The following is a 72,089-nucleotide window of genomic DNA, read 5'->3' as shown; positions in this document are numbered from 1 at the left end:
ATATTTGACGGTTCTAAAGTTAAAACCGTCAAGTATATGTTATCGTCTTTTACCGTTACTGGCTGAGAATACTTGATGGTTACTGTCAAGTATTCTCATAATACTTGACGGTTACTGCTAGAACCGTCAAGTATTATTATTATTATTATTATTATTATTATTATTATTATTATTATTATTATTATTTAAATACAGGTACTGCTTTTCCAGCAGCCCCCCTGCAATATAAAATTTCATACAAAGTAGCATTTTTCAAAAGGCAGAATCAGGCCAGCATTCAGACCAATATACAGCAAGCAATAATTTAGTCATATGAATGTAATTAACCATGCATCAGATATACAAAAATTTACATTGATCTTAATAACATAACAAACCAAATGTCATACAATTGTGTCAAGTCAAAGAAAAATTTTAATTTGGACAAGCAGAAAAGGCTAAAGCAAAAAACCAATTCCAAAACCAAAATTGGCCAATTATCAAAAACCACAACAAAATTAAATTTGACTAAAGGAGTCTTCTACTTCCCTATCTATTTTGTGCCCACTGACAGTACAAAGCCATTACCAGCTCTTCAATGATTTCTTCCATCTGAGCGGATGAATACACTGTGCAATATGTGTCGGCAAAGTACTGTATGTAAAAGCAAATTGAAGTTAGATATAAATGTAAAGCTACACTAAGTATAATTCTAAAGTATATAAATTCAACTTTAACAAATACATATTACCTTCGTAGGGATTGTGTCAGAATTGTGCATAATCATGTCCTTCATGAATTTCATTACGCAATACCCACAATCGGAGCTTTTGTTTGGCTGACACGGGCATTTTAAAGAGTTGGGAAAGGAGATCATATTAGTGAATAATATAAATAAACCATATTTAGTAGAACAGTAAATAATTATAATGAATACCTTCACTTTCTTTCATGGAAAGGCTTCATCGAATTGAGCGTTTTTTAGCAGGGCAGGGTAAGGCTTGATCTGTGCGGTATAGCCACAAAACCCTGAGTAGACAATAAAATTTTATATTAATGACTATTGAAGCAAGGAATTAAACTAAATATGAAGAATATATATAAATTTTACTTATTAAACAATGAAACCATAAACGGTCGATTGGTTGGAGCCCCATGAAGAGAATCAAGATACCAAATCCTTAGCTTTGTGGGATTGACCACAATCAGTATCCAGTGTTCCCTAAGTATAAGAAAGACAATTAGAACAATTACAAAATATTTAAAAACAAAAGAATTTGAGGAAGTTCAGTATACTACCCATGACAGTAAGGTGCCAAAAACAAAGTCTCCCTAGTCTTTGCTGCCCTAGAAATGAAGATATCTGCCAAATCTCTGGATAAGTCTTTCCTCTTCATATCAAGGGGTGGCCAGCAAAAGTGTGGGGGCTGATAATCTTGAACTTGTCACTGAGGCCACAAGGGATTATAAAATTCTTATAAAGATACCTAAATCAAGAAATAAATAGATCAATAGAATAAATGTTCAAGTAGGTAAACATTTAATTAAAGTTTTAAGAAATACCTGATATAAAAGTTACAGGCATTCGTGCTAGCCATTCCATGTGTTAGAATTTCCTTAATATGTCATTTGTGACATAGTCTGATGAGGGTTGATTATAGATCTCTAGCTCAAACTCTAGGGAAACCATTAAGGAATCACCATATTCTAATCTGGTCCCAACTGCATATTCCTCAAGACAGATTAGGAATCTTGATGATATTGCTTGAACGGGCTTAGAGGATTGCTTATGTGGTGATGATAATGAGTGATCGCCCAATAGGCTCTTCTTTTCCTTAGACTGACAAAAAAACTGTTAGTAATTAAAACAGAGTTTATTTTAGATCAACTAAAGGTTTTAACCTATACATATATACCTTTGAAGGATGTCCTAGCGTAAGAAGATGGTCAGGCCAAGCAACAAAGCTACCTACTATTTGAGCCACTGTCTCTGCATCTGGGGTGGGCATCGGAAGGGCATAATTAGGATCAATAGCAATGTTCAACTGCACCCTCACACGATCAGCAGGAAGAGGCACATTATGAATCACACTCTCTCCCAGTAAATTGAACATGCAGCCCGTTGCAACAGTATGATGTTTAGGGTTATTTGCCGCATACTAAACATTCACTTCACCTTGAACAAACATAGGATAGAAGTTAGTGTGATATGAAAATAATTGAATGTAATCGTATAAACACAAGAAGTATTATACCTCAAGTAGCAAGGGGAATGTGCAACTATCTTTGCCACTTGGGTTGAGATTCAGAGTTGGCTGTAGTGCTTGATTCTTGATCAACTGATCAATTAAGAGCGCTTGTGCTTTAACTTGCTCCTTCAACTGGCTTGTTTCTTCCTTTAGCTCCATAAACTTTGCAGAAGAAGGCGTGCGTGATGAAGAGGGCTTTTGTCGGTACCCGAAGTAATTCTGCTTAGTGACTTCATAACCAATGCCTCTAAGAAGACCAAGATGGTTAGGAGTCCCCAGTGCCCTCCTCAATATTTCTGGTCATCTGCAGAATATGCCCCTTGCAAAACTTCCTAGGATAAACTCTCCTGTGCAACAAACATTGTTAGTATTCATACTTTAAGATATTTGATAAGAATGTGAGGATTATTTAATTTAAAATAACACTCACCATCTTGTCCATGACCTCCTTGATGTAAGGATTATCAATTTGGCCATCTTTATTTTTCCTGGCCAATACCCACAACATCTAACAGGATATAGTGACATCTGATCCCTCCTTTTGAGTCACCTCTTCCTTGAGGCTCGCATAACCCAAGCGCCCCTTTTGGTAGGGATATTCATTCTTTTTTACTCTTTTCTTATTTTGGATGCTTAATTCCTGCAAAAACAAAGTAGATTCTGGTTAAATAATATATAGATTAAACAAAATGGACTATTTAATTTAGAATTACGTGAGCATTATTACTTGAAATTGACTATCACGACGTGACGTCACAAAAGCAACCCAATCCTCTGGTTTGACCAAGTCCTGTAGCAAGCTGGGAACCTCAGACTCGTCGGCTATGGAAGGATCCTTCAAGTACTTGTGTGTCACAAAATGTTGAAAAGAGTGCAGTGCCCTCCCAACCTTCCCCAAAACAAACTTCTTCCTGCTCTCATGTATATTAAATCCAGACTGCAAAACACATAAAATAACATATTAGTGTGAGGCAGCTTGTAAGAAAATGAAATTTGAGTTGTTACAATATCTTACCGATATATCTATCCAAATAGTGTCCCGCACTGAATGATCAACCCTCCTCTAATATTACACTGTAATGGGCACGGTGCTTCGTGCTACTACCTCAATATAGTTGATAAATTTATTTGACTGTACAGCTTGTCCTTTCTTATTCCACTGTACGAAAAATTTCTTTCCTTCCGTTCAAGCTTTCATACCTCTTGCATGACATAAAGCCCCCTCTGTATGCGTGCTGCCTCTTCCTACAGCTGTCTCTCTTGGTTTGAGGCATCCCTGGGCTGAGATGGATTATCGATGCTAGATCCACTATCTTCTGCCATCTGTAATGAAATTCAATCAAAGAAAATGAATCAGAACCCATTAAATGAAAATAAAGTCATTAATGACGAAATTGACTTAAACAAAATTAAAACAAATAAAAGTTAATTAAAAAAATAATAAGAGAATTTACATGCATGTCTAAGTAGATTTTTTCCTTTTTCTACTTTTAGGTTTTTGTATGTTCTTCTTGGTTTGAATTATTTTGATCTTCTTGTGAAACACTTTCCCCTTCTTTGAAATCCATATTCCGTCGTCGTGATCGTGCTTGACGTACATGGATTCATCTTCATTTAAAAGAGATTCAAGTGATGTCTCTTGAAATGGATAATCTTCAACTGTATTGTCTTAATTCCCCGTCTCCTCATTCATTTTATTGGTGAATAAAACTATAGACCATCCTTTAGTAGCCGAATCTGGGACATGAGAACTTGTGTAGCTTGAGAAGCTAAAATGAAAGGCTCTTCTTTGTATCCTTCCTTATTCAAATTCAATTGTATGAACCCTAAGTCATCAATCCTTAATATATTATTATTGTCCACGCACTTGCAACCAAATACTGGAACTCTTAATTCAACATAATCCAACTCCCAAATATCCTCAATCACTCGAAAGTATGACATACGTGCATAGATAGGATGTTTATTTTTAGCACTCGATATATACATGGTATTAGCTACAAGAGTTACGCAACTATTTTGCTATTTAGTCTGATCATCTTGCTCTTTAGTATAGAAAGTGAACCCATTGATGAGATAGCTTGTGAAAGAAATCACATGTTTGCTCGATCCATCTGCCAACAACTTTAATTTCTTCGAAATTGAATTAGGACTAACATTATACTTGCCATGTACATGCTCTCTCAACCACGCTGTAAATTGTTTATTATGTGTTTTGGTGTACCAACTTTCAAGTTTATTGGGATTATCCCTCCTAAGCTCATCAATATGCTTGTCCACATAGTCCTCAATCTCTTCAAAATTGTGCAATACATATAGATGTGCTTGCTCCCACTGTTGGTTTGAAATAGTTACAACTTTCTTTCCCATAATCCCTTCTCCATCCGTCCTTCCCTCATGACGAGATACTGGAACCCTAATATCACTTGCATTTTTTAAGTAATAGGTACAAAATTCAATGGCCTCTTTACAAATATATCGTTTTACGATACAACCCTCTGGACGACTCCAGTTTTTCACATACCCTTTTAATATTTTCATGTAATGCTCAACTGGGTACATCCATCTTAAATACAATGGGCTACACAGTTGGACCTCTAACTAAGTGGACAGTTAGGTAGACCATGATGTTAAAAAAGGCTAGAGGAAAATACATTTCAAGTTCGCATAACATAACTATGATTTGGGTTTGCAACCTTAGCAATTTATTGGGATTAATCACTTTGCTACAAAGAGACTTAAAGAAGAAACATAACTTTGTGATCATAACTTGCACCTTATCAGGTAACATAGCCTCGTATTGCTATTAGAATAAAGTTTTCCATCAAGACACGGCAGTCATGAGATTTTAAACTTTTTAACTTCAAATCCTTCATTGAAACAAGGTTACAAATGTTAGAAGAGTAACCTTTTGGCATTTTTACTACAGCAAGAAACTCATAAAATCTACTTTTCTCTTTTTTAGAAAGCGTGTGAGCTGCCAGATGAAGAAATGTACAAGTTCTCTTATCCTCTGGGACCAATTCCTCCCTTATCCCCATCTCAACCATGTCTAGCCTTGCATTTATGTCACTTTTAGCCTTCCTGGGAATATGAAGTAATGTGCTAAACAGAGTTTCACATACATTTTTCTCAATATGAATAACATCAAGAAAATGTCTCACATTCAGGGTTATCCAATACGGCAACATAAAGAAAATAGACCTCTTCTTCTACCCACTTGTCCCAACATGCCTCGCAAAAGGTTTTCTAAATTCACAATCTATATCTTTCACCTTTTGAAACACGTCCTCTCCAGTTAACAGTGTAGGTGCCTTACCTTCTTCTAAATTCCCATTGAAATATTCTTTAAATCGCTGGTAAGAATGATCACGATGCAACCATCTATGATATCCCATATATGAATTTTTCATTCCATGCTTCAACCTTATAGAATCTGTGTTCTCTTCACAAATGGGACAACCAAGTTGCCCTTTAATGTTATACCTTGAGAGATTACCATACACAGGGAAGTCGTTAATTATGCCAAACAATATAGCTCTCAACTTGAATGTTTCTTCCTTCTATGCATCATATACATCAACTCCATTCTCCCATAATACTTTCAAGTCCTCAATTAATGGAGCTAGATATATATCTATGTTATTTCCTGGTTGCTTTGGCCCAGAGATTATCATAGACATCATCGAATACTTGCGTTTCATGCATAGCTATCGAGAAAGGTTATATATAAACAAAATCACTGGCCATGTGATATGGGTGCTGCTTTGCATCCCATACGGGTTTATCCTGTCGGTGGCTAATGCAAAGCATAGATTTCTATCTTCTTACCCAAATTCAGAATACTCAATATGAAACTTCTTCCATTCTGGAGAATCAGCAGGATACCGAAACATACCATCTTTAATCCTTTCATCCGCATGCCACCTTAAATTTCTCGCACCTTCTACATTACTATACAAGCATCGGAATCTTGACACAATGGAAAAATACCATAATGCCTTCTTTGGGCTCTTCCCATTCTCTTGGTAGTGCGACGCATTACACTTAGGACACTTGGCTAGTGACTTATACTCCTTCCTAAACAAAATGCAATCGTTAGGGCAAGCATGTATCTTCTCATAGCTGAGGCCGACAGAACGCAACACTTGCTTTGTGTCATACGTTTTGCTTCGAAGCTTGTTTTCTTTTAGTAGCATTTGTTTAACAAGCAAAAGCAATTCTGTGAAGCTTGTGTCACTCTACTCATTTCTTACCTTCAAATTATACAGTTTCAACACTATAGATATAAACAACTAAATAAGCACTAAGTTCAGTAATTTATGTATTTGAAGCTTGTTTATTAATTTAAACATCTTGATTGAGTTTTATGATATTGAGTTATTAAGTTTGTCCAAGTGATGGATAATTCTGTTGGTAAATTTGATTTAAGATGCAAGTTGATAGAATGAAATGGCACCTATATGTTTGCTTTTTCCATGCTCTTTTGCCATAAATTCTGTTTTTGCAATTGAAATTTAATTGAGGGCCTATGTTTTATGTTTTTCTAAACTATTGAATGTTAATTAAGTTGGATGTTGTTATTGAAATTGCCTAATGGTTTGCTTCTTAAGACTTTATTTGAAGTAAAATAGAGAGCATAAAGCCCAGAAAATACAGGGCGAGGCCGGCCCGTTTTCCTAGTATTAGCTCTCACAATCGGATGGCGAAACCCACTTCAGAAGGCAACACTTAAGATAGGGGATGTGGATACAACAAAAATATTTGCTAACTTTTTTTTTTTTGAGTCTTCCGTACCTGTGGATAAGAAGCCTTCTCTTTTGTTTTTTTCTTTCAAATTTTTTGGGTTGATTTGCAGAATATCAAAGTAATCAACCAAAGAGAAGCCAAAATGAAGCATTAGAGTAAAAGAGAATGAGGACGCGCAAACTGCAAAGCAAAAGAGAAATATCCAGTAATGATTATAATACAGAACAAACATGAGAAAATGAACATCTAAAAGATGATTTATTATTTTTCATTCTATAATTGAACGGTAGCATAAGTTAAGAAGAATTAGAATATAAGAGCAAAGGCAAAGTAGCTCCTACTAGAGGGAAAGAACACAACACCCGGTAACCTCACTAGAGGGAAAGAACAGAATGAGCTAGAGTGCTTTAATAGATTCTAAATAGCGGCAAACGCAATATGAGAATGAAAGAACCGAGCGAGAGCAAGAGAGTGAGAGAGAGAGATTGAAGACCGAAAAGAAGTCCAGAAAGTTGTATGTTATTTAGTTGGGTCCTTCGTCAGTTCGCATTAGCCTCCAGCAACATGCGGGTTCTTTGTCCTTGCGAGATGGCCCACAATAGTTTTGAGAATTTAGAGAGCAACAATAGTGGAGGACGAACCACAAAAACTAAAGGGAAAGGCCAAAAATAAGGTGGGGATAGTGGATTATAGGTCTGTGAAGTCTGGGCAGAGCTTGGGAAGAAGAAGGGTACCTGAAATTTCAAACTGAGGTTGAGGGAAATGAACAGATTTAGGGGTTTTTAGTGACAATACTTGATGGTTTTTCATTAAAACCGACAAGTATTCTTAATCAATACTTGACAGTTTTATTGAAAAACTGTTAAGTATTATTAAACTTGACGGTTATAGAGGAACCGTCAAATATTTTTTAGGAATACTTGACCGTTCTTAAAGGAACCGTCAAGTATTCTTAGAAAATATTTGACGGTTCTAAAAGGAACCGTCAAGTATTCTATAAATATTTCACGGTTCTTGTAAAACCGTCAATTTTTACTCTTATTTGATTTTTTTTTTTTAACCGTTCAAGTATGATGCGTCAAGTATTTCTCATTCTGTAGTAGTGATATCGTTGTATTAATTACAAACTCAATGTTGCTTGAGAACTTGCAGGGTAGCCCTTTGATGATGTACCACATGAGCTTATATATATATATATATGTATATATAAATTTTTAATTAAGGATCCCCATTTGAATTACATTTCTGGCCTGCATGAGTGTTTTTGGTTGCTATAAAGAGGAATCCCTCAAATATATCTTTATATTTTGTTCTTATGTTCAATATTTATGGTTAGGATATTTCTCAATTAAGTTATCTGATTATTACAATTTTTCCTGTTTTGTGCTATGGCTTAAGCGTATCTTAAGTCAATTTCATGAGGACAAACTTGATTGGTTAAATCATCCTCCACAACTTCGGGACTGCTTCAAAACACATAGTTTGGCAAGACATTTATTTAATACTACATCTTCTTTTTGATATAAGAGCTCATTTAATTTTTATTTTGGTTATAAATATAAAACCTCAATCTATTTTGTCTCTCATATTTATTCATTTTTTCCCCAAAATAGTCCTTGTAATAATTGTAATCCTAGCCAATATTCTTGGTTAGTAAGGATATTTTAGGAAAAACAACACCTATTTATTACAAATAACTAATTTAACTAGCACGACAAGAAAATGGTGGGTTAGCAGCGGAACATTTCTAGCGGTTTCAAGAACAACCGCTAGAAATTAAGATCGCTTTGACCACTTTCTAGCGGTTATAATCTAATCGTTAGAACGTCACAGCTAGAACCCTTCTCGGGTTTTGGCGGGAACTTGACGCCAAAGTTGTAGCGTTTATTTTCTAGCGGTCAAGGTCAACAAACCGCTAGAGTCTTGAAATTCTCTAGCGGTTCCAGAAACGCTAGTAATAGTCTGAGAATTTCTAACGGTTTTGACTAAAACCGCTAGAAAATATTTCATGACCGTTGCACTTTCTAACGATTTGTTGGAAACCGCTAGAAATTTCTAGCGGTTATTATCGAAACTGCTAGAAAATTTGGAAATTCCCGAGGTGCCCTAAATGTGGGCGGCTGACCGTTGCACTTTCTAGCGGTTTTGTTTGATAACCGCTAGAAATTTCTAGCGGTTTGGTGAAAACCGCTAGAAATTCGCTGCCTATATATACCCCCACGATCATTTTCACTGTTTCAGTCGTTCATGAAGCGAAGCTCTGCTGAATTTTCTCTACAAAACATATCCGAGTTCTGATTCAGTTACAGATCCTTATTTTCAGGTACAAGTAGTAATTTATTTATAAATAATTTTTATTCTTATTTTTTATTTAATTTATTATATTTTTGCTTATAAATAGTTTCTCCTTTTATTTTATTTATAAATAATTACTATTTGTTGTTATTAGGATGAGTCGTCGGCCAGGGAAGGAGCCAGTTGATCCTGAGAGGGTTGGACCCAGTGAGGATCGTCGTGATGGTAGTCATGATACTGGTGAGCCATTTCTCAATATTCATGACTACGATCTCAGCGAGGAGGATATACTCAATTTTATGGAGCAGGACGATGTTGAACGGACTGAGGAGGCTCATTTTACTGGGGATGAACAACTCCATGCTGATGATGATGATGCTGCTGAGGAGGAAGAGGAGCAGGTTCAGAGGAATGAGAATCCCCAGGCTGCGCAGCATCCTACTCCCAGACGTCAGGTCGGTTTTGAGGTGGAATTTGTGGGTAAGTATTTATTTAACTTTTTTAAATTTGACAACTATTTAATTTATATAGAAATTGTTTTAATTCATTGATATATAATTTATTTCTTAATTAAATTTTACAGACTCTGAGGGGAACAAGTCCTATAGGAGGTTGACAGCCAGAGAGCTGTCTATGACGACGAGCGGACGGGTGGTTGTGCCGCTCAATGAGTTGGGCCAACCGACGAAGAAAGGTGGCCAGTTGTACAACAAGTATGTGCGCCTCCTTGGTCAACAGTGTATGTTGTTCCCCATCTACGTGCAGGACTCGAAAAGATCACCTCAAGAAGAAGTAGCAAGGCTGGTAAATGATGAAGATAATATAAAATTGTTATTTATAATTTTTTAATTTAAATAAATGATTATATATTTTGTTTTCAAATAATTTAATTGTTTGATTATAATTTTTTATTTATTTAATTTGTTTGTTATTTATAATATTTTTAAAATAGTTAAATGATATATATATTTTTTATTTAAATTATTTTATTGTTTGAAAATAATTTTTTATTGATTTCATTAATTTATTACTTATAATAATTTTAAATTAGTTGAGTAAAAATATATTTTCATTTAAATTACTTAATTGTTTAATTATGATTTGTTATTGATATAATTTATATTTCATTTATAATATTTTTAAGTTAGTTAAAAAAATATATATTTTTATTGAAATTGCTTTATTGTTTGTTTATAATTTGTTATTTAGTTAATTTATTATTTTAATCACAGAGTAACTTTATTCTGGGGGAGAAGTTGAGGGCTGACACGATCAAGAGGCTTGGAGTGGCATAGAAGAATAGGAGGGCCGACCTGTGAAGGGAAAAGAAAGGTGACGGGACGAGGCCCCTGCAGGAGATACTGGTAGATATACCTGGTGGAGTCTCGGAGCAAGACTGGTCCAGTTATGTCTATTTTAGGATGACGGCTGACCAGATGGTATGATAATGTTGTATTAATTATAATTTCTTTATTTTTTGTCCAACTTGACTAATTTAATTTAATTTTTTTACATTTTGCTTCAGGCTCTTTCTCGGAGAAATGCTGGGAGTGTCAGGCATCAGAAAATACGTCATAGGGCTGGATCCAGGAGCTTTGCGATCACCTATGACGAGATTGTGAGTACTTGAAATAAATTTGTTAAATATGTATATGTATTTAATTTGTAACTAATTATTTCTTTCATTTCATTTACAGAGGGAAAAGATACGGCAGGAGCGGGGATACACGGCCACTTATGGCGAGATGTGGCCGATGGTGTATAGACCTCGAGACGGGCGTGCGTCGTATGAGGTTGAGGAGATAGCGGTAAGTAATAAGTTAAATATTAATATAATATCACAGTGTAAATATCATTTTATTCTAATTAACTTCTTTACATTAATTTTGGTAGGCACGGATGACTCAGGTTGATACCGAGTTGCGTGAGTCTCAGGGGTCTGCCTTGGATCCCACCGCCTCACTTTTAGCGGGTCGTGGCCGGCCGCAGCACCCTGGTCGAGTTAGCGGGCTTGGACTTGGACCTACACTGACTAGGTTGCCCCACTCAAGTGGCGCTGGCCCTTCATATACTGCCGGGAGCTCTCAGGCGAGTGCGAGAGCGAAGCAGCCGGGTTCCTCATCCTTAGAGGAGTTGCGAGAGGAGCTCAGACAAGAGTTAAAGGCCAACATCAAGGCCAGGGTGGAGGCCAGGATCGAGGAGCGTGATCGTCAGTTGCAGGAGCATGATGCTCAGTTCCAGGCACAGCTTGACCAGCTCTTGGCAGCTGCTACGGCTATGCGTCATGTGGTGATTTGTATGGCTCCAAACATACCGATTCCTGAGATCCCCGACCTACGCCTACCACCAGTGGCGCTCCTACCCCCCCATCAGCCAGTCTAGTCCCAGCACGTTGAGCGGCCTGCCCACCCCCAGTAGGAGGATCCAGCGGAGGACGATCATGATGATGCTGCTTCTGCCCTTCACTTATGAATTCTCCTGTTTTTATTGTATAGGATTTTATTTGAATTTTGATTTTATGATTTTATATTCTATTTAGATATTTATTTAAATTTTATATTTATTTGTTTACTTTATTTATTTATTTCTATAATTTTATTTATGTCAAGTATTAATTAACATTGAAATATTTATTAATTTATTACAATATAAACATTAAAATTTATTAAACATGTTAAACATGTTAATTAATTAAAATATTTCTACAATTTATTTCTATAAATTAAATATTTCTATAATTATTTATTAATTTAATAAATATTTATAAATATTAATTTGTTAATAATTTTGTTTATATCACGTGTTAATTAATACGTTATACTAAAAATGTTATTAATTTATTGCGCAGTATTTAAAATACTTTTGGAATCTTTAATATTTAAAAATATTACCATTTCTAGCGGTTACTAAACCGCTACAAAACCCAAAGGGCGAAGAATTTTCTAGCGGTTATTTAACTGCTACAAACTTCAAATAACCGCTAGAAAATTCAAGCTCAAGCCAAATTCAAATTTCCCTCCTCGAGTTCCTAGCGGATTATACGCACTAGAAAATTAAGAACATTGTAGCGGTTCCTAACCGCTAGAAATTTTATAACCATTGTCAGATTAAATTTGTAGCGGTTTTAAACTGCTAGAAAGTCAAAATTTTCGTTAAAACCGCTAGAAATTTCTAGCAGTTGGTAACCGCTGCAAAAAATTGATTGTTATACATCCATTGGCAGCCTCCTTTATAAGCTAAAACACTCCAACTGAAATTCATTTTAACTTCTCTTTGAGCTTCCTGTGTCATATGTTCACGAAATTTAAGCAACATTAGTGATGGATAGGTCATGGATCAATTTGCATCGGTCGACTCCGCAATACTTGGCTGGTCTAAACTATTTCTTGGATTTTGCTTTCGCCAATGCTGCCGTAAATGGTAAGATTCAGTGTCCATGTCCTAAATGTAATTTCAAGAAGTGGCATCCCAAAGATATTGTTAGAGAACATTTGATCTTTAAGCCCTTCCCGCAAGAGTACGTTTTTTGGCAACTACATGGGGAACGGCCAGATATGGTTGCTGAGTCAGTTCCAGTAGTTTCACGGATAGGAGTTCAAGTGGATGAAGCCGATGCCGTGAATGATGCTGTGCGTGATGCTTTTGGTGTTCACGAAAGCCCGAATCCCAACAAAGATGAAGTAGAGGGGCCTCAACTGGAGTTTCTAAGAAACAAAACTGCTCGGGAATTTTTTGACCTCATGAGCAAAGCTGACAAGCCTCTTTATTCTGGGTGCACAAAGTATTCGAAGTTGTCATTCCTGGTGAGGCTGTGTCATATCAAATGCTTGTGTGGTATGACTAACAAGGCGATGTCCATGTTGTTGGAATTACTGGGAGATGCTTTCCTCCAAGCTGAATTCCCTCCATCTTTTTATGGAGTAAAAAAGATTATTAACAAGCTTGGCTTGAACTACAAGAAGATAGATGCATGCCCAAACGACTGTATGCTATACTTGGGAGATGATGCAAACAAGGAGATTTGTACGAGATGCAAGACGTCATGCTATAAGTCGGTACAGAAGGGCAAAAAGCAAAAGAAGAAACCGGCCAAAATTCTCAGGTACAATTTATTACAATTTATCACGCTATAAGTCTGTCTCTAAATATTCGATATTTAAAATTCTCAATATAATTGATTATGATGTGCTACTTGTTCAGTCTTTAAATATTCGGTATTTGAAATTTTTAATATATTATTTTCTTAGATACTTTCCTTTGAAACCACGGTTGCAAAGAATGTATATGTCATCAAAAATGGCTCAGCACATGAGGTGGCATGTGACTGAGGAAAATCCAGATGGTAGGTTAAGGCACCCACGAGACTCGGAGGCGTGGAAAGCATTTGATGCGAAATTTCCAGACTTTGCCAATGATCCTAGAAATGTACGTCTTGCATTGGCAACTGATGGTTTCAATCCCTTCGGAAACATGAGCACAAGTTACAGTATCTGGCCGGTGGTGTTAATTCCATACAATCTACCACCTTGGATGTGCATGAAGCAGAGCTCCTTTTTGCTTTCCATGATCATTCCTGGCAAGAAAGCACGGGGAAATGATATAGACGTATACCTGCAACCGTTGATATACGAATTGATCGACCTGTGGACGAATGGTGTTGAGGCATATGACTCATATGACAAGCGACTATTCAATCTCCGTGCAGCCTTGATGTGGACAATAAGTGATTTTCCCGGTTTGGGAACTTTGTCTGGCTAGGACGTGCATACTGGGTTGGCCTGTCCTGAGTGCAATTTTGATTCTGTGCCATGTCGCCTTCCACACAGTCGCAAGTGGTGCTTCATAGGACATCGACGGTTCCTTGATTCGAAGCACAGACTTAGATTGCAACGGATTCGCTTTGATGGGAAATAGGAGAAGAGAGATCCTCCTGTTATTTTGTCTGGTGTGGATATTTTGCGGCAGTTAGAAGATGTTAATGTCGAGTTTGGTAAGAGTGTGGATCCTGAACGATTGGGACGACGATCTTGTGGGACATCTGATACGCAACCTATGCAATGCCGGAAGAGAAGCATATTTTTCACTCTTCCTTATTGGGAATCTAATTTGCTACGACACAGTTTGGATGTTATGCACATTGAAAAAAATATGTGCGATAATGTGCTATATACGTTGCTCAATGAAGCTGGAAAGTCCAAAGACCATCTCGCAACTAGAAAAGATTTACGGGCCTGGGGAATTCGTGAAGAGGCTTGGCCTGATGAAAACGACAAGTTTCAACCAGCTAAATTCACCTTGACGAAGCAGAACAAGGATATCTTCCTCTCGACGTTGAAGAACATAAGAGTACCAAATGGATATTCTAGTAACATCTCAAGGTGTATCGATTTGCAGGCTTGAAAGGTTACTGGGTTAAAAAGTCATGACTCTCATGTTCTTATACAACAGTTACTTCCATTGGCCTTGAAAAACACACTTCCTTCTGATGTATCAGTGGTTTTGGTAGAATTATGTTCACTTTTCAAGAAGTTGTGTGTGAAGGTCTTGATAGCGGAAGAGCTTGATCAGCTGCAAAATAAAATTATTCTTACACTTTGTCACTTGGAGATGATATTTCCTCCATCATTCTTTACTGTTATGGTTCACTTGACTGTCCACCTTGTTCGAGAAGCAAAGGTTGCTGGCCCAGTTCACTATGGATGGATGTACGCTATAGAGAGGTACTAGATTATCTTTTATTCCCGCCTCTTTAAATTTCACATTGTTCTTTCATTTGCTCATAATTATTAATGCAATTTTAACTTACAGGTACTTGGGAAAATTAAAATCATATGTTAGGAATAAGGCATAGCCTAAGGGGTCAATAGCAAAAGGTTATTCCGGAGATGAGGTCCTAACTTTCTGTTCAAGGTACTTTGATGACATGGAGACATCTTTTAACCGCCCGTGTCACGTAGATGATTCTCCTCCTGGTCCTTCCATGTCAACTTTATTTCCTCCTGTCGGGAAACCAGTTGGAGGATATGAATTCTTCAGACTCACTCTTACAGAGAAACTCCAGGCACACAGACACATTTTGATAAATTGCAGCCAAGTTGAACCCTTCATGCAGTAAGTATATCATATAAGCTCACTAGCTTTTACACTTTATATTTGTTTCTCACTGACTCTTCTAACAAATTACACTTTACTGTAGTGAGTTTAGGAGTTACCTCAGGTGTCAACTACGGGGGCGTGCGTGTTCTGCTGACATTGATAAAAGAGTTCACAAAGAGTTTTCTAGTTGGTTTACATGTCGAATACGTAATGACAACAGCCCATACACAGATGAATTCAAAGCTCTTTCTCTCGGTCCGTTAGACCATGCACGAAGGTTTACTACGTATAATGTCAACGGCTTCAAGTTCTGTACAGTTGGACATGATCAGGGATTGCTCACACAAAACTCTGGAGTTTGCGGGACATTCGGAACGAGATGTTATGCTAGCAGCAGTGATGGCAATATGCGCTTTGGAGGCGTCACTTACTATGGAAAGCTAATTGACATTATTGAGTTGAGTTACCAGCTTTTCACCGTAACACTGCTCAAGTGCTCTTGGGCAAATACGACAACTTCACGAGGACTCGCTACTGACCATTTGGGCATCACCTCAGTTAATTTCTCTAGACTTATTCATACGGGAGCATCTAAAGATGATGAGCCATATATCCTTGCTTCCGAGGCACACCAGGTTTACTATGTCGAGGACGAGAAACATAAAGATTGGAATATGGTCGTTCACCTCAAGCCACGGGATCTTTATGATATGGGTGATGGTGACATTATTTATGACAGTGAACCCTTTCAACCCTCGAATTTTGAAGACTTCTTTCCTCAAGGAGATGATAATTTGCCAATTATCAGGTATACGTCTTTTCTTAAATTATTTAAATAATTAACTACTAATTACTAATTTCTTCTAAATACATTATAATTATAACAAATTTTTTTTAAATATGTCCTTTCAGGCCAGATGATGATGAAGAATAGCAGCATCCAAAATTTTTATTATTAAAAAAAAATTTTCCTTCCATAAATACATATATAAATTAAAATTTGTATAGCTTTTTAAAAAAAAAAATAATAAATTTGTAGCGGTTATGTAACTGCTACAAATTTATTACCGGAAATATTCCCTGACAAGTACATATATGTATAAATTAAAATTGGTTTAGATTTTTAAAAAATAAAAAATTATAATTTGTAGCGGTTATATAACCGCTACAAAATATAACCGCTACAAATACTGGCGGTTAGATGTACGCTAGAAAATGACAAACAACTACAAAATAAAATAAAACGCTACAAAGAAATCGCTACAAATGCGTCGCTGATCTTTATAAATATCATATCATCTCTACATTCATTTACTCCATCTCTTTTCTTTCCTCTCCTATTCTTCCTCATAATTCTCTCTTTTTTTCTTACTCTCTCATATGGTGGTTTCTTTCTCTTCACTGTATGGTAAGTGAATTTTATTTTATAAGTCATTGTATCTTTTATTTGTTTTTACTTATAATTTACTAACATATTTATTTCTCTTTTTCTTTTGGATTTTTCTTCTTCACACTTGTCATGCCCTCCTCAACTGATTTAAATACTTCTCAACATAACACTTTAGGTTCAATATTACAAACTATCTCATCTTCAATTCAACTATCTTATTAAATATTCAATTCAATTATCTTATTAAATTAAATTCACTTCTTTTGACACACTCATAATTTAATTACATATTGTTTTTTACAAAATTCAAATATATAAAATGTAATACATAACTAATTATACAAATTAAAAAAAATTATCCAACACAATCTATTTAATGGTTTTTAAATTTATAATATTATATTTTCTAATAATGAAAAACCATAAAAAATTTTCTGCCTCGGAAAACATTTCTAGCAGTTGAAAACTGCTAGAAATAAAAAAAAATAGCAGGAATAGTTCGTGAAATTAAATTTTTACGCCAAATTTTTTAGCGGTTCAAACCGCTAGAAATGTTTTGGCGCCAATTGAAAAATTTAATTTGCCGGCAAAATTTGATTTTCCACGAAATTTCTAGCGGTTCTAGAACGGCTAGAAATTTTGGCGCCATAATGCAAATTTTTAATTCCCGGCAAAATGAGATTTGGTTCAGAATTTTCTCGCGCGGTTATATACCCGCTACAAATTTTTCTAGCGGTTTCTGCCTGCTAGAAATTTCGTCTCCTATTGCTAACGTGTTCTAGCGGTTATTAAACCGCTAGAAAGTTTTTGGCGTTTTGACCATACCGTGTAGTAATTGCTATAACCGCTAAAACTTTTTTCTTGCACTTGATTTTCTAGCGGTTTTTGTAACCGCTACAAATGATATTTGTAGGGGTTAAAACCGCTAGAAATGTCTCAATTTAACCGCTACAATTTACATATTTTTTTGTGGTGTAGTTTTCTTAATTTATTCAAATTAGTTAAGTAGTTCTTATATTAAGAACCATAGGTAGTAATATATATCTGACTTCTCAAATGTTATAGTCTGAGTGGCTCCATCTTCGCGACTATAGGGCCAAGGGCTAGCTAGTTTAAGTATGTGTATGTTTTTTTTAATTATTTGATATATTTTTCAATCATTTTGATAATTATATTATTTGGCTAGTATTTGCTTGAAATTATCTTAGTTCTTTATAAATGACATGATCTAACCTGATGTGAAAATATCAATAATTTATATAATAATGCATATTTTTCTATTAGAATTCGAAATAACAATTTGATTTGCTTTATTTTTAGTTATTTAGACCTTAATTTCAAACTTTAGTTTGTTAATATTTATGATTTAAATTAAAAAATGACCTACTTTAAATTTTAAATGATGATTTGATTTATATTTTATGTGTTATTATCTCTAGCAATGAAGATCACATCAATGATGTTGCTATTGTTAAGTATTGAAAAAAAATGAAATTTTGTAAACTGGCCTAAAATTTCGCGCGGCCTGAGCCTCCGACATAAAGGCTGAGTTTTGTAAAATGGCTCCAGCGGCCCGTGAAAGGCCGGCCCATTTCCCAGTCCTCCGGTTAATGCGCCTTTAGCAGGTCTTTCGTTTCAGATGGAGGAAGTGACGGAGGGAGTAGCAAAATCCTCTCGGTCACGACCACCCAAATACGCCTCCTTTTTGGCTTTCCCAGTTCCCAAAAAGGAATTTCCGAGAGAAAGGTCAAAGCAGATGAAACGGGTAATATCTCCCCCTGCCCCTTTTGTTAATCCATTTCATGTCGTGCTATAGGCGAGTTTTATTCTAGAACTATGATATCTTTTAAAATCAAAGTTCTATGATGAATTTTAGTCCATCCCATGTTGTTCTGATTTTTCATTAAAGTAAATTCATTTCGAGAATGGGATGGTTTAGTATGAATTCTCTTTGTGAATTCTACAGATTCACCTTCGATAGCAATAATATTCTGTTTCCGTAATCCCTATTGTCGATTGATCTTCATGTCAAAACTTCATCGTCATTTGATGTTTTCGTTTAGGGCAGTGGGTTGGTTAAATCTTATTCGTCTGTGAAATTCTCATGGGGGAGTGCGTTGTTTTATTGGAGTTGTCGTGATGGAATTCTTCTGCTAAGTCTTAACAGTATGGATTTATTCTGAGGAGTTTGTGTTTGATTCCTTATTCGTGGCCAATATTTTCTCACATGTAAGTAGTGAAATATAAGGGTCCCTTATGTGCAAAGTTGCGTTCATTTCTTTTGCATATGTTTGCTGCTGTTTGGACTATTAATGATGAATATATGAGGAAGCGTTTTGGTGTATATTGTATTTGGCCCGTGTTAGCCGACTGATAAGTGAGCAAAGTAAGTGTACATAAGACTTAGCGTACTAAGCATTTCAGATGAGAAAGGGATCATAATTTATATAAATTTTACCCTGAGGTCTTGTTCTCTTACATTTTCAAATTTTCTGTTTAGTTCCAAAAAAATCTTGAGGATGGGGGGTTTCGTTGGTTACATTCGTTTGGTGATTATTCAAGATAACGGTGATGGATTTTGTTCTGGGTAGTTCATGTTTAATTTTCCTTTTTTCACCATTATTTTTCATGTGTAAGTGGTGTATTCACTTTCTTATCTTTCTTTCTTTGTTTTTCCCCCCTACTCTCTTTTGGCCAAAGGGAATACATTCCTTAAGAAAGATTAAAACCAGTACATCATAGGCAAAGTAAACATTATCCAAAACCACAAAAAGAGATAGCAGGCAACATCTGATCTATAGGCTCCTCAAACGAGCACAATGCTAGAACTAAAGGGATTGTAGGTTTTACAAGTCAATCATAAAGGCGCAAGCCCAACAACAGTTCCTTAGCACTTTCAAAAGAAGCTAGGTTGCTAAGCTGAGAAACATCTTTGGAAGGAAAATTGCCCTCAAATAAGAAGTTCCACCAAACATAGCACTGCTAAGAATATTTATAAGATGTTTGCTATAAGAGAGAACCAACAGCTTCGTGTCATCTAGATCTTCAATTGATCAGTTTCTCATTTAGCGGGTCATTCTGTGAAAAGCTGTGTTCGTTTCTTTCGCATGTGTTTGCAGCTGTTTGAACTGTTAAGAATATATGCAGATGTGGTTGGGTCACTCAAATCCAATTGTGCTTTTTCTATGTTAGTCAACTGATAAAGAATCTCCTAAAAAAAGTCGGTGCATGGATTAGTACCCATGATTGTGTAGTATTATGCAAGATATGGTTGAGCATTTTAGTTTTTCTGATTAAGAAATAGACATATCCTATGAGGAAGAGATCCCAAATTGATTGGCAGTGTTGTGCGTTGAAATAGGTCTATGTGGTTTTTCTTTATTTTTATTTTTAATCGTTTTTTGTGTGATCTTTTCTAGGGGCCATTTTGTTTGTGATGTGAGGGTATTACCACTGTACTGCTTTTAGGGTAAGTCCAAATGTCCCATCTCCGGTAGCCATTGGAGTAATGACCGGCGATGCTATGATTGGACTTAGAGCAAGATTATTCCATTTCACATCCTGGTAGGAACTGTGGTTCCTATTTTCTTTGGATCCATGGTGTTAATTTCTGGGATTACATATTTCTCTCTGTTTTATTTTTTTAAACGTGTTTTCTATTTAATGGTATACATTACTTGAAGTTTATGAGTACTTAGGTTGCGTTTGATAAGAAGCATTGAAAATGAGGGATTGAGATTGGGATGGCAATTGCGAAAAATCATTAAAATAGTATTTAGTATGAGTAATTGCTTATTATGTGGGATTAGAGAAACCCATAGAAGTGGGATTGGGGAATACCACTTCCCCCTATAGTATTCTCCAATCCAACATATATGGGTTTGGCTAATCTCATATAATAAGCAATTACTCATATTAAATATTATTTTAATAGATTTTCTCAATTGTAATTCTAATCTCAATTCCTCATTTTTAATGTTTCGTACCAAACAGGACTTTAAGTTAAAAGTTGGAATTGTTGGTTGAATACTTTGATGTGAATCTCTGGCTTACGGAGGCTACATACTTAGTATGCTTTTAAGATGGTTTAGAATTTTTGCAAATGTAGATGGAAAGGATGGGTCTGACGAATATACTGTCCACCTACGATAGAGACTAATCTCTCATGTTGTAGTGAGAGCACAAGGCAAATCTCTCCCAGTTAGGTGATTGTATTGATATCGAGGGTTGAAATCGAACCCTGACCGCATGATTAAGGGGGTGTTTGGATACAAACCAAACCATGGTTTCAAAAGTGTTTTTACGAATTACGAAGTAAATATGTAGAGGAGGTTATCTCGTTAAGCGGAAAGGTGCTTCTGAAACCGCGGTTTTGAGAATGTCAAACACCCCCCAAGTGACGAGAGTTCCTACTACTAATGTTAACGTGGCGGTAAATACTACCTCGTTTGCTTAATATAAGATCTAGTAAATTAATTTAAAAATATTAAAAAAATTACTAAATTATCTAATTATAGCATATATTACATGATCTTTCTAAAATATTTTCGTTTATTATTATATTATATATTGATTTATAAATGAGACAAATTAGTTAGAAAAAAATGATAAGTACAAATACTTTAAAGTAATTTAAAGTAATTGAATAATTTTTAAAATTTTTTCAAATTAGTCAGTGGGGGTATGTTATTAAGTAGTATTTTTATTCTTTAGTCTGGTGCAGCTGGCCATCCTAAACTTGTAACGTAAATCATCCCACCTACATGGTTAATTTAATCTTCAGAGAGTAAAATTTCTTCCCGAGTTGCAGACTACTCGTTTATCAATTTCTTTTCCGAAAAATGTGTGATTAAAAAATTCCAGTAAATGTTTTAAGTGAGCATGTGTTACACTTCCTTCTGAGTGAAGGTTGTGATTTCAATCCTATTTATAACTTTAGGCTGCTGAGATCTGTCAAAAATATATTTATACGAAAAGAAAAACAAAGCATCATGGGAAAGCATTGAGACACAAATTTTCTTTGTCCCCCTCATTTCGCATAGCCTATCTCACTTTTCCAAGTTTTCACCACATGGCTTCACTTTGCTTAGTTATGGACTCACCATGACATTATATCTTGTTTGCATTATACACACATACATACATGTAAACATTATCATTCTGAGTTGGCATAATCGTGTACGTGAATATTTTCCAATAGTCAAACAACGTGGCGATGAGTCAGCAAGTTTAACTTTTTCTTTATTTTTGTGAAGCTACAAAAAATTTAATCAATTATTATGCAGCTGGGAACGTTTGTTTCCTGTAAAAAGTAGCATGCCCATGTGATTGTTGAGATTTAATTTAAAATAAGCGGGGTATCTTTTGTGCGTTTATAACTTGTTAGGTTTTTTTTGGGTCAAGCATAACTTAATAGTCTAACCACAATCTTAAATTGAGAATGTTTTGATTTTATATAAATTTATACTTATATTTGAAATTGACTGATATATATATGTATATATATATTTTTATTATATAAGTAGTTTTCTAAAATCAAACATAACGCAGAAAGAGTCTTTTTAAACTTGAGAGAGACCAAAAGAACATTATATTTTAGACGAAGTTTAACTTATATTTTTTGCCTATGAATAAGGTATCTTGCTTGTCTCATATAAATAATACTAATAAAGTAGTATGTTTTATTATAGGTTTTATATTTTACAATAATCAATGGGAACGAGACAATTCATTAATATAACATCATCTTTTTTGTCTGCCAACTAACATAACATGACCAGGCATTATCCTACTTTATTAGTTTATGGGATAATTAATCTCCAGGTCCTTATAGTTTCATCTGATTTTTAATTAGGTCCTTATAAAATTTTTTCTTTTTATCAGATCCTTTTACTTTCATGTGTTTTTAATTAGGTCCTTCTATTTTATTTTCTTTTTATCAGGTCCTTATAGTTTCACTTATTTTTTAATTAGGTGCTTTGTAGTTTTTGAAAAATTATTTATTAACTTTATTCTTTAAAATTAATTTCATTTTTAAATTAATAATTATATAATTGGAAAAAATAATTAATATAATCATTTAGTAATTAATAAATAATCAGAATAATAATTATAAGGACCTGATAAAAAGAAAAAAATTATAAGGACTTGATTAAAATATATGAAAGTATAAGGATCTGATAAAAAGAAAAAAAATTATAGGGACCTAATTAAAAACCAGTTGAAACTATAAGGACTTATATATTAATTATCCCTTAGTTTATTTCATCTTAACAAAGTAGTGAAGCCTTTAATTATTATTGGGTATAGAATTTGAGAAAATAAAAGGAAACCTAGGTATACAACAGGCTAAAGGTGATTTGAGAAAATAGAAGGAAACCTGTTTGTGTGTGTGTAACAGGCTAAAGTTGATCTCTCCCTTGGTGCACTTTATTCTTACCTTCCTCTTCAAAGAAAGAGCCATGCTAGCTCGTCAAGACTTTTTTTTTCCGGTGTATCAAAAAAAAAAAAGCTGGCTAAGATTTCAATTAATTAACAAGTAACAACCAACGTTTGTTATTAAAAGAAAAATAGTTAAAAAAAAATTATTTCTCAAAGATATCTAAAAACTCAGGTTTTTGAGTGGATACAATTTATCTTTAGCAGGCATAATTTTTTTTCCTACTTGTGTACCATATTTTTAGCTATATGCAAACGTATTCTATTTCATATATTGTTAAAGATAAGTTACACATAGTTAAAAAAGACTTACATCCGCTGAACATAAATTGTACTAAGGTTCTTAAACATATTTCAAATTCTTTTAGATAATAAATGTTGGAATGGAGGATTTTTTTTTTAAATCAATTTTCTCGCCATTAAATCAAATGGATGCATAAAAGAAAACTAATGAAAAAAAGTATAGTGATGATTCAACTTTTTAGAGGTGAGCATCACAGAAGTGGGGCCTCCATCATGTGTATATCATTTTTGTTACTTTAAAGGAAATCACTTCGAGAATCCTAACTTATTTTAACATTCATTGTAATTTTATTTATTTATATGTTGGCAAAAAAAATTTTTATACATTTATATGGTATGAAGAAGTATGATAATAAATTTGGGGAAAAGAAATTTATTGGTTGATCAAGAGAGACTAATAGACCAAAAAGAAATTGAAAAGAAACAAAAGGGTGCAAGAATACCCATAAGTTTTTGACTGAAGTAACCCCACTGTCACAAGTTTTTCGAAAATATAAAACTACCCATAAAGTTGCAAAATCAGAGGAAAAATGACAGCGTTGAGTTTGTTTAATGATTGTCACTTTTTGTGATATGGGCTACACTAATAGCCTATCCCTTAGTGGTTTAGGATCCAAATCTGGGGATTAGTTTTTTTACGAAGCCAATGTGAGATAGTTAAAAAACTCTTACAAAATATCAAAATTATCCGTAATAAATGTCATTAGTTCGAGCCATTTGTTTAATCAGTTAAAAAGTTTTATAATTTGCTCGGGATATAGGATAAAAATATTGTTACTTTAAATAAAACCTGTTTTATATTAAGGACATGTTAGAAGTACTTGTAATAACGATCATAGAAAATATAAAGTTTGACAAGCCATTTGATTTGAACCCAAAAAAAAAAAAAAAGTAGTCTGGATTTAATTAAGGAAAATGGATGGAAAGAGATCATATTCATAATTAGAACCAAATAGGACACAAAAGGGGCTACGTGGTTTATACCGAGAGCAACTTAAATCCTTCAGAAGATGCTTTGCGCTACCAATAATTATGTGTATTAATATTTCCTTCATATTTTCTCTCTTCACTTTTTTGCATAATCACCACGAGAAAATCAGAACTCCAATTCAAAAATGAGGTTGGGGTCGTCGTCTTGGAAGAAATGGCCCAGCTGGAGGAGGAGATGATGAACTAGAGCTGTCTGGTTGATAGGATTGAAGAATGGTATACACGGTCTGAACAATAGTCAACACAAACAGAAATATTGCAGCAGCAAGAGACAGAATCGCCCATGGATTCCTGAAGTAAGTTTCAATGAGATTAGCTCTCCACTTATTCCATGGCTTCTTGCAATATCTACACACACTCACTTGCACTATATCCAGACCTCCTCCTCCGCGATCAACAGAAACATCCCTAGACAGTGAGTTAAAAAGCTTGGCCACAGCTTTATCACTTCCTAAAGCATTCTGTACAATCCCTTTTTGCTCCAAAATCACCACGTCAATCTCCTTGTCGATGATGTTATCCATGAAGAAGACAAATGAAGAAACCTCGTTGCCTGCTCCTACATGCATGCGTTCGAATGCTATGAGGTTCAACAACGTTGTCTCTGTGCAGTCATCGAGTATTATTGAAGGGATTCTGAGGATTCCGCCATTGAACGAGACATCTTTGAGGCTGTGGGTTCTGCTTGGCTTGAAGGTGATGCCAGCTTCTTGAAGCTCTCTTGCAGAGGGAATGATGATTTCGTCGTCTTCTTCGTGTGTGTTTGATTTGATTGGTTTGGGAATGATTGTGGGGTGAGTGGGTTCATGTTGAAGGAGCGATTTTCTGTAGAGATCTAAGATGTGCAAGGATTTGCCAAAGCTTTTGAAGATTGGAGTTGTGCTGGGCCAAAAGAATTTGAGGATTAGCCTGTTCAACAACTCTGGATCCTATAATATAGTAATGGAACAAAATGAAAATGAAAGAGATTTGTGAATATATAAATCAATTTCTTTATTTTAACAGAAAGTGTTAAAATAATTATTTAAAAAGCTATTCGAGTCAGGTGAATAACTTCTCAATTGAGGATCGTTTTAAATAACTGATTACTTGACAATGAAGATGAGAATCTTTTGGCATAAATAAGAAAGAGCTTGTATTGCTCAAGCTCATCCTTTCTTTCTTTGTTGTTGTTGTTTTTTTTTTTTTTTGGGTCACAGTTCCTCAAACCAATCTATTTGAAATCATTTATAGCCTTTAAAACAAAATTTGGATCTCTCAATCTCAATTACTCAAGTAATAAGAAAAGGGATGGAGACAGAGTGGGACGCAGGTGACAATAATAGTGACAGATAGATCTTATTTCTGCTTGCATCTTTCCCACGCTTGATTAATTGTTAAGTAATTAAGAAAATCCAAAATCCACATGGCACTTCTCTTTATCAAAATGACATAATACAAACATCATAGTTAAAAATGATTTTGCAGTGACAAAAACATCAATCCATATCATTGTTTCTCACAAATTGTCACTAAAAAGTCTCTTGGTGAGGTTAAAATGTTGTAGCAGAAGAGTTGTAGAGAGACGAAACTGGTTGAGTCAACCAGCGCTAGTAAAAGCAAATGAATTAAATATAAGATACAATTTAACTTAATTAAAAATGCCCTAAACATATATAAGATAAAATCCACAATTAAATAAATACCTGGGCTTGGTTTCCCTCAAATTCGATCAGTTTCTCAAGAACCATCATGGGAATCTGATTCTCAAGCATAAGCATATCACGTTTGATATAGGGTATAGTATAGAGTCTTCCATGGCAACTGAAAATAGGATCATTCTGTGCATAATCACCATTATTATCGCAAAATGCAAATCTGAGAACTTCAAGCATGAAACACCCATCAACAATTATCATCTTCAAGAAGCTATGACCATTATTATTCTCGTTCTTGTTCTTCCATTCCAGTGGCTTGTAACAATCCCTCAAGTCGTCTTCCACTTTGGCCATAGTTTTGATCAGCGACTCTAATGGCTTAGCACACCTTCTCAGAAAGTGAATCAGAGCTCTTTGCTTGTGCTCTTCCATGGCTACCAGATGCTTCTTCATGTGGTGATATGGACCAAACGACACCGTTTGAGGGTTGTAAACCTTCTTGTTCAGGTCTGCAACACAGGAAGGAATTGCATAAATGCAATGCTTCTTCCATTTTTGAATCTCCATTGAAGAAGCTTCGTGGTTCTTCAGCTTCTCGTTGATTTGAACCACCCACTGATCAGTTTCAAAATCCATTTGTTTGATGGCACAGTTGCTCTTTCTTCTTTGAATCTCTTGAGATGTGTTTATAGTGATCTCTTTGCATGTAAAGAACGAAACTTGTATTCTTCTCTTGAAACAAATGATTAAATTAATGTATTCATGATTTATTAATCTACTTTACGTTCTATGATTCCTTACTTGCCACTTGCTGGTTGTTAATTATTAATTGGATTCTTAGCCGGTAAGATGAAGATAAGAATAAGTTTACCAGCTGCCCTATCTAGCACTCTATATACCAAGTTTCTCTTTTATTTTGTGATCTTGGAAGCCCAAAAAGAATTAAAATTCTCGTTGTTTTGTTTTTTTCGTGGTTGTATGAAATAAAATAGAAGTACTCTGCGTAATATAACAATTCATTAATACTAATATAATACTGTAATACATGAAGTGAAACTCTATATGTATATGTATAATCGCTGGGGTAAGGAAACTAAATAATCAGACACCATTCTAATTTATTTCATTCCAAAATCAAAGGCAATGAACAGGTTAGTTCTTTTGGGTTTTCGAAATTCAGAAAGCATTAAGGATAACTTGGTATATAAAAATGCTAAAAACGGCCTTTAATTTCGGCGGCTAGTGAACCTGTTCTTAACTTGGCGTTAGAAAAAAGAGTAGAGCGTCCAGGGCTAAGAATCCATTTAATTTGGAACCAACAATCAGCAAGAAAGGAATTTTAGGACGTAAAATAGATTGATAAATTATGATTATATTAAATTAATCATTTACTTGAAGATGAGAGAAGAGCACAGGTTTATTTTCTCTCTTCACAAGGAAGGAAGAAATTAGAGATCGAACAAATGGATTTTGTAAACAGATGAGTGGGTGGTTCAAATTAACAAGAAGCTGAAGAGCCATGAATCTTCTTCAATGGAGATTCAAGGACGGAAGAAGCATTACATTTATGTAAATTCAGACCTGAACAAGAAGGCCTACAACCCCTGGCCAAACGGTGTCGTTTGGTCCATACCACCACATGAAGTAGCTAGCATCTGGTAGCCATGGAAGAGCACAAGCAAAGAGCTCTGGTCCTCCACTTTATGAGGAGGTGTTGGAACTCCTCATTAAAAGTATGACCAAAGCGGAAGACGACTTGAGGGATTGTTACATGCCACTCCAATGGAAGAACAAGAAAGAGAATAATGATCATGGCTTCTTGAAGATGATGATTGTTGATATGGGTGTTTCATGCTTGAAGTTCTGAGATTTGCAGATTGTGATAATGATGGTGACTATGCAGACAACGATCCTCTTTTTAGTTGCCATGGGAGACTTTGTATCATATTTTGTCGCACTTTTTAAAAGTAATTCTTTTTAAAAGTAATTTTATGTGTATGAGGTAAGTATATGAAAAGAGCTATACATTGATTTATGTTTTTTCTTTTGCCAAATATACATTGATTTATGTGAAAACACTTATTTTAGGTGATATTGGAGTTTGTCAAACTCCCCCATGTGGAGTGCTCAAACAAAAGTTGCCAATGACCGGAAAAAGTGTTATTGTTATTTGCTAAACAAAAAATATTGATACCTATATAAACGTTGTGAATGACTTGAAAAAGCCACTTTATTACTTGCTAAATAAAAATTATTAATACGCATTAAAATATACTCAATATATTCACAAAAACTTATACTTAAAACTTAGTCTTTAACATATAAACATATATATATTTGCATTATATTAATAGTGAAATATTGGTGGCCTGATAGTCCTTTTTAAATTTGGCACAACTACCCGGCAGTGATGGGATCAAATTCTACCACAAAACCTTTTTATGCAAAAAGCTCTAAGAGAGGTACCCATATTCAGTATTTGACAATGTCTCAAATAGGATTACGTCAAATAGAAGGATACCTATGCCTACAAAAAAAAAAAGCTCTTTATAGACTGCCAGATCAAAAATTAAATTCTCTATATATGGTCCTTATTACAAGTATTTTTAACATGTCCTTCATATAAAATATGTTTTCCTAATCATTTTTGTAATCTTACAGTCGTAACAAATTATGAAACCTTTTGACTTCTAATTGTTGTGAATATAAGTGGGTGTATCAAGAGTAAAATGTCATATTGCTCAAGAGAGAGGAGATTCAAGTGTATATAAACTATCTCACATTTTTAGACTAGTGAATGGACCTAGAGGAGAAGAAGAATCTTGGGCGACGGTCCGATGGAAAAAAACTCAGTTGAAAACTGGCAATTTTCCCCTGGTACACAAGTTAAGAAAGTACTTGGCGCTTTTTACAGAAAACTTTTGCAAATGGGTTAATGCTTGCTAACGTCTAGAAAATCAATTTTGAGTACCTCTAAAGTTTACAACTGAAGGTTTAAATAGTGTTTATTGTGTCAATGTCTGAAACCAAAGATTTAATCGTGTTTATTGTCATACGTGTGGTGTCCAGCATCCAAATGCTCCGTGGCCCTATATAAAAGGATTTGGGACTTCGGTACACTGGCTCTTGAGTTTTCGAGCACTCATCCTCTCCCCTACGATTTTCTCCTCTCATTCCTTTGCTACTGAGTTACATCTATAGTTTTGTTGTTCTGTCACCTTGTTTGCTGTAAGAGGGGCTTGTTTAATCCTGGACAACATCTCATCGACTTTACCTTCGGTGAGGAATAACTCTTAAGGGTAGTGTCCCTACCACGATTTTGTGTCTTCAGCACGATTCCAACCAATTCACTATCCAGTTGTTTCAACGATCTTCTAACACTAATTAAACAAATGATTCCAACTAGTCACATTTGTTGAGAAGCAAATACAACATGCAACTTTTGAAGTGAGTAGGGTGACAAGCTAATTCTTCAATGCTAGCTAACAGAAAATGATATATATTCCCTTGAATGAGTTTGGCTACTCATCACTCTTGATGAGAATTTCAAACTCATCAGATCTAGACAGTATAGATTTGATCTAGATAATCCAATTTTTTTAAAAAAATAATTATTTTAATGGGTATAGAATAAAATAATTTTTATTTAAAAATAATTAATTAAAAATATTAATTTGGACGGCCCATATTGCTTAGGATATTAGGTGTCAATTTCTTTCCTTTGTGCTAAATTTGGAGCAAGGAACAGGCAAAAACTACTGCCTTAAAAAAAAAAACTCATTACGTCATAAGATATCAACGTTGGATCTGAATCTATTGAAAATTCTACAAATAAAACGAATGCATAACTTTCTATCACTATTTAAAATCCTATTTTAAAAAACTAAATTTTCTTCTGTGATGTGATTTAAATTATACTAGCTTCTTAATATAAGAGCTAGTTGACTAATTTGAACAGATTAAGAAAATTAGTTAAGTTAGTTATTTGTAATAAATAGATTTGTGTTTTCTAAAATATCCTTGCTAGTAATATATATTAGCTAGAAATAGTTAATTACTATTCGATAAAATTTTTAACATATGTAACGACTACAAAACATGGATAAATATGAGATACAAAGTAAATTAGGATTTTATATTTAAGACCAAATTGAATGTCAAATTAATTCTTATATTAAGGATAAGAGGTTTTTAAATTATCCTCTGGCCTTTTTTTTTTTAAGTTTTTCAGATTATATATTTTTAATAACTAGTCATCCTATTTCATATCCTTTCATATCCTTTACCCCTTAATTATACTCAACTAAAACTCACCCGTGTCATTTATCCAATCCTTTTTTCTTAAGGTGGCTTCGTTAACAATAAGTCACGTTACTATGTATATCGTGATTAATGTAATTTCATATGGATTTTATATTTTTAAAAATGGATATAAATTTCATATTTTATGGTGAACTTCTTGAGTTTTAGAGAGAAAATAATCACAATAATAATAAGGTTTGATCATCCAAACGCTTCAATCTTTTATTTTATGAAATAAATTACAATTTTTAAATATAAATAATTAATATTTTATAGATTCACATACAATGCAGAGAATTCTAATAAATTAAAGAAATAGTTAAAAAAATTAAATTACTTGTTCGTATGGAGAAATTAATAGAGAATTCATATATATTAACATTCTACCTCATTTTATTTACAGAGTTATATAGGGCCACGTAGGGATTATAGTAAAGGACCAAAAATTTATATAATCCTTTAATATAATTAATTTTATTTTTTAGTACAGGAGCATCGCAAATTTTTCAATCACATTTGTTGTCATTTGATTATGTAAAAAGATTAAAATTTAATCATGCTTTGTCAACATTTAATTTTTGAGTTACCATTTAAATTTTCGAAAATATTTAACAGGGTTAAGATTAAGAGGCGGAAAATATAATTTTAAATTTAAGGGACTAAACTAAATCTTATGTGAAATTAGCGGACCAAACTTATATTTTAGCCTATCTTTTCTAAATCATAAATTTTATTTTTAAGAAAAGTGGCAATTAAAGATAATTTATTTTAGAATTTGCGTATATTAAAATTAGAAACATATTATAATAGAATAATAAAATAAGGGGAAACTAGTTTGGAACTTCTTATAATTTTTATTAGTTTGGAATCAGGTCTTTGCAATTTTTTTTTCTTTTTATTAGATCCTTTAACTTTCTCCTGTTATATAGGTCCATTAATCCCTACAGTTAAATAAGACAAACACTGTTATAACTTTCCATTAAATCTTCTCCTCACCCACCCCCATTTGCCCACTTCACTGTTCCTTCCATGGTAAATATCATTAGGTAGTACATTGAGTATGTTTTGCAAAAATTATAGCATCTGGTTTGGTTCAGGTTTGAAGGCCAAGAAGGAAATGTGTTCCTGGGTCATGTCCATATAGCTCACAAGGGTAGGGGAGGAACACAGGGAATGAAGGCGAAGCAAAAAAAGAGAACAAAGCAAAGAACCTCAAAATGGGGGTTTCATACAAAGTTCATTTCTTTGAACTTGAATTACTAAAATAGAATATTCAGAGTCCAGACTAAGGGGAAGCAAATTTGAGATAAGAGGATCGCAGAAAATAGAGGAACAAATGAGAAATAAACTAAATCCAACAATAAAGTAAAGATAAATTCTATAACTAGCATGGATTCAATTTAAGAAACCATTTAAAGGTAGAGAGACTTGTGCAGATCCAGTATTAAAAAACATAGAAGGAAGAAAGTGGAAGTGTGGAAGTATATAAGATGAACAAGTGGGATGCAGCTGGAATTCGAGGTGTTTTCACAAGTTTGATGGACGAGCTCATACTACTCATATCAGTGAGGTCATGAGGACGGCAAGGAAGGAGAAGATGTTGACGGAAAGTTATCATGATATTTGTCTTGTTTAACAGTAGGGATTAATAGACCAAATAGGAGAAAATTAAAGGATCTAATAAAAAGAAAGAAAACCATAAGGACCTGATTTCAAATTGACAACAATTATAAGGACCTCCAAGTTAGTTTCCCATAAAATAACGTGAAATCTACACATTTCAACCTTTTCATTTATCATATCAGTATTAACCACAACTTATGATAATATAAACAAAACTTAACCAACGAATTTTAACGTTAAAACAAATTTGAATATCATATATTTTGCCGTCTTCTAGCTTTATTATCTTAAAACAATTAATATTATCAATATATGCAAATTCACCAGAATTTTTTATGTTTGTAGAGTGGGTCCCTGAGGATCAATGTGTAGATTTCAACCCTCTCTTTTTTTTTTTTTACCATAAGAACAATTAGACATCCAAGCCGTGATCTTTCTATTAGTTAATGAAAAAGCCCAATACAAAAAAACTTTAGAACAATTAGAAAATTACAAAACTGAAACCATTCGTTTTCCACCCACAGAATTTAAAGAACTTAAAGAAGGATATACGCAATCTTTGGTCTTTATCCAATTCAAAAATCAAACAAGAAAAATTGAAAGTTTATCGTAGAAAACCAAACCAAATATAATTTTAAATTCCTAATCCAGCTCTATATATAATCCTAGACACTCGTGAAAAAAAATTCTGTTTCTTTTAGACTTTTCCAAAAGTCACCATGGAACAAGAAGCTCACGATGAACAAGAAGCAAGAATTATTATAGAATAAGCAGCTTCAACCATGGATCCTCTTCAAGATCAACCACCACCAAAAAACCTAGACGAAGTTGAAGAGATTCTTGGATACAACTTCAAGAATAAATGTTTATTGGAAGAAGCTTTCACACATTCGTCTTATTATTATACTACAGATAATAATTACAATGAAGCTGAGATAAAATGCTCCTCATTTGAGCGTTTAGCGTATTTGGGAGACGCTGTACTTAATTTGTTGGTCACCAAGGAGCAGTTCTTCTTGTATTCAGATTTTTCTTCGGGTCAGTTGACCCGGCTCCGAGCTGCCAATGTTGACACCGAGAAGCTTGCACGTGTGGCTATTGAGCATGGGCTACATTATTATTTATGCCACAAGACACGTCTTCTTGAAGAACGGGCATGTTAATTTTTCAAATATTTGTTTGATTTTAAACTCGTTTAGAATAATTTATAAGTAACTTTTCATTTATAATTTATAAAATATAAAATAAGCATGTAAGAGGAGTTTATTTCGACTTATGTGAACTGTGTTTATAAGTATTTTTAAACTCAAACAAGCTTTTTATTAGTTAATAGTTACTCAATATACCATATTCGAAATTGGATTGTTTTTAAAGTGAATTTATGGGATTAATCTTTTTCTTTTTTCCAAATCTTTTCAATTTTTAATTTTTCTTTTATTTTAAAAAATATAAGCTTTTACTTTCAGGAAATCTAAATTTGTAATATACCTGAGTTTGATTAGTTTTTACTTGAACTTTTATTTGTTTGAGTCATTTTAAAATTGAGTATATATGGTTTATTTAGTTAAAAATTAAAATAAATGATTTATGTGATGGAAGCAGGTAAATGGTTTCAAAAAAGAGATATTGGAGTATCCAATTCATTCGAATGAGCTTGTAGATGTTCCGAAGTGTCTTGCCGATTTAGTGGAATCCATTATCGGAGCAATCTTCATTGATTCTGACTCCAACGCTGACATTGTGTGGCAGGTATTAATTTTCCCCTTTCCTTTTACAATGTCTAATTATAGTTTATTATGTGCATATATCATATAATATAAATTATATATATAATATTTATTGATGAACAAATGTGACAGATCGACGGCTTATCATATGAAGGGCTGAAGTAATAGAACATTAGAACGTATGAAAACTTGGTGCCGGTTCTAACCATCTGTATTCCTTTTTACGAATAAATAAACACATAAAAATTATCTATATATCAACATTGTTGGATTTAGTAAAAAAGAGTTAATCTCTACAATGTAGTAATCAATGTTCAAATTCTTGCTAGAAAAATATCCAAATTTAGTACTTCACTGTGTTTCGAATATAATTGCCACAAATAAGAGAATGCTTGTGAGCAATAAAAGAAATAAATGAATTATATTATTTTTAATTTTTATTAATACTATCTGCAATTATTACTATAAAAGCTAGATAACTAATTTAGAAATATTAAGAAAATTAGTTAATTTGGTTATTTATTATAAATATGTATTGGTTTTTCTAAACTATCCTCTTTAATCATGTGCATCGGATGATTAGAATTATTTCTTGATAGGAGCCCTATGCAATCAATAGGGATATTTTACAGAAAGATAAAAGACAAAATAAATTGAGATATTATATTTAGGATCAAATGCAACTCTTCAAGTAGTTCTCATATTAAAGACTAGAGGTAGTAATATAAAAACAAATATTATGTATATCATGTTAAAATAAATATTTGATAGATTATTTAAATTGATCGGGCAAAATGAAAGACATGAGATGTTTTCACAGGTTTTTAGACGTTTGTTGGAGCCATTGATAGATGCAGAAACTCTAAAGACACATCCAGTGACAACAAAGCTGTATCAAATTTGCCAGAAACATAATTTGAAGGTTCAATTTAAGGATTCATGGGAGGATTTAAAGGCAGGGGAGGTTCTGGTCAATAATGAATGGGTTGGAATTAGTGGCGCTTGTCGTTCCAAAAAAGAAATCGCTTTTAATAGTGCTGCACAAAATGCTCTCAAAAACATTCCAACTATTTTGAGTATTAAACTCAATAATTCAACTTTGGATGAAATTGTGGATTAAATATTCTCGTGTACTTTATGTTCTTCCATTTCACATATATCAAATCATGCATTCCATGCGCATTGTCCGGTATATATATGCATTAACAAATTTAGTCTCATATTTTTACTCCATCACACTATGAATAATCTGCCAAAAAAAAAAAACCAACCAAAACTGGTTTAAATATTACTTCCTTCATTATTTATAAAGTCATTTTAACTAAATTATGTTATTTAAGAAAATAGTTAAAATTAGCTAAAAGCAATAAACATGTGAAAGTTAAACTTTTGTTAAAATTATATTCATATTTAATAGGGAAAATTTCGATTAAGGACCGTAGATGGGAATTAATTTCAAACAACCCCCAAAAAATCTGAAATTTCAGTTAAGGATTCTAAAATTTTAATGAAGGACCCAGGGGGCAAACTGAAATTAATTGCTGAAGTCATTTTATTGAAATGCCCTGTGAGCTGCATTTGCTGAAAAGGAAGAGGAAAGAGGGAAAAAGAAGAGCTTGGTGTGTAAGGTAAACCATTTTTCCCAAAATTTTTGTTTTGGTGGGCATAGTTGGGTTGTGATAGTTGAATAATGTAAAAATGAGTGTTTAAATGCATGGGTAAGTAGGTAGTGAGGGAGAAAAAAAAATCTGATATAGCTTTTAAGTTTAGAGAGAGATTGTTATCTTCTTCTTTGAAGTTAATAAACATGAGGTGTTAGTGATTTTTGAAAACTAGGTGAAAATGGGTGAACACTGACTGTAATATGTTGTTGAAGGAACTTAGGAAAGGAGAACTGAAGGAAAATGGGTGAATGTGCTGAAATGGGTGATATGAAAATGAAATGTACAAAAAAATGGTAACTTGCAGTTGTGAAAATATGTATTCGGATTGTAAATTTGCAAATTAAAGTTGTGCAAGAAAATGAAAATTTAATGTTATGAAAACTGATATTTCTGTTGTAAACCCGCAAATTCCTGTTGTTAATGCATACTGTCTATTATTATTGAAAGTTTATTAAAATTGATAGTTGAATGATGTGCAGCAACGGATTATAAATGGCTACTGGTGGCAGGAAACAACTATTTTGCATCTTCTATATGGGAGGAAAATTTGTGAAGACCTTAGAAGAAAAATTAGTATATGAAAGTAGTATTATAAGTAGAAGATTGATCAGAAAAGGGATGATATATGAAGAACTACAAAGCATAGTAACAAATGATGTTTGGCCAGGCAGTGGTCAATATAAAATGAAGTATATATAGTCCATTTGAACAAGAAAACATTTTTGGACCTTATCGATGATAATGAAGTAGGACAATTAATTGAGTACAACGATAATAGTTGGCATGTTTATGTTTACAACAATGAGAAAGACTTGAGGCAAGCGTCACAGTTGGACAGTGCACAAGAGTAAGTGGACATATTTGGTGGTGGTTGTAATCTTTTTCGTATAATGAATTGATAGTTGAAATATTTCATGATTGTACGTGACGACAAGCTATCCCAAGTTCTGTACTAAAATTGGCTAGTAAAACTATAAATGTATGAAAGATTTTGTCCATTTATGAATGGATATATTTCTATTGTTAATTAATGTATTTGTTTTTGCAAATTCTCTAATTCCTATTGTAAGGCACGTATCATTTTAGCACATTTCCTATCTCCTGTTGCTAATTACGTAAGTCCACTTATGAATATACGAGTTCCTGTTCTAAATTTTCCAATGCCTTATACAAATTGTCTAAACCTACTCGTGAACATACTTGACAGACTCTAGTGTGATGGTTTAGCTATATTTAAAAAAACACTTGCAAAAACAGGAGCCCCTATTGTAAACTTAGCTATTATTAATTGTTGCAAATTTCCTAATTCTAGTAGTCAACATTTGCACTCAAAGTATGAAATTTGTGGGGGGAAATATATTATCATTTCTAGACATGTAATAAACACATAATATATAGTTCATTGCACTAAAAATGAAATTGTGGGCAATCCTTATGCATGAAAATTGACACATCCTTTGCTAATATAAAATACATCTTGAGTTGACAGATCCCTCTTCAATTTTCTCTTAGTTGTGTATGTATCTTTGCAAGTAGTTGTACAACAACTACCAACCGTGTATTTCTTGCATGAGTAATGAGCCATCACAGCAAGTCTAACCTCAGGGAACTAAGTTCTTTCTATTGCACAACATTAAGAACCATCAAACAAGGGACACAGTGGACTACAAGATTGAAATCTCAAAATAATACATTCATAGATAAGCACTTAATCAACTCATACTTCTGCAAAATAGTTGTTTTCCACCACCAGTAGCCCTTTATAATCCGTTGCTGCATATCATTCAACTATCAATTTTAATCAACTTTCAATAATAATAAACAGCATGCATTAACAACAGGAATTTGCAAGTTTACAACAACAATATCGGTTTTCATAACATTAAATTGTCATTCTCCTGCACAACTTCAATTTACAAATTTATAATCAAATACATATTTTCACAACTGCAAGTTACTATTTTTCTACACATTTCATTTTCATATCACCCATTTTAGCACATTTACCCATTTTCTTTTCAGTTCTCCCTTCCTAAATTCCTTCAACAACGTATTACAATCAGTGTTCACCTATTCTCACCCATTTTTTAAAAATCACTAACACCTTATGTTTATTAACTTCAAAGAAGAAGAAGATAACAATCTCTCTCTAAAGAAGAAGAAGATAACGATATCTCTCTAAACTTAAGAGCTATATCATATTTTTTTCTCCCTCACTATCTACTTACCCATACATTTAAACACTCATTTCTACATTATTCAACTATCACAACCCAACTATGCTCAATAAAACGAAAATTTTGGAAAAGGTGGTTTACCTCACATACCAAGCTCTTCTTTTTTCCTCTTTCTTCTTCCTTTTCAGCAGATACAACTCGCAGGGTATTTCAGTAAAATGGCTTCAACAATTAATTTTAGTTTGACCCCTGGGTCCTTTAGTTGAATTTCAGAATCATTAACTGAAATTTCAAATTTTTTTAGGATTGTTTAAAATTAATTCCTATCTGCGGTCCTTAATCTAAATTTTTCCTATTTAATAAGAGAGCAAATAAGAAAAAGAAATACTAGTAATAAAATAAAGGATGAAAAAGAATGTAGTATGAAAAAAAAAAAAAAGAGAAGAGAGAATTAAAAAATTAATTAAGAGCAAAATTGATAAAAATAAATTTAATGTTCAAACACTTTTAAGCAGGATCTTATAAAAAAGATGAGAGGGAGTAGTATTTAATACTGTTTGCCAGAAAATAAAGTAATTCAATAAAACTTCATCCACGCATAAATCAAACTGATATAAATCAGTAAAAGAAAGTGAGCCAAGCTGAGAATATTATTTATTTATTCATTCTGAAAATGACACAGCACCTTCGAACCTGCGAGGCCTGGAGGTCAAAAAAGGACCACAAAAACCGCCGTTGCCGGGGATCGAACCCGGGTCGTCCGCGTGACAGGCGGAAATACTTACCACTATACTACAACGACTTGGTTATTTAGGCGTGACTCTGCGATGTTAGTCCTTACATAATTCCGCCATCACCATATTTGGGAACTATATATTCTCATGCACGAGGTATAGCAACATTATAAATGATGACAGCCTCCATTTCTTTTGTTAGCATGACACTCGAAGATGATGATCCCCTACTTGGCGAAGAAACAGTGCACTTACGTTCCATTCTTTCTACTTCAGGCTTGATGAGCCTGTAGCCTCGTAATATCCCATAAACCCAATAATGAACCCTAGAGGGGGGTGATGAAAATAAGCATATACATTTGAATCCGAATGGGTGACTGCTTAACCCACACAAAACCGGATGATAGATGTTCAGTTGCCTTCGGGTGCATGTGTGCAAGAAAATAGAGAGGCTTCAGAGGGAGTGTGTGAACAAGGCTTCAATGGGAAGGCTGGCATAGAACTTACTGGTTAAACCTGACAATGTCTGTTCCATTGTGTTAAGAGAGAGAAGCCTGGGTGGAGGGCCGATTTATTTAAAGAATGTGCTGTCAAAAATTCCGACTTCGAGTCTGTGGAAATGTTTTATATAGCTGGCATGTGGAGTGAGACACCTGCTCAAGTAGTATATGGGAGTGTTGTGGATCTTTGGGCTGATGATCTTTTCGAGGAAGGAGGCCATTGGGGCGTAGCTATTGTGGTGGTTGGCTGGGTGGCTCCACCACAAGGATGGTTGAAGCTCAACTTTAATTTGTTGGAGCTGTGAAAGGAGAGATGGGTTCAGCAAATCTACGGGGAAGGGAACAAAGGGGAAAAAATCTGAAGCTACACCCAAAAGAAAGTGGCAATTTTCAATGACTATATCCTTCTTTTTCTTTTAAGTTACAACCAGCCAATCAGGAATTCAAAAAGGGCAAAAATGACTACATTTCCAGCGTTATAAACTATGACAGCCTCCATTTCTCTTGTTGAGCATGGCCCTCGAAGAAGATGATCGCCCACTTGTGGCGAAGAAACAGTCACGTCCAATGCTTTCTCTAACTGGCTCATAAACCCAATGATCCCAAATGAAAGCTTTGAAGAGGACGAATATATGTGGGTGAAGGAAATAAACATACGGGTCGGGGATGTTAGCTGCCCCTTAATTTTGGGTTCTTTCTAAATATTTTTGTTTACTGTTATTTTCAGTATTAGTTTCTACATAAAATTAGTGGTATTTTAATATTTTATTTATAAAAAATTGTTCAGTTTCTAATTTTTTATGATTTTTTAAAAATTTAATACTCTAAGTTAAAAAGAAATTGAACGGTTTGAAAGTACGTTTATTTTCTTTGGTGATGGGCTTTCTATCTCACTTAATTCTTCCCCAAGATCTTGGATATGATGTGGGGGCAGAAGATCGAGACAGATGGCCCATTGATACGTCGAATCTCCATGAGAGCATTTCTATTCATCGGGTTCATCTTCGGTGCGAAGCAGTATTAATAGTTTAATACATACACACAACCTCATGGGAATCTTCACGAGCAGGAAGTAAATATCTTGAGAAAAACAAGTGGAAATAATAAGTTGTAATTAATTGTTGAAAAGTTAGCTGGAAGCTAGGACGTGAAACTGAAATATAGAAAAGGTATAAAATCCTTCATAATACTAGTACTTCCTGTATTGGAAAACGAATTCAAGTTTGTTTGGCCAATAAAATTTCGAAACATGAACTTTTCACCGATTTTTCCAAAGTTGTAAACTTTCAAAACTACCCTCAACAAAAATTAGTTATTTGTAATAAATAGGTATTGTATTTCCTAAAATATCATTACTAATTATGCGTATTAGTTAGGACTACCATTTAATAAAACTTTTAACATATGTAACTATTGCAAGGACTATCTTGAAAAAATAGATAAATATAAGAGACAAAGTGGAGTGAAATTTTATATTTAGAATCAAATTAAAAATCAAACTAGCTTTTCTATTAAAGACCATGGATAGTAACTAATGTGGATAAATTAAGGATCTTAGTTAAATTAGTTAATATGACATATTTTTTTTAATACACCCTAAGCATCTTCCTTAGTTCCCTCACTCCCTCTCCTACTTGATTATTGTTGGGAGAATATCAATAGGGTCAATTTGAAAAAAATTGATAGTTCTTATAAATAGGACTAACATTAACTCTAATTAGCTCCTATACTAAAGATAAGAAGAATATTAGTTAGATATGAGTTTTTGCTTAATTAGTGAGGGGTATTAGGTGAGAAAAATTTAACGTGTTGGATAAAGCATGTTATAACAAGTAGTGTTGGAAGCTGTGAGGTGGATATAATGCAACACGAAGAGCGATTCAAGAGACCTAGCTAATACGTACGACGCATCATTTCAAAGCTTGTTGTTGATGAAGGACTTGGAGCACCGAGCACTATCATGATTATTCAGAAGCATATATAGACAACCATTGAGCATGCATAGCTATTGAGAATGTCTCCAAGTACTTGAGTGTCATTTCTTGATGCTATCTTAAACTTGGCTAAAGGGGTGTTTGGGTATTCTCATAAGTACTTTTTAAAAGTATTTTTTCATAAATCGAGATAAACTCCTTCACATATTTATTTCATATTCTGTAAAATTATTTCTAAAATCATAGTTTTGTTTCTATCCAAATACTCCCTAAGTAACTAAAAACAACATGAAACATTCATAATCGGTTGGATGTTTGTCTATTAAAGCGTGAAAGAAATTCGACATATCATTACTGCAGAAAAGGCCTTTTATGACCATTGAAATGAACATTTTACTGTAATTTTGAGAGCAACGTCTATGTTATCGACATAATAAATTAGAAGATTTAATGGTGATTGCGAAACCGCCGTGATAAGTGACTTTTTATGGCAGTATTTAGGTACAGCTACTGTGAAAAGTCCTCAAATCAACACGTTTTGGACTCAACTTTAAACAACAATGAATATGAATTTAAATGTAGGGATGGTAGAGCCATGTCGCATAGGCTGTTTGAGAAGAAGAATCCTCCCATGCTCAAGTTTATTAAGCAAATGGCCCGTAGCAAAAGCCCTTGAACAGATGCCATTCCGCAAGATTGTGACGAGGAGTGCATGAGGACTTGAGTTGAGTGTCATTTCTTACACATGGACATGAAATGACCAAAATGTCCACGTTTAACCTTTGACTAGAGTTGTATTATACTCCTCCGGTTTTTAATATAGGACTCAATTATTGAGTTGGTTTTTGTTCTAAATATAAGACCTATTTCTCATATTTATCAATTTTCTGTAAATTACCCTTATGGATACTCCATCAACCATAATCAAGTCGAAGAAGAAAAGAAGATATTAAGAAAGATAATTATGGTATTTTAGGAAAAACGTGTCACATTTCTTATAATTAACTAATTTACCTAACTTTCTTAATCTAATCAAATTAATTAAATGGGTCTTATATTAAGGACCGGAGGAGTATTTGATATTCTTGTATTCTTAATGATCCTGTTTGGTACGAAACATTGAAAATGTGAAATAGGTACTGAGATTGCAACTAAGAAAAATCATTAAAAAGTATTTAGCATGAATAATTATTTATTATATGAGATTAGACAAATTCATGAAGGTGGCATTGCGAAATATCATTTTTTTTCCTATGGTATTTGCCAACCCCACATATATGAGTTTGTCTAATCTCATATAACAAGCAATCTCTCATACTAAACTCTTTTTTAATAGATTTTCTCAATTCTAATTACAATCTCTATGTCTTTTTTTAATGCTTCGCATTAAATGAGACTAATGTTCTTCCATTCCACATATATCAAATCATGGCTTCCATGGGCATTGTCCGGTATATATATGCATTAACAAATTTAGTCTCATATATATTTACTCCATCTTAATTACTATGAATAATCTGCGGGAAAAAAAAAACCAACCAGAACTCGTTTAAATATTACTTCCTGCAGTATTTATGACATCATTTTAAATAAATTATGTTATTTAAAAAATAGTTAAAATTAGATCAAAGTAATAAATATGTGAAAGTTGAATTTTTTTTCGAAGTATATCCATATCTAACAAAGGAGCAGATAAGAAAGGAAAATACTAGTAATAAAATAAAGAATAAAAAAGGATGTAGCATGAGAAAAAGATGGGAGAGAAAATAAAAAAATTAATTAAGAAAAAATTGGTAAAAATAAATTTAATGTTCAAGCACTTCTAAGCAGATCTTATAAAAAGGATGGGAGGGAATTATTTAATACTTTTTGCTAGAAAATAAAGTAATTCAATAAAATTTGATCCACGCATAAACGAAAGTGATATAAGTCAGTAAAAGAAAGTGAACCAAACTGAGAATATTATTTATCCATTCATTCTGAAAATAATACAGTGTAATAATGCCTTCGAACCCAGGAGACAGGCGGAAACACTTACCACTATACTACTACGACTTGGAGATCATTTGAGCGCCTGTTAATAATTAATTCGTTCCTTCAACATGACCCTGCACACTTAGTAACTGTATTATATTGCTCCATATTAGTTCCACCATTATGGTGCCTTTTCTTCAGGACCATCACCTCCCTATTTGAATTGGGAACTACATATTCTCAACTACTACCTCCGGTCCTAATTATAAGAGCCAGTTGACCAATTTGAGGAGATTAAGGAAATAAGTTGAGTTAGTTATTTGTCATAAATAGGTGTTGTCTTTCCTAAAATATCCTTACTAATCAAGTGTATTGACTAGAACTCTTGTTATTAGAAGGGCTACTTTGAAGAAAAATGGTATGAATATGAGAGACAAAGTGGATTGGGGTCTTATATTTAGGACCAAAATAAAAGTCAAACAGGATCTTATATTAAGGATCAGAGGTGGTACGTACAAAGCAAAAGCAAAATTATAAATATTGACGGCCTCCATTTCTTCTGTTGATCGTTCGATTCTTTCTCTAACTTCTGGCTTGATGAACCTGTGGCCTCTGAACTGAATATATATCCCATAAACTCAATAATGAACCCTAGAGGTGGGTGAAGAAAATAAACATGCACTCCTCCGATCCTTAATATAAGGTCTATTTAATTAATTTGATTAGATTAAGGAAGTTAGATAAGCTAGTTAATTATAAAAAATATGACATGTTTTTTCTAAAATACCATAATCATCTTTCTTAATATCCTCCCTCCCTCACTTACTTGATTATGGTTGAGAGAGTATCTATAAGGGTAATTTAGAAAAAATTGATAAATATGAGAAATAGGTCTTATATTTAAAACTAAAATTAACTTAACAATCAGGTATTATATTAAATACCGGAGGAGCACCTTTGAATCCGAATCGGTGATTGTTTTACCCACACAAAACCGAATGATAGAAGTTCAGCGGCCTCTTCGGGTATGTGCAGGGAAATATAGACGTAGCTTAAGAGGGATTTCATCTGTGGGTCAACGTACGGAAGAGTAGAAGAGTCCTAATTTGTCAACGATCTTATATCTATTAAGTTGAATTATCCCATCAAATCTTGACATGTGTGTTTTTTATTATTAATAATGGTCTAAACGGAATTTTGATATTTTATCAATGTGAATTTTTATTATTAAGAAAGTTACATACGCTAAAATTTGTTAGGAGAATTAAACATAAAGAATATAAGCTAATGATCCTAAGTCTTTTTCTTTTATTTAATTATTTATTTGATGTATTTTGTAAACCAACACGTCTGAATTATCTTGAGCTCTATTGTTATTTTAAGATACTTATTGTTTTAAGAAAAGTTATTTTAGGGAGTACTATTTTTCATAATATATTGTATTATATCATATTTATTTATTAGAATAATTATAACTTAAAGCACAAATTCATTATTTTTAATTATATCAAAAATTAGATTGTCTTGAACATGATCTTTTAAAGAATCTTTAAATTATTCGTTAGTACTCATTTTTCATATTATTTATCCATGAAAAAGACATAAATACACCTTCTTTGACGTTTAATGCCACTTTCACTGAACCGAACTAAGGACGAGGAGAGAGCAAAAACATCCCACAAAGACCATTCACATCACGAAGGTTAGTTTTTCTCGTGCAAGCTAATTATACAATCTCATCATAATACTATTAGTCAACGTTTTAAATAGTTTTTGTTATATGCGAATATAATATTTTAGTTGTACGATTATAATTTTCATAGTTTTATATTAAAAGAGTAGTGCGATGTGCTTGGTTTGGGACAAAAGTGAGGGATGAAGTAAATACTAGAAAGGAAAATAAGAGCAAAACTTGTTTTTTGCCCTTCGATTCATCAATGGGTCTGTTTGTTCAACTGACAGGAGAAAAAAATTTGTATATTACTTCGTTTGGATTGATTAGAAGAGAGAACGTGAAGGATTTTGATGTTATCTTGTTTGATTCGAAAGTGGAGGGGAGAAAGATAGTATTCATATGTTTTCCCACAATTTTTATCCCAAAAAATGAGAAAAGTTTGAAAGGAATACCTTTTTTTTTTTGGCCAAAAGGAAAACGACCGTTAATAACTTTTGTATTTGTTTTAGAAAATTTAATTACAAATTTCTTTTAATAATATATATGTAAAAAAAAATATTTCATCACTATATAACTAAAAAAATTATAAGTGAATTGAAACGAAGTAAAATTATAGAAAGAGCATATATACCCTTAAATATATGTGTCACTAATTAAGATATCAAGATTGATGTGAAAAAAAAAAAACCAAATATCAACATGTTTGCATCACAACTATTATTGATCAATATTTTGTGTGTGTGTGTGTGATGTTATCTTTTTTTCACTTCACTTGCTGCAAAACTCTTCTGAATTATTAATCTTAAGTAGCGATTACCTAGTTTTAGTTTTATAATTAATTATTAATCTCCTGATTTTTTTTCTATCTTTGGTAATTGTTTTAAAATACAAGAGCATTATAGCCAGGATACACACATAAAGCACGAGTATGAATGCTGAAAAACCTGCAAATAATATTTCAATGGTACATCTTTAATTTATTTGTATTTTTAGAGATTCTTACACGTTTTTCAATACAAGTAAAAAGTTATTAGATACTTACAATATTCTCTTTCGATATATTTTAGGGCCCCATGGAATGTTACTCTCATATTTTTACAATACAATGGAATCCTTCCATTGTTCGTCGTGAATTTTCATCCTTCAGATATTCCTCCAATGGTTATAAAGAATATTCAGATTTTTCTGAAGAAAATCAAGATTTCCCGGCTGAGGTATTTACATCAATCTCTTGCTTTTTATTTATCATTTTGGATAAACAATTTTAACCACATATGACATAATGCAACAGTTACTGGGTCAAAAAGAATCTATTTCGACATTAATATGAACTGCACAGAGCTAGAGATTAAGTAATGAGTTTTGTATGAACTGGATGTTCTCAAGCACATCAATATTGTGGTGCTCAGGTAATCTCCATATGTATGCATAGGCTATTATTACTTTAATTAAAACACATACATATACTACCTCCGATCCTAATTATAAAATTCCGTTTGTGCACTGTAAATGAGGTCTTATAATTAGGACCGGAAGTAGTATATAAAAAGAAAAATTACTATGAGATTTCTATGAATGAATGTGATCACTAAAAAGATTGCACAGGTTAGTAATAAACAATGACAAAATCTGGTATAGGAAATAACAGCAGGCAAGTTCACGCTGCTAATTTCTTGCTGGACATTTTGGTAATCACATTCCTTTTTCGGGATTTTATAATGATTTTTCTTATGTCAAATTCATCTATGGAACAAGGGCCTACACATCAAATGAATAATAATTGATATAATTGATGATAAGGATTAAAATTTGATAAAAGAATTTTTTTTCCAAATTATGTGAATTGCACTTAAAATTTTCCTTTATGCAGGATGGGATGAATACTACGCTCATATCACAAGATATTGTTAACAGTATTGAGGAATCTTCTGAAAATTATGCAGATATCAACGAAGCGGATAATATTCAATTAGAAGACAATACAACTAATGCTCCCCTGAGTGTTGAAGATTACGCTGTGGACGACAATTTTGGGGGAATTTGTGAGGTTATATCTACAAGAAATTTTCAAGAACATGAATATTATGGTGATACCCAGGTAATTATCAATATACTTACATATATGCGTGCAGTCTTGTTGCTTCAATTAATTACAAGTACAACATTTAACACCAACAATAGATCTAATATCTTGCAAAATTTAAGGTAGTCTTTTGCAAATTACTTTCAGTAGAGTTTATTAAGAATTAAACTAAACAATTGAATGACTAGTATTCTTGTTTCAGATGGTCGTTTTGCAGGATGGATCTGTATTTATCTGCTAATATTTGTGAACCTAAACCAGTTTTGATATTTGTTACTTGGCTTTATACTTCCATGAATTATGTTATTATCATGCAAGTACTTTAGACCCTTGGAGACACCTAGAACTAGTTTCAACCTTTCTCTCCAGCTCAACGGCCTGCAACTTTTCTCTGCGTGATTCAGAAAGTTCCTTTGCTATAACACATTGAAGTCCCCATCAAAATTCAAAGGATAAGGTTATAAACATATTAAATGTGGCTGTTATGTACTTAGGTTTGTGGCAGTTGGCAACTAGATCATCATAAAAACTATTTTTGTTCCTTGAAATTGAATCTTTCATGAATGGCTAAGATAATAAGTATGATGTAGAATGTGATGGTGATTATAACAGTGGTTTGTGTTGTTTCAGGCAAGATTAATAAGAGATGCCTCTTTTGTCCATGAAACTTATGGAGCCTACAGGCATGTTGAGGAACTCTGGGATGGTGAAATCTGAGTAGCCAGCTGAGTGGCCAATCAGATAAGTAGAAGGAAAGGGTGAAGACCAATCTATATTCAGATGAAGGGATGCTAGGAAAGTTGGGGGGGGGGGGGGGTTTGTTTACTTAGTTCAGTTAGTTAGCAAAACTATATATGTCCTAGAACCGCTATTTTGATCCTTGAAATCAATAGTTTTTTACTTGTATTGTTTTTTTTTTTATTTTACCATGGTTTGATGACATTATTATTATGATGACTTTTGAGTATTTGTATAACACTTGTTATTAATATATATATATATATATATATTATGATTTGTATTATTATGACTTTGTTTATAATTCTTCTATGAGGAGGTATTTATGTAATAATAAGTTAGGCATTTTTATTGGATTGGAATGATTTTAATTCACTTCCAATCCAACAAAAAATATCCCCTTTTTTTTTTTTTGAAAAAGTGCCACTTTTCACCTCTGTTTTTTGGAAACAAAAATGGAAATCTGTTTTTCAATTCTCAAAGGTGTAAGTACCTCAAGTCCTCAAATTTTGGAGACAAAGAACAATATTCCATGCCATAATCCATTAGCATTTGTAAGCTGTTGGCCAAAAGCTTAGAGATAATTGTTAATTTTTTAAACTCATTATTTTGATAATTTTATTATTGTGCTCTTTTTAAGAATAAATCTGATCATCAAAGAAAATCTTTTATTTGCAAACATCTTTTATGAGTTCCTCGACATTTTTATTGTTGGTCTCATCATTATTAGAAGATATAATCCACCAGGAGAAATGTAAAGAAATTGGCTAATTGAAAGGAGAGTTCCAAGATCAATTGAAAATTATTAAACCCGGGAAAAATTGATTTGCGGATAAACTAAGAACTGTCCCAATCTGGTTTATAAAAGTTGAAATATAATCCAAAACATAACAATTAAATACCTAATTATTTGTATATAAGGATTGTTGTGCCTTTCATTAGTTTCTATCCTTTACATTAATTTCTCAGTAACACGGCAATAATTACATATCAGAAAAATCCAATTTATAATTTGCATCAAACAAATGAATAGTTCCCTACACTATGAGATTTCTCTATGGGGAAGCTCCGTACGAGCCTGGGGATAAAATAACGATACTTGAAAGTTTAACACCATGTTGAACTATTTGGAGCCAATGTAAGCCCCACATATCAATAAACTAATTAATGAGACAGAGTATTTCATGCTATTTATGATTGTTGTTTAATATATATATATATATATATTTTTTTTTATTTGATTTGATGGGTGGTTGCATCCTCACATTTTCAATCCTAAAAACAGAGCAAACTAAAAGAAATCTTAAAGCTGGGACGAAGAAGTAATTCTAAAAGACTCAATTGTGCTCATCTTTTAAATAAAAATTCACTAAACCGTTTTCTTGATAGGTATAATACATGTTAAGAATTTTATAAATTGATAAATTAAATAGTTGAAAAAAGATTGAGATACATTTCTCGGACTTTATTATCCTCTGTACGTGTACCAAAAGCATCGATAACCATTGAGATGTAGCCATTAATAATTAAGAAAATTGATTAAAATAACAGGACTTTCGACTAGAGTTGGTAATTTGAGCTCGACCAGACAATTCCCGCATGTAAAATAGTTATATTTTAGTATTTAATATTTTAAATATTATTTTCTTTACAATTTCTCTTTTTATATTTAAAGATGTATAATTTATATATTGTATTTTGTGTTTTTGTTGGCACATATTGTTAAGACTTAACATATTCGTTTAAAATTTCTCCTCCCATTTTCACAAATTTTTTCTTGAAACTTCACAATTATTCTTTTTTTCATTTTCTTATCACATAAATAAAGTATGATAAGAAAATACACAATGAATTGCAAATACTACGTTTTGATTAACACGTGCGATTTGGAAAGAATATTTGAAGGTTTCATCATTTTAAAAAACAAAGTTGATGTGTCTGAAGAATTAAATGGCGCTAATTCTAAAGAGATTCGGTGTCACAAACACAAATGTTTACCCATAAATTCCATTTTTTGCATTTTTGACGTATAAATTTTGGTGAAAGACCTGTAAACCGTCATAGGAAAAAAAAAAAAAACTAAAGAGCTTTGCATTTTGATTCACAGATAGAAATAGGCACAGGAAGGGTTGTATACTTTCAAAAAAGTTAAAAAGGGCAAAGGAACATTTATGAAATTTTAAGAAAGAACTTGGAAATATAGGAGGACTAAGTTTTGACTGGATTTATTTGACTAAAGTCAAAATGACATTTCTCTCCGCCAATTTATTCTTCTCTTATAACTTTTATTTTGTTTTGATCCTTCGTCTTTCTTGTTTCTGCCCTTCTTTCTCCCTTTATAGCGTTGGTCAAATTTTCAGAACACTTGCACCTTAGTAAGTTTTTCTTTTCTTTCTCCTCCTCTTTTCCATTCCTTTTCTATAATGATATATTTTAACTCTTCACCTGTTCGTGATTCGTTTTGATTTAAGGGGTGTTTGGTTTTTTTCTTAAAAATACTTTTACATAAATCAAAATAAAAAATTTTTCACATACTTACTTTGTATACTGTAAAATCACTTTTAAAGTTTTGGTTTCCATCTAAACACCTCCACTCTATAAAATACTACAAAACAACTCATTATTCATGTTGGTTGACAGTTAGGCCATTTAGTCTAGTTCAGTTTGACCTCAACAATGCTTCATATTATGTATTTTATATTGATGTTGATTAATTAATATCAAATTAAATTTATACAAAATTCAAATTTATATGAAACAAAATCAAATAAATAAATTGAGTGTATGAAAAGGTAAATAAAGCAAGATAAGATTTTTCATAAGATCATTTGTGATAAGATTTTTTAATATATGTTATTTGATTGTTACAATTGGTATTTAAATTTATCATAACACTTGTACTTGTCACAAGTTAAAAACTCCACTTGTTTATTAAAAAGAACTCCACTTGTAACATTTAAATAGAGCTTTTGTCTTTATAAATACAAATTTATGACACTTATCCATAAGTTTAGAGCTTACTAATTTATTAATTTATAAGTATAAGGTAAAAATGACTATAAACATATTTTTACATCAAATTTACTAATGAATAAATCATTTAAATTATATATGGGTTATTACCATAGTGAATTAATGAAGCTTGCTGTTATTGGTGGAGAGTCGTTAAATATACTTGAGAGCTGGGTTGGGGTATTGTTTGGGACATCATTGATCATCAAGAGAAATATAGAAGAGTGTGCGATTGCCAAAATCCATGTGCTCAAATGGGTATTGCCCATATCACAAGGTAATTGTTTATCACGTGTAATTTATTGAATTTATTTGGTTATAAAATTATTTAATGACATGATTATTAGGTCTTGTTTTAAAAATTTACATTAATATTTGATAATAAATTTAAAACTAATTGTTGTTAATATTTTTCTCTTTTTCAAGGAAGGATAAAGTTGGGTGTTTAGGTGCATGCAAATGCGAAAGTTGATATAATGGCCACGGCAATAAAAATAGTAAGAATTTTTTGTGCAAACAACTTTTATGAACTCCTGGACATTTCCATGTTAAGTTGATTGTTAGAACATATAATTAGGAGAAATGCCAAGAAATTGGCTAATCGAAAGGAGAATTCTAAGATCAATTGAAAATTAAACTTAGAAAAAATTGATCTGTTAATAAATTTAGAATTCGCCCAGTGTGGTTTATAAAAAACTGAAATGTAATCCAAAATATAACATTGAAGTACTTATTTATATATATAAAGATTGTTATGTCTTTTATTAATTTCTATCGTTTACATTAAAATAGGTTCGGAAGGACAACTCAATAACACCATAGAGAGCTTTTGAAGCCAATGCAAGCCCGTCATATCAATGCACGAATTGATGAAACAACATTTGATACGTACTTCTTAAGGAAGAGGATACTCTCAGTGTCCCTCGGCGTCCAAATTATGGTCATCTGAGAGTTCATGATGTAACATATTATTGTGTTATTAAAAATTAAAAATAAGTTTTATTTATGTTGTAAAAATTTTTACCAGCTTTGATTTTTTTTAAATATTTTTTTTATTATGGAATATCCAATTTTTTACACCTAGCTTACTTCAACTAGAGAATTTATGAGAGACCCCAATAAATTTTACAGTTAAAATAAGTACTTCTAGTTCTATTTATAAAGTATTTTTAACATGTTTTATACAAACAAACAAAAAAACCTTAACCTGTATTAACTCTTCGTTAAAATATAGTAACTTTTTCATTTTATCTCTATTTAATATGTACACCTTTTAAAAAAACTATATACACTATAATAACTGAAGGATAATATGGTATGTTCATGATAAAAATTTAATAAAATGATTTATAAATAGAAATAAAAAAAATCTTCTCTCTATCCTATAAATAGGACGAGAGGAGTAGATCCAAGAATTTAGGTGGTCCACTCCAAAAAAAATTGTCAATTTTATTTTTAATTTTTAATAGTATGATGATGTGGCATATTATGAGCTCTTAAATCAATCTGGACGTACCACATTGAGACACTGAGGGACGATGAGAGGGAGGCCATTGAGAGGATCCGGACCCACTTTTTAAACAAAATCTTAGAGTAATTACAACTGTTTCTTATTGGGGATCACTGTAAGTGCGGCTGCATCATACAATATTGTATTTCATGCTATTTATGATTGTTGTTTTAATTTATATGTTTTTTTAATATAAATTTTATTTAATTTGATGGGTCATTGCATCCTCATATTTTCAATAAAAAAAGCAAACGAAAAGAAATCTTAAACTTGAAAAAGAAGAAATTATAAAAGACCAAATTATTTATCTTTTAAATAAAAATTGACTAACCCGTCTTCTTAAAAAGTATACTGCATGTTAAGAATATAGAAATTGATAAATTAAATAGTTAAAAAAAATGATCGAGATACATTTCTTTGAACTTATCTTCTTTATATGTACAAAAAGCAGGGAGAACTACTGAGGATGTAACCATTAAGAACGTCCCCAAGGACTTGAACATCATTTTTTTTTTACTCATAAAAATGATTCAAATATCCATATATAACTTTCGACTAGAACTTGTAACTCGGACTCAACTAGATGAGTATTTCTACCCACATCTAAAATATTTATATTTTAGCATTTAATATTTTAGGTATCATTTTCCTGTTCAATTTTTCTTTTAATATTTAAAAATGTATAATTTGTATATTGTCTTTTGTGTCTTTTGGCACATATCGTTAAAAGCTGACATTATTTCTTGAAATATCACAATTATTCTTTTTCATTCTCTTATCTCATAAATATCCCATAACATATTCATTTAAAATTTCTCCTCCCATTTTCGCAGTTATTATTCCTTTTCATTTTCTGATCTCACGAGTATGAAGTTTTTCCATGCATTTTGTGATTATTTAGATAAAATTGATTCAAACAGTGGAATTTATAACTCATCTTGATTGTTTCTTGCACAAGTTCTTTATACTTATATCATCATTAGGTTCTCCAAACATCTTGTGCACATATTGTTGGAAAAATACACAATGAATTTTAAATGCTACAATTCGATCAATTAACATATTTTGAAAGAATACTTGAAAATTTCTTAAGTAGGGGGGAAAAAAAGGTGATCTCTGAAGAATTAAATGACGCTAATTCTAAAGAATTTATATAACAAACACACATGATTTCCTATAAATTCCATTATTTGACATACAAATTTTGGTGAAAGGCCTGTAAATCAACATAGGGAAAAAACAAAAAAACAAAAGGAAGGTCACGCTTCATACGCAGTATTGATTTTAGATGGAATGGAAATAGTAGGGGTGACGGAATTACAAATGGGGCTTTAATTTTATGTTTGGCATCAAGTAATACGTGGAAGGAACACATGCATTTATTTTATTTTTATTTTATAATAAGATATATATATATATATATATATATATAAAGATTAAAAGGCTATAATACAATACTTCTTGGTGTTTTAGAGCTTGGGACTCCAACCTCATACGCAACTATGAATGTTAGGCCACATGATCATTTTTTCCAAAACCATAAACACACTAAATTTTGTCTGATTTTACAACAAAAAATACATTAAAATATTTACCATCAAAAATTGAATTTGCCTATAATAATTAAGGCAAGTGAAAAATATTTAACATTTTTTTGTTATGAATTAATATATTGTGATTAAAATAATTTTAAAAAATATTTTCATTTAACTTAGATTTTACAATATTCAAATCTTATAATCTAATTTTAATACTCCTCCGGTCCTAATTATAAGACCCAATTGACTTATTTGAGGAGATTAAGGAAGTAAGTTAAGTTGGTTATTTATAATAAATAAGTGTTGTTATTTCTAAAATATCCTTGCTAATTAAGTAAATTGGCTAAAACTATCATTATTAGAAGGATTATCTTGGAAAAAAAATGCATAAATATAAGAGAGAAAATGGATTGGGTCTTATAATTAGGACCAAATAAAAAGTCAAATTGGGTCTTATAATAAGGACCGGAGGAGTAGCATCTAAGATTACATTCACAGAGTAATTGGGACCGTAATGCAAATCTTTCTTCAAATAAATCCTATTTTTGTTTAAACAAGGTTAACACATTCAGATTCAGTCTGTAAAATGAAGGACCAGTGGAAAAAAAATGCTTTCAACAAAGGACATCAAGGGGGAAAAAAAAGATTCAAGTTTGCCAAGAACCATTATCATTGAAACCTGCAGTCAAAGAGGAAATATATAAGGACTTGTAGCAAGCAAAGTATTACAAACTACCAAGAAACAACAGAAATACTTTACAATGAATCTCATGATGTCCACTTGAATATACTTTACAAACTTTTCAAATATTACTAAAATTATAGTACGTTTTAGTTTGAGCACAAATGATCTACTGTGCAGAGGATCAATGGTGCTCATGGAAACTTTGTGGAAAAAATATATATATAACTTTTCAAAGTCTCCTGCTGTGCATACGCAAGAATGATATGGGGGAAAAAAAATGATCTGCGGTATAGTACTCCCTTTGATGCTAAACGTAGAATCCATTTTAATTTACGATACAAAATGAGTCCTACATTTTGGACCAGAGGAGTATTAAGTATGCTCTGTACAGTAGCATGAATAGATTCAGTGATACAACAGACAATAGAAAACAATCACTCTGCATAAAAATGATATGGAAATAAGTCGCAAATGTGTATTGCATGAAAAGTTGACTTGTATGCTTAGCTTCTTCAAAAATGAACTTTAATCAACTTTGCCTGTAATTTGAGTAATTTAACCTGCTAATTTATATCCTTCAGTGGTGCGCTAAATTCAATGCACAAGACAACCCTGAATCAACAGAAAATCCCTTGTATAACTACAAACCGATCCGTTCTTAATATTACTGTTGAATGGTTAAAAGAATATGCAAACAAGAAATAATTCCGTTTGAATTACGCCCCCTTCATCTGAAATCTACATATGCAAACTTTCCCAGATGTGAAATGAACACATGCACAACTAAGAATTTTATTCAATCCTGCTTATAGCAAATCAAATCAGAAAGACAGGCATCCGGAGGCCCCACCCCCCCCCCCCCAGCTCCCCGCCCTCAGGGGGGGGAGAAGAAGCTTTATTTCACTATGTGAAGTTACATGACTTCATTGAGCTCCATCAACAACTAGCTGTTCCCCCAAAATAACTAAAAAATAAAAATAAAAAGGCGGAAAACGAGCCAACGTGTAAAAGGGACAAAAACAACCCGCTATTACCACCTAAAAAAACAAAACAATCTGTTATCGCTCACTCCCCTGCAGTTCAAAGAAAGCTTAAAACCTTGCCTCCTGATTGAAGTAATAGTGTGATATAAAAGAAATAACAGATTGTAGTGACAAATGTTGAGATTTACTTTCTAGCTAGCAAGAATGTTAGATACAATTTACCTAATAAAATAACTCACAAAAATAACAACCTATAATATGAGAACTTCAAGATGTGTTCATCTACCTTTTTTTACATTTAATAAAGAAATCTAATCCCAAATGCTTCTAAGTCCAAACAAAACAGAAGACAGCCGGCAAGTTAAGTCTTCTAGCTAATATGGAAAAACAGTTGGGCTAAAATAACAGGCATGCTGATAATCTAAGCCCATCTCTTCCAGCAGAGTTCAACACTGTGAAGCTATTGCTCTTTCGCATCTTCTTTAAATATAAGGCAACTCTAGTATTAACACATATTCCATGTATTTCCATCCTCCTTGAATATAGGGTAACGATAGTATTAAGACTATTTTTTATCATGCTTTTACCAAAGAACGTGCCAAGCACAATCTGATACTTGAACTGATGGGCGTTCATATCCTTGCAGTTTTCTAATATACTCAGAGAGGTTTAGTGTAGCTATTGGAGGATAAACTCAATTGAAAGCTGAGGAAGGACCTGAACAATATGGCCCTATTAACGGAACCAAATATCATTGTGCATTCATTATTTTAATATTTTAGTTTACACGTAGAGACACTCAGAAACTCACCCCAATACCTCAAATCAGAATTTGCTCGACCAGTAAGGTTAAAGTCGGTAACTCTACATATCCAAAAGGACATCAATGCTAGTTAAAATCATAATCAAGATGAAACATAACAAAGAGCTACTAAATCAAAGCAACAAATACAACAACAAGAAATACAATCAACAGGGATCCCATGACAGCATTGTTCTCCAACAACAACCAAATCTTTGCATGAATTGTTAAACAAGAGATCCCCTCAATAACTTCATCAAGTGTTCTTCCTCTACACCACCCCATTTCATTTCAGAGGACTCCAACTACGAACCAAAAATAAAAGCCAAGACATATATAAAACAATAAATAAAAACTATAAACTGGAAAGATTACCAGCATCACCGTGAAGGGTTAAGAGCCATGAGCAATTGCTGCCCACCAGGAAGGTAGGATACATTAGGCGACTTGGCTAAAGTGGAAGCCACCTCCCTGGAAGCCTCAATCCTCCTAAGCTCAATCAGCCCCGTACCGGCAGCCGCTGTTGCATCTGAAATTAGCTTAGCAGATTCACTCTCTCCCTCAGCTCTAATAATGGCAGCCCTTCTTTCCTGCTCCGCCTTCATCACCACGAACTTGGACCTTTCTGCCTCTTGTTGGGCCACCTGCTTCTGCTCCACGGCCCTTGAAAACTCAAAACCATATGACAAATGCGTAATTGCGACCTGTGTAGATATCAGAAATCAATATATGAATTGCATTCTCCAACTAATATCAACCCAAACAGAATTTGGATCAAAATCAAATAACCAAACATACATCATCAAGAACTATGTTGAAGTCCTTAGCTCGCCGGACCAAACTCTCGCGAACAAAAGCCGAGACCTGGGGACGCTCCGTCAGGAGCTGATCAGCATTGAATTGAGCAACCACTGCTTTCAATACTTCATTTCCAATTGAAGGAAGAACCTTCTCGTCATACTCGAGACCAAGATTCTGGATTATCACTGGGAGGCGAGACGTTTCGGGACGAGAGAGGACACGGAGGGTTAGGTTGACCATCTGCAAGTCCTTGGTTCCAGAGACTGAAGAGAAGGTGTGAGGCCGTGTGCGAATGTCGAAAATGTAAGGCTTCTGGACCCAAGGGATGAGGAAATGAGTTCCCTCGCCGACTGTTTCGTCAAGAATGCCCCGGAAACGGTCGAAGAGAACGGCACGTTGGCCACCATCGACGGTGTAGAGGCTGGAATTAAGGACGGTAGCAGCGGCACCGAGACCGAAGGCGGCGCGTGCAATGTTCGTGAGGAATGAAACAGCTGCTTGGCTACCCATTCGATGGAGATAGCCCTGTTAGCGATGTTTGAAGAAGAAGGGAGTAACTTTGCAAGCGTCAGTGAGGGTTTTACTTCGTCGCTATTTGCAGCAAAACCCCAGTCTCGCTTGCAAGAGAGGGCAACGCTTTTTTTTTTTTTTTTCCATTCAGAAGCAAGGCTTTGAGTAGGCTTGCCCGGAACGAAAATGGGCTTTAACCGTCCGAACTTTATTATGATGATCTCAAACCCCGATAAAAAATGAAGGTTGTGTTAGATCTTTGATAGCCAACATAAAACTTTGTCCTGAACTTTGTTTTTCCATTTTCGGCCTTCAACTGTTGGTCGAAGGGAAAATACTGGACCTTAAATTCTAATTCGTGTCTCCAACAGAAGCCCAATAACTTCTAAGCCTAAAACAATTCATCATATTTGTACTTTAAAAACAGATTTATGTATGATCTTTTACATGAATGTTTAATTTACTTATAAATTAACAGCTTTTCTATTTAAATATTACTCTTTTTAAACTTATATATAAATATTTGTATATTTTAATCATAATTGAGCTCATTGCATCAATCGCTCTTGAACAATTCAATTGTCAATCCAATTGCGAAAATCTTAAAAAATACTATCTCTAGTCATTAATATAAAAGCTATTTTAAATTTTAATTTAATTTTAAATATAAGACTCTAATCCATTTTTTTCTAATATTTAACTATTTTTTCAAAATAATCTTGTAGTAGTCACATATGTTAAATAATTCATCAAATGATAATTCTAGCTAATATACATTATTAGTAAAAGTATTCTAGATAAGACAATATATATTTATTACATATAACTAACTTAACAAACTTTCTTAATATATTTAAATTAGTCAACTAGTTTTTATATCAAGGATCCAAGTTAGTACATTGTCTGTATGTGATGCAGGTGGAAATTGAAACAAAGACAACACATTAACTATGTTCATTGCATTTTCTCCTCGTTGCAGTTCCAAACTGTTCAAACATAGAATTTAACGATGTACTTCATGCATATTTGTTTTCCTGCCTTTTATGATTAATTTTAATAGTAGTAACATTTTTTGTTTGCTTTCTCACGAAGAACTGACGACTTGATGCAATCCGAAAATATTTTTTGCCATTTGATTTGATCAAGGGTTCTCCTATCAAGGTTTAGGGTGCAAAAAGTTTTCATTTCTCCTAACAAATACACTTTTTAGGATTTAAACTTGTATTCTTTTCTTTATGAGGTGAGGCCCTTACCTCCTCAGCTAATGGCTTGTTAATAGAAATATTAATTATATGCATAAGATGACTAAGAAATTAAATAGAATTTTTTATTAGAAGTTAGTTAAGCAATATTGTACTCCTGATCTTGTTCTTAATACAAGATACAATTATTGAGTTGATCTTGATCATAAATACAAAATCTATTTATCACTTTTATTTTTTTTAAATTATTTCTATTAATACTCCTTCAACCATAATCGAGTAAGAGAGAAGGAAAGATATTGAGAAAGATAATTATGACATTTTAGAAAAAAAACAGGTCATATTTTTTATAATTAACTAACTTGCCTAACTTTTTTAATTTAATAAAATTAATTAAATAAATCTTACATTAAGAACTAAAAGAGTATAATCAAATTGTTTATCATAGTTTCGCCCAAGGGTCTGGGATTACGATAAACAAGTAAAACCCAACGCATATCATAAATCTGGCTCTTAAGAAGGTCAACACATGACAATGCAACTCGATGTCTTTATATTGATGGGGATCAGAAACAAGTGACATATTAGGTGTGTTTAGATAAGCGGCTGCAAAAGTGATTTTTATTATCACCTGATTTTTGCAAACGTAAGCTAGAGTAAAAGTCTATTAGTATAATGTGATTTATGTTTGAATTGATATTTATAAAAATGCCAATTTGACAAGTTGAAACTATTTGGATAATTAGTAAAAAAATAAGTTTAGATATAAAATGACTGAAAAAGACATCAATTTTATTTAATAATATATGTTTATATTTTATGTTTATAATGTGATAATTGTTAGAGAATAATTAAAAAAAATTATAAAAATAAACATAATTATTATCGAGAAATTTTGAAAATACATTTTAGTTAATTAAATATATTTAATTAATGGATATACATGAATATAAATTTAGTGAAATTGAAAATTTTTCAACTACATAATTTTCTAGTTAAAAATGACGTAGTTAAATATTTTGTTTTATGTTAATTTCATTTCATTTATTTTATTTTTTTTCCTTTGATTTAGTTCTCTTTTTAATCCTCCATTAGGTACATCAATTGTGAATTTAGATCTAAGACGCAGCATAAGGAAGGAACACATGTGATGGCAATGCTCTTCCCCCAACCCTCCATTCACATCTTGATTGACTGGGTTTCTTCATTGATTTCTTTAGATGGAGATCGCAAGCTAGAAAAGAGGGTGGAGGGGGTGAAAGCTTTTGGTCTTCTTCTCAAGAAGGCGGGCTTGATGAACTGCACAAGGGCACTAGAGATAGGGGTTAGTTTATACGACTGGACCTTCTTCTTTAAGGGCAACTTAGAGAGAGAGGGAGGGTCACTACACACTACTGTGATTCTTCTTCTTCAGCTTCGATGAGCTTGGACGTGTGAAGGAGAAGAGAGAAAAGGGACAAATCTGGGTTTGCAAATGCACACAATGGCAGATTAATTAGCCTTTGCAACGCCCGCCACAACCTCTCCCCGCATTTGCCGTCACCATGCTTTTTCTCCAAAAGCGATATGGAGAAAAAGCCAATCCAAACAAGTTTTTTTTTTTTTTTTTCAGATGAGCCGTCAATCCACATTTCACATTTTCCCAAGCATTTTTGGAGCTTTCAACGGAGATCCAAACTCACGCTAGAATAAAAGACTCACTACCAACTTATCCAAATTTGTCCCATGCAAAAATTATATTGATAATAATGTTATGCTAATAAGATATATCCATTTTTAATATAGCATTCACAGGTAATTTTCAAGGCTTCAAATATTCTTTATTGTCCTTCAAATAAAAATTAGTTGGGGTTTGCTTTGATCTTAAACGTAACATCTTAATTTACTTTTTTTTTCATATTTTTTAATTGTTTTTTCAAACTGATTTACATAACTTATAAAATAATATATAATATAATGGGGTTTTAGATATTTTAAAAAGATCATGTCATATTTATTATAATTAACTAATTGATTTAAATCTATCCAAATTACTCCTCCGGTTCTAAATATATACACACTAGTGTGTATAAGAGTCTTATATTTAGGATTGAAGGAGTAGTTGATTAGCTATTATATTAAAGAGCCACGGATGTACTATAAGTGTTAAAAGCAGTCTACAATTAATACTTCACGAGTATACATAGATAATTTTGGTATGCACATGAATAGCTTTTATTTTTAAAAATAGCTGTGAATTTGGCATCATTCTCAAAATTTACAACTACGTACAATGCCCTGATTGAGCTCAAAATATTAGTTTCTTTTCATATCATTATCCATGATTTTGTCATACTTTCTGGTCCTTTTAAGTGAAAATTGTGCTTAACTGAGATTTACGGTTCTTACTTTGAGTTAGTGTCATTTTGAGGATTAAATTGTCATAATTGGTTGTTAATTGGATTCAATTAACTTCTAGGACAATTGATACTTCAATTTGTTACTTTTTATTGTAGGACACTAAAGATTTGGGGCCAGAATTGAAGAACTCAAGGCAAAAGAAACAAGAGAAGATCCTCTGCCTAGGTTCGCCGCGGCCAACATCTCACTTCGCCGCGGCGAAAACCCATCCGTGAAGGCAGGTCTCTGTCATGTTTCGCCGCGGCGAAACCCTCGGAGCAGCAAATCTCAGACTCGACCATTTCGGGAAATTTTGACCTACCCATCCCCAACAACCGACCCATGCACGTAAGTTTCGGGTTAGAAACCCTATTTTGGGTATGATGACAGGAGATGACCATCATTCAGCCACCACCTTCGTATCTTTCATCCTCTTCTCTCATTTTCACCTCAGAAACCCTAATCCCATTTCCATTTCCTCCATCTGCTGCTACCATGGCTGAAGAATAATATCTGGTTGGGGTTGATTCAAGAGTTATGACTAGCTAAGCTTCTCAACTCTTGAATATGGTGGAAGAAGCATGAGTTCACAAAGCTTCAAAGGGGAGTTAGCTTCATCTATAAGTTCTAGTTCTTTGTTTATGAATTTCTAGGTCTTAGGATTTGTAAATTTGGGCTGAGCTATTTTGATTATGGTTGTAATCAATTCTGGATGATTGTCTTGTGTATTGGATTATTAGTGTTGAATTTGAGCTTCAATACATGTGGTTACATGTATGTTTTTATGCAACTCTTTTGATACTCTCTGTCTTGCATGGTAATGTGTGATTGTTGAGTTGATCTGGGCTTGCATTTAACCAAGTGCATTAATTAATCTTAATACACACACTAAGTTAGCTTAATATGATCTTATGAAATGGGTACCATTGATTAAGATCCTAGACTTAAAGAGTTCTTTAAGGTTTTTCATTTAGAAAACTTGGTGATTTCTACTCCCATACTTATTTTGAACTATGATTGCTTCAAAGCTATATTCAAGAGATTACATATCATTAACTTACTTCATTACTACTATCTAGAAAAATCCAAAAGCATAGTCACTTAGATTTGAATTAATTGCATTTAGTTTTAGCATTTCATTAATGGATAAAAACACCAAAAACCCCTTTTTCATTACTCTGCATAGCATTAATCTAACTTAGACATTTAATTTAGGCTCCCAAAAGAGAACGACCCGAGTTTGCAATACTGCATAGCTTGGATAAATTTTGAGCGAGAACCTCTAAGCGAACGACAAAAAAGGCTCTCTTTCAAGTGGCGCCGTTGCCGGGGAGCCAAGAAATTGGTTCTCTAGGTTAGCTTGTGCTATTTGATTGACTTTTGAGGTTTTTGATCTTTATGGGTAGCATTTAGGGTAGTTTAGTTGCATATTTGTTCATAGTATAGGTTTTCATCTTGCATAGCATCAAAATTTTTGGAAATACAAACAAATATACTGATTTTCTTGATTTTCAGCATTTCTCTCGTTGCATCAGTGAAGTCCAGTGTCTGATAAGCATACTGCCAACTTTCGCCGCGGCCAACATTACCTTTCGCCGCGGCCAACTTTTCGAATTACTGAAGAAATCCCCTCGGGATACTTTCGCCGCGGCCAACCTGTTATTTCGCCGCAGCTAACTCTTTGAAAAACCGAAGGAATTTCTCTCGGGATACTTTCGCCGCGGCCAACCCCTGTTTTCGCCGCGGCCAACTTCTCTGAAAGTTTTTAACACTTGTATTCAGCTTCTTTATCTGTGCATACTTACTCATACCCCACCCATACATACTCATACTCATCCTTACATACTAATACTCATCCATATACTTTCATACTCACACCTTACACTTGCATCCATCACATTGCATACTTTTATTTGACTTTGTGTGCTGCAAGTCAATTTTGTTACTTTTTCTCTTGTGATACTTATTTTGCATGCCACGAAAAACCAAGCTTGTGCCCTATAACCCTGAGATTGAGAGAAGACTCACAGAGATAAGAAGAGAGAAAAGAGTCGGAGGGACAAGTGAGTTGGTGATCGAGCAAGAGAATATTTCAGTGGAATCTAGCCTATCCAGTAGTGAGAGTGAACCTACTGACCAAGAGATAATGGCTGATTTACCACAAAACCAACCTCATCCTAACCCCAATGCCAACCAAGTAAGGAATGGAGGCAATGGAGGAAATGGTGAGCAAGAGAGAGTGGGAGAAAATAATGGGAACCCTAGAAGAAGAACAATTAGGGAAGCCACCACATCTGATGTTAACTTTGACCCATTTACTGCTGCATGTCCAAATTTGAAGTTAATTTTGAGATTAAGGGTTTATTGATTAACTCTCTTCCTAAATTTCATGGCTTGACAGGAGAAGACCCATACCTCCATCTGCAATCTCTTTCCATGATTTGTCAAGTATGAAGCCTGTGGGAGCATCGTTGGACCAAGTGCTATGGAAGGTTTTTCATCTATCCTTGGAAGGCAAGGCTAGGGAGTGGTACATGAGCCTTCCAAGACATGTAGCTGATGCATACCATAGCTGGGGGAACTTAAGGAAGGCATTTTTGGAGAAATACTTTCCGGCTTCTCGAACTTCATCAATGAGGAAGGAGATTTATTCTGCCAAGCAAGACTACGATGAATCCCTCTACGATTACTGGAATAGATTTCAGGACCTACTTTCAAGATGCCCACATCATCAAATTCCGGATGAGCAACTGGTGCAGTACTTCTATGATGGGTTGAAGAACCAAGAGAAGGGTATGTTGGATGCTGCATCGGGAGGATCTTTAATAGACTCTACTGCTGCAGAAGCTTGGGATTTGATAAAGAAGATGGCTCTGAATCATCAACAACATGGGGTGAGAGATACAAAAGGAGTACATGAGATGGGAGCTGCTTCGGTGCACAACAGAAGAATGGACGCTTTGGAATCAAAGGTAGATTCTTTGGGAAGCCAAGTGACATCTCAATTGTCTTTGATTACTGCTGAATTGAAGAATATGAGTGTGCATCGCCCATCCACTCCTATGGACATTACAGCGCCTAGTTGTGACACATGTGGATCAGTCATGCATATATCTAGCGTTTGTCCGGGCCGTTATGAGGAAGTGTCTGCAGTCTTCCAAGGCCGCCCAAATCAAAAATGGGACCCCTACTCCAACACTTACAATGAGGGATGGAAATCAAACCCTCGATTGGGCTGGAGGAATGATGATAGTAGACCTCCAAATAGATTTCAGAAGAGTGGAGGAGCTGGTCCATCTTCAAACCAGTTCCAAAACCAGTCTCAAGCCCTTGCGGTCCCACCTAAGGATGAAACAAATCAACTCCTACAAAATATGATGGCTTTAATGAAGGAAGAAAGGGCTGCCAACGCTACTCAGTTCAACTCTTTAGCTTCACTAATTCAACAAGATTCATCCAAGAATGATGCTAGATTTAGTGCTTTGGAAAAGAGAATGGAGCAATGGGAGACTAAATCTGAGAACATGAACTCCTATGTAACTCAGTTATCCAATAACATGAGTGAGCAACAAGCTAGAAGCAGTGGCACCATTCCTTCCAATACCGTCATAAACCCAAAGGGTTTGAATGCAATCACGCTACGAAGTGGGAAGCAAGTAAGATTCAGTGAAGAGGAAGAGGAATCAGTTGATGAGGAGATTGAGTGTGATAAGCCTCTTCCTAAACATTCAAGAGTTAAGAATTCTGAGAGTGCAAAAGAGAGAGAATTGCTAGATGAAAAGAAGTCAACTCTTCTAAGTAGCAAAGGAGCAAAATCTGAGAGTAATTATGAGGAAGCAGCATCAAAGGAGCATGATGGGTCATCTAAGCATGGGAGCGGGTAAGCTGAATGATGATATGGAGGACGAAGTCATGGAAGAGATTCCTCTAAGGCAGTTGCTGTAGATCAACTACAAGTTGGTTCAACGCTTGGAGAGGAAGCTATCTGCAAGGTTGAGGAATTTTCACTGATTGAAGGAAAGGGGAGTAATCTTTCTCTCTTGAACTTCATAATTGATTCCATCTATTGTGCCACCACCTACTCTTGAGTTGAAACCCTGCCCCCCTACTGTGAAATATGCTTTTCTAGAGTCTGATGAGCGATTACCGGTCATTATAGCTAAACTCCCTATCTAAGGTTGAGGAAGAAAGACTCCCTTACTGTTTTGAGAGAGCATAAGAGGGCTATTGGGTGGACTTTAGCGGACATTCCTGGAATTAGTCCAGCCATTTGCACACATAGAATCTTGCTTAGTGAAGGTTCAAAATCAGTGAGACAACCCCAGAGAAGACTAAACCCCCTGATTCTTGATGTGGTTAAAAAGGAAATTACCAAACTTCTAAGTGCTGGGATCATCTATCCCATATCTGATAGTGAGTGGGTTAGTCCAATACATGTAGTGCCAAAAAAGAGTGGGGTTACTGTTATTAGAAATGATAGGGATGAGCTTATTCCTACAAGAGTGCAGAATTCCTGGCGTGTGTGCATAGATTATAGAAAACTCAATGATGCCACACGGAAAGATCATTTCCCTCTTCCTTTCATAGACCAGATGCTTGAGAGACTTGCAGGCAAATCTCATTACTGTTTTCTAGATGGTTTTCTGGGTACTTTCAAGTACCTATTGCACCGGAGGACCAAGATAAGACCACTTTTACATGCCCTTTTGGTACCTTCGCCTATCGTAGGATGCCTTTTGGGTTATGTAATGCTCCAGGGACTTTCCAACGTTGTATGATGGCTATATTCTGTGAATTTTTAGAGGAATGTATGGAAGTCTTTATGGATGATTTTACTGTTTATGGTGGTTCTTTTGATGATTGTCTTGCTAGTCTTGAAAAGGTTTTGAAAAGATGCATTGAAAAGAATTTGATTTTGAACTTTGAAAAGTGCCATTTCATGGTCAATGAGGGGATAGTTCTAGGACATTTGATTTCTAAAAAGGGAATTGAAGTTGATAAAGCTAAGATTGAGGTTATATCTTCTTTGCCTTATCCTGCCTGTGTTAAAGATATTAGATCATTTTGGGTCATGCGGGATTCTATAGGCGATTTATAAAAGATTTTAGCAAGATTGCTTTACCTCTCTCAAAGCTTTTACAAAAAGATGTGAAATTTGATTTCGATGATTCTTGTAAAGTTGCCTTTGGTGAATTGAAATCTAAACTCATTTCTCCTCCTATTCTTGTTGCACCCAACTGGACCATGCCCTTTGAAATTTCATGTGACGCTTCTAATTTTGCTGTAGGAGCTATGTTAGGCCAGAGGGAGGAGAAGCTCTCAAGAGTCATTGCCTATGCTTCGAAAACGCTGGATGCAGCTCAAGTCAACTATACCACAACAGAAAAAGAGCTATTTGCAGTTGTTTTCGCTTTAGAGAAGTTTAGACCTTACTTGTTAAATTCTCATGTGACTGTTTTTACTGATCATGCAGCTGTTCGCTATCTTCTTAAGAAACCACAATCGAAGCCACGATTGATTAGGTGGACATTACTTCTTCAGGAATTTGACATTGAAATCAAGGATAGAGCCGGGGCTGAGAACCATGTAGCCGATCACTTAAGTAGGCTACCTGATGATACACGGGGAGTAGACTCTTCTGAACTCACCTGTGATTCCTTTCCTGATTCAGTATTATGTGCTCTAGCTGTTAAAGAGCCTTGGTATGCGCATATTGTTAATTATCTTATAACCGGACTCACCCCTCCTTTCATGTCTAAATTTCAGGCACAAAAACTTCAAAGCGAATCGAGGCACTACATCTGGGATGCCCCTCACTTATGGCGGATATGTAGTGACCAAGTTATCAGAAAAGTGTGTGCCTAGTGAAGAGTTTGAGTCTGTCATTACAGCTTGCCATTCAATGGTTTGTGGTGGTCATTTCAGTGCAAGGAGAACATCTAGGAAAATTCTAGATTCTGGTTTTTACTGGCCAACCCTTTTTAAAGATTCTTATGATTTTTGTCGGTCCTGTGACAAATGTCAACGTTTTGGGGGGTTAGGTAAAAGACATGAAATGCCTCAACAACCTTTACTGTTTTGCGAAATTTTTGATGTTTGGGGGATTGATTTCATGGGTCCCTTTCCTTCGTCCTTTGGTTTTATATACATTCTTCTGGCTGTTGACTATGTTTCCAAATGGATAGAGGCTGTACCACTAGAAAAGATGATGCCCAAGCGGTTTCTAAGTTTCTTAAGTCCAACATTTTCTGTAGGTTTGGGATTCCAAGGGCTGTGGTTAGTGATAGAGGTACCCATTTTTGTAGTAGTTTTCTAAATTTGGTGTCACCCACAAAGTCTCCACTGCATATCACCCCCAAACCAATGGCCAAGCTGAAGTGTCCAATCGAGAAGTGAAACAAGTGCTGGAGAAGATAGTCAAACCATCCAAGAAAGATTGGAGCCTAAGATTAGAGGAAGCATTGTGGGCCTACAGAACTGCCTATAAGTCGCCAATTGGAATGTCTCCTTATCGTTTAGTCTTTGGCAAAGCATGCCATCTACCAGTAGAGTTGGAGCATAAGGCATATTGGGCAGTCAAACAATGCAACATGGATTTACAATCTTCTGGGGTGGAGAGGAAGTTGCAGCTGCAAGAGCTTGAGGAACTGAGATTGGAGGCTTATGAGAGCGCTAGACTATACAAGGAGAAGACAAAATTGGTGCATGATAAGGGTCTCCTACGGAAGAACTTCACAGTGGGAGACAAAGTGCTGATGTTTAAGGCCAGATTCAAATTTAAGCAAGGAAAGTTCAATACCCGTTGGGATGGGCCTTACACAGTCACAAAGGTGCATAATTTTGGAATGGTGGAGCTTCTTGATGAGAAAACTGGAGCAAACCTTAAAGTTAATGGCCATCAGTTGAAGCTCTACCATGAGAACCAGAAACCCCCTTAGCTCCCTGGTAGTTTCTTTCCTTCACTCATTTACATGTTTTTGGCTTAATTGTTAATCTTGTTATGTTGCATGTGTTGTATGTTGAATGAGTGTGGGGGAGAAACTCCCTTCAGTAGGAAAGTAGAGTAGTTATAGCTAATTTCAATAAGACTCCCCTGGTTGTTTTTGATCTCTCTCCTATCTTGTTTCATGCCTGATGAATTGGTGTTTTAAGTGAATTATATGATTCAATTTGATTGAGGAATTTTATCTGTGGTATACTGCCTATTCATGGATTTATTGAACACCTCTTGATCTCTTTTGAGGCATTTTTAAAGTTTTTGAAATATCCAGCCTTGTCTGTTGTTGGTTGTTGGTTGTTGTGTTTATCTGGGTTTAAGTGTTTTTTGTTTTTCTCTGTGCGTTCTGTGGTGTTTCGCCGCGGCGAAACTCGGCCGTCCCTGTGTGTTTCCTCTCGGGAGTGTTTCGCCGCGGCGAACTTATGTTTGGCCGCGGCGAAATGCCTTTCTTCCTGTGTTTCCTCTCGGGACTGTTTCGTCGCGGCGAACTTATATTTGGCCGCGGCGAAACGTCTTTCTTCTCTTCGTTTCTTCTCGGGCATTGTTCGCCGCGGCGAACGTGCCGTTTCTGCGTTGAGGCGTTTCGTTTTCTGGCTCTTATTTCCGCGTGTTTTTTCCCTTTCTACCCCCTATCTGAACCGCCCACCCCTCTTCGCTGAACCCCTTTTCGTCTTTTCCCACCCCCCTCTCCATTAAACCCATTCATTCCTCTCTCATTCTTCAAAACCGTCGCCTTTCGTTCGGCCTTCCAAAGCTCGCTCTGTTTCGTTCGTGCCTCCCCTTCCGTTGCCGCCACCCAGCTCTTCGATTTTGTTCTCTCCCGTTCGGCCTCTCTCTGTCTCTTTCTCCATCTCACCGTCGCCCCCTTCCATCACTTCTCCTACCCCTCCTTCAAAATTTCTGTTCCATTTTTCTTCCTCTCGCCGTGCGCCTGCGTCTCCTCTCCTATTGGTATGTTCTTCCTTCTCCCTTGTTCTTTCCTTTAGTTTAGTTTAATTTAGTGGTTTCTTAGTTATTTGATCTGGTTTTTGCTATTGGATTAGTTTGTGGTTAGTGTAGTTGCGTGGCCTGTAGGTTATCTACTGATTCATAGTGCATTGTCTTTTTAATTAATCTATTTGCTTAATTTTGAAAATTTTTAGTCCTCTGAAAACCTATGAATCATTAACTAACCATTTGCCACTGTTAGGTTTTAATTTTGTTCATTTCTGTGTTGTTTAGGTTGTAGGTCCTTTTGTTGTGATTGGTGTTCTTTCTGTTTGTTGCTTCAGGATATGCCTCGCACCAAAAACCCAAACCCTGAACCTTTACCCGTGTCTGAGTCTGAGTCTGACTCTGAGGGACCCATAACCTATGATTCCATCTATAGGGTAGTGGACAAGCGCCCCCTCCTTAGGGAGAGAGCCTTTCCCCTTGAACCATCCGACCATCCCTTTGTCCAAAGACTTCAGGAATCCCAAATGCTTGAATTGGCTCGCCCACGAGCTAATGGTAATGATGTCTTTGTCCGCCATTTCTACACCTACGCCGCCTTAATGGCATGCTATCCATTCCTTTCCGGGGCAAGCTTGTGAACTACACTTTCACTATTTATAACATAAGAGACCACTACCGACTTCCTGTAGTCCGTAATTCTCAGTACTCTCATTATCGCGATAATTATCCTTATGATGAGATTGTCCAGACCCTATGCCGGGATGGTGCCACTTGGCATCGTCCCCGCACTGCTGAACTGTACTTAAAACGTTCTGATTTTCGGCCTGAGGCAAAGCCATGGCTACACTTAGTCTGCAATAACATCCTACCTACTTCCCACCTCCAGAACCTCCCCAAACACCAAGCCCTTATTGTTTTTCTCCTCATGACCGGCAAATCCTTTGATGTAGCTGAAATCATTCAATCCGCCCTCCATTCTTCCGTCAATACCAAAAAAATCACCAATAGCATTGTCTTTCCCCATCTTGTTTCTGACCTTTTCCGCAAGTGCGGAGTTCCTACATTTGATGATGACAGCTACTTTGAGCCTGCCCCTCTATTCCGGTTTGAGCGTCTTAAACTGCCCACCATTGCACCCCACCCACCTGTCCACCCCGTATACGATGTTAGTGCAGGCCAGGCCGCCACTGATCCAGCCGAGGAAGGCCCTGATGTTCCCGAACCCCCCCAGCCCGTCACCTTAGACACGCTTGCCGATGATATTGACGAGCTATCTGAGGAAGTTCATCAGATTCGCGTTACACTCATTCGGGAGATAAAGCGGCAAAAGGACCGTGATGCCCTCTATGAGCGAGAACGTCGCTACCGCCGCCGTTTTGATGCTTTGCTTGCGGATCGTTTGAACTTCACTTTACCGGCTGAGGAGGAGGAGCCACAGCACCATATGGGTATGGACGGAGCCGGCACATCGGGTGCAGGACCGTCAAGATCTGGAGCAGCTGACCCTGAGCATCAGTCTTAGTTTTCTGTTTTTGTGGTTTTCTGTTCTTTTCTTTAGTTCTTTTGGTTCTTGTGTTGTTTTGAGGCTGGATTGTTTCTTACACTTTATGGTGCCTCATTGGTTTTTGCGCTTGTTCACTTGGATGATTTCTGATTAGCTTGCTTTAATCTTTGTTCTATTTTCACTTCTGAGCCTCCTTGCATTATTTGCTGTCCCTAATTCACAAATTGAGGACAATGTTGTGTTTAAGTGTGGGGGAGGTCTATATTGTGGATTTTAGCAAATGCTTCTCGTGCATCCATGCATTTAGATGATTTTGAGGTGTTTTTGAACTGATAGATTGGTTTAATTGTGAATATTTTGAGTTTAGTTGCTGAAGAGTTGAAATTGCACAGGAATTTTTCGCTTTCTGCCCATGTTTCGCCGCGGCCAACTTCTTGTTTCGCCGCGGCGAAGCCCTCTCTTTCGCGAATAATAGCCATTCGGGCATGTTTCGCCGCGGCGACCCCCTTGTTTCGCCGCGGCGAACCCTAAAAAAAAAAAAATTTAATAAATTCCATGCAATCTCAGCTGGTTTTCAAAAATTTTTCCCGGCTTAGAATCTTCATACTCCTGCATCCTTTTTCAAAATTAGTAGAAAAGTTCAAATTGTACTAGTGCTTTTAGAAAATTTTCATGCTTTTAAATGAGAGTTGAACTTAGACTAGTTATTCTCATGTTTTTGACAGATAGTAAATGATGATGTGCTTTGAAATTATGACTATGTGGTTGTTAACTTTTGAGATTGACTAATCGAGATTTGAGCCTTGTTGGAAGGATTTTTGGACCTTAAGTTATTAAATTGAGTGAATCTGCTTAGTTCATATTTCTCTAGAACTTGTTTTCGTTCTTAATCGAAGCTCAGCGAATCAATTTTTGTAAAAATGATAGAGGCACTCGATTTCATACCCGCATTTCCCAAACACAAACCTGATCATTTTACCATTGCAAGCCCTTTTGAGCCTTCATCTTGAGTACATGCATGCAACATAACAAAAAAAAAAAAAAAGGAAGAAGAAGAAAGAAGAAAGAGGGAGAGAGAAGTTGCTCAGCCAAAAAAAAAAAAAGGAGATATATAAATATTAAAAATAAGTAACTTCTCTCCCAGTTTTTATTTAGACTAATTTTGTCTTAATAAGGTGTATGTTCGTACTCATTTTCATCTTCATGTTCATTCTCGTTTCATTCATTCCGACTGACCTCCATTCAAAATTTTGACCCCTAAAAGTCCTCTTGATTTGCAAAGTTGTTTCCCATGGTGGAGAGGTAGAATTATTACAAGCCTATGGTAGAAATTGGATTGAGTAGACTTGGAGTGAAATAACCCTAAAGACAAGTGAGTTAAGAGTGAAACACTTAACCGAGAGATGGATCTTTCTTAATCAATCTTTTAAGATAATTTTCCTTTGTGCTCATTTTCTTAGCATGTCCTTGTTTACTAATGTCAACTCCGTGAGAATTTCTCACTAATCTCCTACTTTCATCTTTAAGCATGGTAGTGTTTTTCTTTGTTCTAGTGTCACTTTGAATTACTCTCACGCTTTGTTCAGGAGTACAAAGGTCTAAGTGTGGGGGAATTTGATTGAGCTCAAAATATTAATTTCTTTTCATATCATTATCCATGATTTTTGTCATACTTTCTGGTCCTTTTTAATGAAAATTGTACTTAACTGAGATTTATGGTTCTTACTTTAAGTTAGTGTCATTTTGAGGATTAAATTGTCATAATTGGTTGTTAATTGGATTCAATTAACTTCTAGGACAATTGATACTTCAATTTGTTACTTTTTATTGTAGGACACTAAAGATTTGGGGCCAGAATTGAAGAACTCAAGGCAAAAGAAGCAAGAGAAGACCCTCTGCCTATGTTCGCCGCGGCCAACATCCCACTTCGCCGCGGCGAAAACCCTTCTGCGAAGACAGGTCTCTGCCATGTT

The 72,089-nt window shown here is 34.2% G+C and overlaps 3 protein-coding genes and 2 non-coding genes across 7 annotated transcripts; 2 read left to right on the top strand and 3 right to left on the bottom strand.

The window, feature by feature from the left end:
• Window positions 1-20,230: 20,230 nt before the first annotated feature.
• Window positions 20,231-20,382, top strand: LOC114755629 (small nucleolar RNA snoR2/U65). The gene has a single exon (XR_003741331.1). It is a non-coding gene; the product is annotated as a small nucleolar RNA snoR2/U65 (small nucleolar RNA).
• Window positions 20,383-24,608: 4,226 nt separating this feature from the next.
• LOC114755552 (UPF0481 protein At3g47200-like) lies at window positions 24,609-26,762 on the bottom strand. The gene is made up of 2 exons (XM_028944443.1): window positions 26,175-26,762; window positions 24,609-25,418 (listed from the first exon to the last, which is right to left on the bottom strand). The coding sequence occupies exons 1-2, from the start codon at window positions 26,760-26,762 to the stop codon at window positions 24,609-24,611; spliced, it is 1,398 nt and encodes a 465-aa protein (XP_028800276.1).
• A 6,071-nt stretch (window positions 26,763-32,833) lies between these two features.
• On the top strand, window positions 32,834-39,158 carry LOC114755551 (ribonuclease 3-like protein 3). The gene is made up of 4 exons (XM_028944442.1): window positions 32,834-33,205; window positions 33,654-33,800; window positions 34,599-34,889; window positions 38,898-39,158. The coding sequence occupies exons 1-4, from the start codon at window positions 32,834-32,836 to the stop codon at window positions 39,156-39,158; spliced, it is 1,071 nt and encodes a 356-aa protein (XP_028800275.1).
• On the bottom strand, window positions 38,350-38,421 carry TRNAD-GUC (transfer RNA aspartic acid (anticodon GUC)). The gene has a single exon. It is a non-coding gene; the product is annotated as a tRNA-Asp (tRNA).
• Window positions 39,159-53,896: 14,738 nt separating the features above from the next.
• LOC114755532 (prohibitin-3, mitochondrial-like) lies at window positions 53,897-57,169 on the bottom strand. Of its 3 annotated transcripts, none has more exons than XM_028944424.1 (3): window positions 56,586-57,169; window positions 56,163-56,491; window positions 53,897-53,996 (listed from the first exon to the last, which is right to left on the bottom strand). In XM_028944424.1, the coding sequence occupies exons 1-2, from the start codon at window positions 57,096-57,098 to the stop codon at window positions 56,168-56,170; spliced, it is 837 nt and encodes a 278-aa protein (XP_028800257.1). In that variant the 5' UTR covers window positions 57,099-57,169; the 3' UTR covers window positions 53,897-53,996; window positions 56,163-56,167. The 3 variants fall into 3 exon arrangements, with proteins under 3 accessions (XP_028800257.1, XP_028800259.1, XP_028800258.1); XM_028944426.1 differs by lacking the exon at window positions 53,897-53,996 and adding an exon at window positions 54,934-54,949; XM_028944425.1 differs by lacking the exon at window positions 53,897-53,996 and having other exon boundaries at window positions 55,897-56,491.
• Between the last annotated feature and the right edge of the window lie 14,920 nt (window positions 57,170-72,089).

The sequence above is a fragment of the Neltuma alba genome, unplaced genomic scaffold (assembly GCF_004799145.2).
Source record: "Neltuma alba isolate B1F8T4 unplaced genomic scaffold, ASM479914v2 tig00010294_pilon, whole genome shotgun sequence".
NCBI lineage: Eukaryota > Viridiplantae > Streptophyta > Magnoliopsida > Fabales > Fabaceae > Neltuma > Neltuma alba.
This window is presented reverse-complemented; position numbering and strand designations above follow the sequence as displayed.

Coding starts and splice junctions, on each gene's coding strand:
- LOC114755532 (XM_028944424.1), bottom strand. CDS start 57,098: ATGGGTAGCCAAGCAGCTGTTTCATTCCTCACGAACATTGCACGCGCC. Junction 56,492..56,585: donor TCAACATAGTTCTTGATGAT/GTATGTTTGGTT, acceptor ATATCTACACAG/GTCGCAATTACGCATTTGTC.
- LOC114755551 (XM_028944442.1), top strand. CDS start 32,834: ATGGATCCTCTTCAAGATCAACCACCACCAAAAAACCTAGACGAAGTT. Junction 33,206..33,653: donor CACGTCTTCTTGAAGAACGG/GCATGTTAATTT, acceptor TGATGGAAGCAG/GTAAATGGTTTCAAAAAAGA. Junction 33,801..34,598: donor ACGCTGACATTGTGTGGCAG/GTATTAATTTTC, acceptor ATGTTTTCACAG/GTTTTTAGACGTTTGTTGGA.
- LOC114755552 (XM_028944443.1), bottom strand. CDS start 26,762: ATGGATTTTGAAACTGATCAGTGGGTGGTTCAAATCAACGAGAAGCTG. Junction 25,419..26,174: donor TTGAGGGAAACCAAGCCCAG/GTATTTATTTAA, acceptor ACTATATTATAG/GATCCAGAGTTGTTGAACAG.